The sequence below is a fragment of the Lycium barbarum genome, chromosome 3 (assembly GCF_019175385.1).
Source record: "Lycium barbarum isolate Lr01 chromosome 3, ASM1917538v2, whole genome shotgun sequence".
In the NCBI taxonomy this organism is placed as follows: Eukaryota; Viridiplantae; Streptophyta; class Magnoliopsida; order Solanales; family Solanaceae; genus Lycium; species Lycium barbarum.
Window position 1 is genome coordinate 119,425,269 of NC_083339.1, and position 72,089 is coordinate 119,497,357.

The 72,089-nt window shown below is 35.2% G+C and overlaps 1 protein-coding gene and 3 pseudogenes across 1 annotated transcript; 2 read left to right on the top strand and 2 right to left on the bottom strand.

Annotated features, from left to right (window-relative positions):
• Nucleotides 1-43,502: 43,502 nt before the first annotated feature.
• On the bottom strand, nucleotides 43,503-48,104 carry LOC132632050 (rust resistance kinase Lr10-like; annotated as a pseudogene).
• LOC132631190 (rust resistance kinase Lr10-like) lies at nucleotides 46,724-49,977 on the top strand (annotated as a pseudogene).
• A 478-nt stretch (nucleotides 49,978-50,455) lies between these two features.
• LOC132632051 (LEAF RUST 10 DISEASE-RESISTANCE LOCUS RECEPTOR-LIKE PROTEIN KINASE-like 2.1) lies at nucleotides 50,456-53,327 on the bottom strand (annotated as a pseudogene).
• A 15,867-nt stretch (nucleotides 53,328-69,194) lies between these two features.
• LOC132632053 (rust resistance kinase Lr10-like) lies at nucleotides 69,195-71,632 on the top strand. The gene is made up of 2 exons (XM_060347848.1): nucleotides 69,195-70,032; nucleotides 70,258-71,632. Exons 1-2 carry the CDS (start codon nucleotides 69,291-69,293, stop codon nucleotides 71,397-71,399), a joined length of 1,884 nt encoding a protein of 627 aa, XP_060203831.1. The 5' UTR covers nucleotides 69,195-69,290; the 3' UTR covers nucleotides 71,400-71,632.
• Nucleotides 71,633-72,089: the final 457 nt, after the last annotated feature.

Here is a 72,089-nt window from a genome sequence, read left to right on the forward strand (position 1 = left end):
CTTTTCGACCTCGTGTGGTCGAAATTTTTGGTCGAAAATCCCTGTTTTTTTAGTAGTGTTGGCAAAAAAAAAAAAGAGAGAAAGGATTATGGAATTTACATGTAAATGAATATAACCAACAATAATTGGTCATTTTGTTTTCTTCGTGAGTTTAAATTGCTTTAGCTTTCGTTTCATGTTTCTTTTTTGTAGAATAGAAGAAAACACACTCACAAACATTTTAAAGTAAAACACTTTCATAATTATTAATTTTGTTGATAATGAAAATATTTTTGTAAATTAACCGATATATATATATACAACTAAAAATTATATTCATATACAAGAGAATTTACATTTATAAAAGTATTATGTTTAAATTTTATGATAATAACCGCGCGAAGCGCGGACATATTTACTAGTTCTGAACAAGAAGTACGGGTAAGTCTTCTTATTTATATTGTCTTCCTACTTCATTTCCAGAACTTCTCATAATTGATACTATGATTTATTAATTAATAACTGACACTCATTCCTATTTTGTATGTAGCTTTTGGATGATATGTAGCTTTTGGATGAAATGAAAGCTCAATGCTCAGCAAAACTACAAATAAGTAGTTTATAACAGTATAAGACTCATTTCTTTTTCTTACTATCTCTTTCACTTTGATTTGAAAAATGATAGTAAGTTTATGCTGATTCTCATGAATGAATTACCTCTTCTCTTTCAAAGGAATTTGCCTTGATGATTTGGGTTTGATACTAATGAAGTCTCAATAACCCAGTTTCTTTCCTTAAACTCACAATTAGAAGATAAATCTTTAGATGTCATAACTCATAAATAGGATTGTTAGGATTTCCAAATAGGAAATTTTGTACTATGAGAACTTCAAACATGCAATTAGGAGATTCTAGAAAACCAATGATCGTCAATTATAATTGGTCCATCCTATCTTTTATTACCAAAAACAAAAAGTCATTATGTTTCTCCTTCATCTTTGTATTTTTTTTTTCATCTTTAAACTAGAGAAATGACGTGATGGAAAGACAGAATAGCTAATTACTTTTTTTCTCATTTAAATTAAGCAAAAATAATAGAAGAAATTCTCGCAACTTGATTTTGCAGATTTGGGTCGATAACTAAGATTTCGCATTTTCACTCCTTTCCATTCATCTTTGTTGTTGCTATATTTCTTTACGTTCTTATTAGGTTTAACAAGGAGAATATTATGAAAGCATTGAAATAAAATTTTCTAACAAAAGGGAAAAAGTTAGAAATATACATATATTAATCAATGCACATAAGGAAAATCCATCCAAATTTTGTTAGACATATATATGCTGATATGCACATAAAGGATAAAATTCTAGAAATTCTTATCTTTCTCGACGTGTTCTTCTAAGAAAAAAAATATTATATGATTTTCAAATCTATTTTTTGATGACTACAACCCATCCAAATATTTAGACATATGCACATGAAGTGATAAAAAAAAAATTATCTTGCTCAACGTGTTCTTTTAAGAAAAATTAATAATATTAGATGATATTAAAATCTATTTCCTGATGACTATAACCTAAGCCAAGTGGTGAAAAGTTTATAAAACTATGTTAATAAGATAATGAGTTAAAACTTGAAATTTAATATTTTCAGATAACTAAAAAAAGAACGAGTTTAAGTATTTCGAAAATTCAATTTGCTCGAAGCATGAACAGTCAATTTGCAAGAAAATATCATTAGAATTGCAAATAATTCAAATAGTGACCAATTTTTAATACAGACAGGAAAGTGATTGCACGTATTTCCAAGTAAAAAAACAACCGTAATCAATATCATGCACAGTTGGAAACTCTTCAAGTTCAATTTAACAGCAAAATTATGAAAGAATAAAAAGTAAAAAATTATTGCATTAATCGAACTAATAATAAAATAGAAAAATGCAAAGACGCAATTATGCAAATGAGTTAAATACACATTCTTATATTCTATCAAGGCTTTGGTTTAATCTATTCGGATATGAAACACTAAAATGATTTTTTAACATAATTTCTCTATCAAAATATTATTAAGAGGATTATTTCATATATTTAAATTTTTAATATTTTTTTCTGTACAACCGCGTACAAGTTTACTAGTTCAAATATAAACTAGTCAAGGAGGCTATGGAAAAGTATACAAAGGGAAGCTTTCAAATGAAATTCTTGTCGCGGTTAAGGTCCTTAACAATTTCAAGGGTGAAGGAGAAGATTTTATTAATGAAGTGGGCAGCATAGGTAGAATTCACCAAGTGAACGTTGTGCGCTTAGTAGGATATTGTGCTGATGGAGTGATGGATATAGACGAGCTCTTGTATATGAATATTTATCAACTGACACAATATTTATCAACTGACACACTTCAAAAGATCATATCGTCAGATAATGGATAAGGTTCATCACTAGGTTCGGAGAAGATGCAGAAAATAGCCGTAGGAGTATTGCAATAACAAGTGAATAAGGATAGAGAACTGAGGTGAGAAGTTAGACTCTGAGCAAGGGACGAGAGGAACTAACAGTTTCTTCACAATACTCATAACTAGGAGTGTCAAATATAGCCCAAAAGATGATGGCCCGTCCAAAATTTTATGGGTTGGACTCAAGATAATTTCGCATTGGGTTGATTTTAGCCCAACCCAACATAGCCCATATTAAAGTGATTTTCAACTTAGCCCAATACCAAGCCAATTCTAGCCCATTATTAAGATTTACTTAAATTTGAGTTTATTGTTTGAGATTTAATTTAATTTTTTCTATGTATTCACTATCATCTATCTTATAAATTTGTGGTGTGTTTGATATGAAGGAAATGTTTTCCACGAAAAATGTTTTCCTCAAAAATATTTTCCACGAAAAATGTATTTCTAGAAATGAAAAATATTTTCTAGAAAAGACACCCTTCAAAAAAACCGGGTTAGGTTGGGAGGGTCATGACCCAACCCATTTTTAGCCCATTTCAATCCAACTCATTTCAGCCCAAGTAACTTTTGGGCCAATGTTAGCCCAACCCATTTATACCGCAACCTATTTTGTTTAGGCCAATTTCAGCCTAGTCAGCCTATTTGACACCCCTACACATAACCATTATTTCTAGGGAAAAGGACACTGTGTGTCCACTCAGTCAAACTAATCCCACATTTGACCACTGTTTGGAGCTAATCCCACTAGGTGTTCGGTCGGCCCAAATTAATGCCAAAAAATGGCCGGTCGGCCCAAAATAATGTCAAGGCTAGCCGGCCCAACAACCCCGGCGCTTAAAAAAAAGACTTTTTGTCTGCTACAGCATATATACATATGTTGGAATTATATATACACTTTATATACAAGAATCAGTTTATATACATATGCTGGAATCAATCATACATTTATTATACATAAATTATACATTAATTATACATTTATTATACACATATTATACAATAATGATATGATATTTATTTTTAACATATACAATAGTGATACATATTATATACCACAATGATACGGTTTCTATAATACATTTTTTATACGTATGGTACACTTTCTATACAAGACTGATACAGTTTATACACATGTTGGAATTATATATACACTTTCTATACAAAAAATGATACATATTATATACAAAAATGATACAATTTTCTATTCTATACAGGGCAGTTGCACTGTGCTGATACACATATATACACAAATGATACATATTATATACAAAAATAATACATACCTTAGTGATTCATATTTTATATAGTTTCTATACATTACAGATAGGTACTTATACATATTTTATACACAAATGACACATATTATATATAAAAATCGCCGCAAACATTTTTGTGTTTGGGTTTTATTTGAAAATTGTCTTATTTAAGTTTTAGCTAATGGATGGGATTAATTTAGAGGGTATAATTTGGGTTTAGAAGAATTGTGGCTAGCGGATGGAATTAGTTTCACCCGACCGGCCAATTATGTCCTTTTCCCTTATTTCTAACTTCTAATCCTTTTTTGACAATTGCTAATAGGGCTTGGATCCCAAATAAAGCTCTCTAATATTTTACTCGGCCCAAGTAACCACAACTAGATCGATCTTATTTATCACTTCTAGTCCATAGACCATTGTAGAATGTAGAGTCAGCATGGTACACAACATGATTCGTCTCTAAATTTTTTTTTTAGCTTACAAGTTTCACAACTTCATGCCCGATCAAACGATGTCATGTAAATTGAGACGAAGGGAGTATACAACTAGAGATAAGGAGCAAGGAAACATAAAGATATAAAAAAGTGAAAAAATAAAATAAAAAAGAGGATCGAAAACAAAGCCACTAAAATAATGAAGATGGCTTATAATGTATAGATGATGGGGCCAGGTGCTACATATCAAGTTGATCCAAATAAACATTTCTTGCATTCAGACTATGAACCACATCAAATGACCAAAGTCTCCAAGAGCCCCTGTTGAATTAAGCATGTGAAAAGAGCTATGCATTGCAAGCACCGAGAACATTTGAAATAACAGAAAGTTAGCATTACTGACTACTGAGAGATTTCAAATATAGACCTTTAAGCCTAAACCCTTTTTGTAATTGAGACGAAACATTAAACTTTGTCCTATGGTATAATCATTTAAAACCTTTGTTTGGTCGGGGTTCAGGATATAGGATTCCAGGTTCAGGGTTCATGAAAGAGAAATGGGGGAAAGCCCTCAAATTTCAATACTTATCCGATTTCGTATAAAAAAAGGTTATCTATACAAAGAAAAAAGTTAGTAGAAAGAAGAAGAGGAATTCATAGGAAGAAGAGCTTTAATTTCAAGTATGGTTGCTGAATTTTATTTACCTAAATAAATAGTAAAGTCCCAAAATTATATCTATAACATTAGCAAACTTACTATTATAATTATAATAGTAAAATCACGAAACTATTTTTATCAAGTTAAAATAACGATAAAACTAACAAGCGTGCTGTATAAAGTGGAAAAACGAATTAATTGACTATTGAGTGCAAGTGAACAAATAGATGACTATAGATAATTTAGGTGTGCTTAATGTCACAACTAGTAGGTATGTAGTATGTTGATCTTACTACCAACAAACCTTTTAACTATGCTTGTAAAAGACTCCAATTAAACACAGGGGGGATAGTCATTGTTTATTAAAAAACACAGGATTCAGGATTCTGTTAAGTGATAATACGATGTACAGAATCTGACACTTGTTAATAGAAAAATCTCCCAAAGAAATAGAGAAAAGAAGAGGAAACTTCAAATATGAAGAAAAGGATATTAATGTTACGGTTATTACCGGATTTCCTTTCACTTGGGCTATTACCGCGACGCGGTGCAGGGATAAATTCACAAATGAATATTTCTTCACCAAAATTGGTGTTCATCATGACACATCCACCACTTGACTCGCAACTTCCACAATTTGGATTAGCCCATGCGAGCCGATTATCATCACTAAGGTCCGTGGACACCACCTCTTCGGTAAATGCCGCTCAACTGGAACAGTGATAAATTCCTTGCTTGAGACTGTGGTGGTAATCAAATAATTACAGAAGAAAAGAAACGGAGCAATGGTTTTTTGCAATTCCATGTGATAAAACGGAGTCTTCTGTCATGTCCTTAGTCTTCAACTAAGCGCAATTGCGGCACTTGACAACTCGCTCACGTTCTTGCACAACTTGCTCACGATCTTGCTATGCCAAGTCATCCTAGTTTACTACACTCAAGATCGCTAAGGGAATAGTAATTGAGAAAGACAAGAGAAATTTGCTAGAAGGAAGCTTTTTATTAAAGAAGACTTAATTGATTTTGCTTGATGGTTTACAAATGAATGACCCTCCTATTTATACTACTCACCTAGGAACTAGTATGTAAATAATAATTATTATACAAGTCCCTACATATTTACAAATAAGCCCATATTCTAGAAATCTCTACATAACTAGATTATTCTAAGGACTTTCCATGCAATTCCACAAGGTTCTAAGGTCTTCCATGAGAAATCTCCATATTTCTCTAGAACCTTCTCACATAAGCTAGCCTCCTCTCCATGTAAGCATCCACATAAGCTTCCTACATGGCAAAAATAGTTCCACGTGGCGCCTAGGTGGCATGATGATGTGGCGGGTCATCACACTCTCCCCCACCCGATGTTGCGACGACCACAGCGCAATGTTGTTGTATAAACTCTCGAATCTTGTCTTTAAATTGCCACAAGTCTTCGTACCGCCCCCATGCGGCCTCCTCCGGTGATTTCCCCTTCTGATATATAAGGAACATGGCAGTGTCCTTTTGCCCTTGTTTCCGCCTGGCCTAGTAGTCAATGATAGCCTCAATCTCGCTATCGTGTGAGGCGGTGACGGTAATCGGTGCATGACTTGACCCTTTTTCGGTTCATGCTCCAACTCAATCTTGTGATCCCGCTCACGCCTAAGAGGCAAGCTCTTAGGTAGCTCTTCGGAAATACCATCTTTGTTTTCTTCGAGCAAATTATCTATCCAAGGCGGCGGAGTCTCTTGGGTACCATTATCTTCCTTCAAACTTGTAATGGTTGCCATGAATGTTGGCTCCTCTTTCTTGAGCCCCTTGACAAGCTGCATAGCTGAAAGTTGTGCATGACCCTGTTCATACGACATAGTCACTGTAGGCACTATGCAAGCGCCTTCTCGCTCTTTCCAATCTCCCAATTTGACACTAACGCCATTAGCTACACCATGAGCATTTTCTGGCTTAGCATTCACGGTCTTGACGAGGGCGTTAATTGGAGCAAGCTTCAACTCTAGTCTCTTCACTACAGCCTCGGTCACAAAATTGTGAGTCGACCCAGTGTCTACCAGTGCAGGATCGGGCTTGTTATTGATGGTGAGATCCACGTACTGGTTTTTATTATCATTGGTTTGACTATCTTGCTTCGCGACAGCGCCACATAGTCTAATCATCCCCAACTGTTCGATTCCCGTACTCTGTGTTTGCGTCTGCTCGTGACTTGCACGTACCATAGCGCTAATTCTCTTCAGGTCAGGGCAATTTTTGAAGATGTGCGTCCCTCCGCATAAGTAGTATCCCTTCTTCTCGTTCTGCGCCTTCTTTTCAGCATAGCCCTGACGACCACCTGACTTCTTGCTGTCGAACTTATTTACATTTTGAGTCTTGGAGTATTGTTGTTGCGACCCCTTGCTCTCGCCACGGTCTCTCCCATCTTTGGCATCGCTACCCCTTGACTCATTGCCTTGGCCTTTGCCGCGTTTGTCATGCCTGAAGTCCATCAAAGACTCGGCCTCCACTATGGCTTGGTCTATGTCTGTGATTTGACGGCGTTGTAACTCCTGCTTAGCCCAATTTTGTAACCCGTCTATAAAGTGAAACAACAAGTCATCGCTAGTGAGGTTGGGAATTTGAAACATAAGGGTGGTGAACTCCTTGACATAGTCGCGAATGCTCCCTGTCTGCTTCAATTCTCTAAGTTTGCGCCTTGCCTCATACAAGACATTATTTGGGAAGAACTGTCGCTTGAACTCATGCTTGAACTGATCCCACGTGTTGATTGTGCACAAACCTCTGTCAGCATCGGCGACCTTTCTTCTCCACCATAATATGGCAGTCTCTGTTAGGTACAACACAGCGGTGTTGATCTTGGCCTCATCGTCCCTCACTTTTCCATGCCTGAAATAATTCTCCAAGTGTCAAAGAAATTTCTCCACCTCTTGTGCATCACGAACCCCTTTGAACATTGGTGGCTTGGGAGCCTCGATCTTAGCCTCCCTCGATCACACCAACGTTGACCTGCTCTTCGAGTGCCACTATCTTTGCCTTCATGGCATCGATAGTACTCAACGCCTCCATGAGTCTGCACTCTAAGGCAGTGATGGTTGCTTTACCTCAATCTCAGCCTGCATGTGCCCTTCCAAGTCATTTCGGATGCTTTCAATCTCTTCAAGAGTATGCCTCTCAAGAACGCTAAGAGTGCCCTCCACCTTGCCCAAACGTTGTCCAAATATGTCGATGGCGTCCATCCCCACGTTAACCTTCATAACCCACTCTTTACAGAGCGAGACGTCCTCGGATAGGACCTCCACGTCATCCTCGCTCGCCTCAGTGGTAGATAGTTCTTGGGATGTAAGCCCTTCATTTGGCACAACCTCTAGCGGCACCTCCTGGCTCTTGTTGGCGACATTCCTCTTTTTGTTATGGCCTTTCTTGCCAGCAGCATCCTAGATGACGTTGGCTTGGGTTTTAGCAGCGTTAATTTCTCCGTCGTTTGCCATTCCCTCAGTCGTAGCCTTCACTCTGATACCACGTTGTCACATCCTTAGTCTTCAACTAAGCGCACGTGCGGCACTTGACAACTCGCTCACGTTCTTGCACAACTTGCTCACGATCTTGCTATGCCAAGTCAGCCTAGTTTACTACACTCAAGATCGCTAAGGGAATAGTAATTGAGAAAGACAAGAGAAATTTGCTAGAAGGAAGCTTTTTATTAAAGAAGACTTAATTGATTTTGCTTGATGGTTTACAAATAAATGATCCTCCTATTTATACTACTCACCTAGGGACTAGTATGTAAATAATAATTATTATACAAGTCCCTACATATTTACAAATAAGCCCCTATTCTAGAAATCTCTACATAACTGTCATACCCCCATTTTAACCGGGTTAAATTAGAAGTACAACATATTGGTGATTCCTATTTTTTGTTTATTTTGTTTTAAGGAGTCGCCACCTAATTATTTACGGTGAATTAGGACACCTAAAGTTTATTAAAGTAGTTATCTAAAGTTGATATTATTGTAAAGTCTACGAAACCAAAAGATACTAGGTAAGGGTTCAATTAATCTAAAGGAAAGGTATTAGGCATCCTTTAAGACCCATTAACAATGGTTAACCGACCGGACTTATGTTATTTAATTAAGGCTAAAATGTAGATGTAAATATTTAAATATTAAAAAAAAATACCTTGTAAGTATTGCTAAAGTTGTTTAAAGTAAAACTTGTAGAAAATGATAGTTGCATAAAAGAGTTTAACTAAAGTAAACTAAAAGAAGCGGAACATGTAATATTTATATGTATTTGGGAAAAAGTGAGTTATGCCGACTCACAAACTAAAAGAGTTATTGTGAGATTAATATTAAATAAAGCTTAAAGGTTTTATAGAAAGACTATTAGTTTAATGTATATTGTGTGAAAGTTGTTTTAAACAAATATCTATTTCAGGTGTTGGAAAGGAACTAAAGTGAAAAAGTTATCCGTTGAAACTAATTTGCCTTTTATTTCTTAGAATAAGCTAACGTTATGTAAAATTCGTGACGTTTTAAACTTCTAAGATAGTAAGCATAAATTATGATTCCTTTAGCCAAAATATGTAGTCATGCTATTTTGAAAATCAATTATTCTAAAAATATATATATATTATAGATACTATAAATAATTTTAACAATAAAAGTGAATGTGATTTGTGGAATTAACTACCCATAGTAAACTAAAACCCTTGATGTTACTAAAGTTTATCTTAATTAACAAGCACAAATGTTAGTTATACAAAGCAAATAAAATACACAACAATAAGAATAAGGAAGAGAGGAGAAGGTTAAATGGATCTGGCCCATTTATTAAGGCCCAATTGCTGCGAACTGTTTATGTTATTGGGCTTAGGCCCAATAAATTCCTTTATTTTTTGCTGCCGTGGGCTGTCCTGGTTTATTGGGCTTTGGCCCATATTTTTGTTTTCTATTTTGTGCTGTGGACAGAGGCTGAACAGGAAGGAGGTCATGTTAGGTCTTTAACCCAACACCAAATGCGGAGGAATGACGAGTCCGAGGGACTCGTATACGATGTTCATGCACAAAAAAGAAAAAAAAAGATTAGTATACGATCAATAAACAAAGTCAAACATGTAAGATATAACTCAAAGCAAATCAGTGGATTATGTATACGCTTTGTATATTTGGCATATCTTATGTATATTTATATATAGTGTCATACCCCTTTTTAACCGGGTTATATTAGAAGTACGACATATTGGAGATTCCTGTTTTTGTTGTTTATTTTAAGGAGTCGCCACCTAATTATTTATGGTGAATTAGAACACCTAAAGTTCATTAAAGTTATGTTTAAAGTTAACTCTATTTAAGATCTGCGAAACTTAAGATTCTAGGTAAGGGTTCAATTAGTCTAAAGGGAAGGTATTAGGCATCCTTTAAGACCCATTAATAATGGTTAACCGACCGGACTAAAATTTAATTAGGCTAAGTGTAAATGTAATGTTTAAATGTTTAAGAAAATACCTTATACATATTACTAAAGTTTTGGCTAGAAGTAAAATGTTATTTTAAGTAAAACTTGTAGAAAATAATAGTTGTATAAAAGAGTTTAGTTACAAACGAACCAAAAGAAAACAGGATGTGTAATGTTATATGTTTTGGAAAAAATGACTAACAAATTTAAAAGAGTTATTTAATGAAGTTTTATAGAAAGACTATTAATTCAACGTATATTATGCGAAGGTTATTTTAAATAAATATGTATTTCAGATGTTAGAAAGGGACTAAAGTGAAAGAGTTATTCGTTGGATTAGTTTGCCTTTGTATTTCTTAGACTTAGAATAGGCTAACGTTAGTATAAGATTTGTGATGTCTTAAATTTCTAAAATAGTAAGCATAAATTATTATTCCCTTAGCCAAAAGATGTAATCATGCTATTTTGAAAATCAATTACTCAAATAAATGTTATAGATACTATAAATAGTTTAAAAAATAGAAGTGAATGTAATTTTGTGGAATTAACTACTCATAACTAAACTAGAACCCTTAATGTTACTAAAGTTTATTTTAATTAACAAGCACAAATTTTAGTCATACAATACATGTTAAATGCACAAAAATAAGATAGAAGAGCAAATAGATTAAATGGGCTCGGCTCATTTCCAGGGACTGCTGCTGCGTTACTGTTCGCGTCATTGGGCTTAAACCCAACAAATCTGTTTATATTGCTGCTGTGGGCTGTCCCTGTTCATTGGGCTTTGGCCCAAATTTCGTACTCTTATTGGGCTACAGGCAGGGGCTGGACACAAGAGGATGTCATGTTGGGCTTTCAGCCCCACCACCAAATGCGGAAGGAGACGAATCCGAGGGACTCGTAAGCGATAGTCGTGCATGAAAACGAAAGGAAAACGATTAGTATATAATCGATGAATATGTAAAATATACGTTCAAACAGATCAGTAGATTGTACATATTCTGTGTATACTTAAGAAACAACGTATTATATTTTAGTTCTCCTCAGCATGTCATATGCAGTTAAAAGGAGAGAAAAGAACAAAGGGGGGCTTTATACTCAGCAAAAAGCAATCAACCAACTTGTCCTAGAGGGTTTATATTAGGCATGTTATGCACTAGAAAACTAGGAATAATAAAATCATACTAGAACCAAAAGAAGCAGCGCAGTAGGAGATGTATACAACAGTCAAAGTTACCAGTTTAGACATCAAGAAACAGGATACCATATATTAACAACAATACTCGTTTTCATATAAATAAGAAAAGGATAAACTAGTTCCATAGTTCAAATCAGCTTTAGCTAATCTATTCCAAGTAACAAAAGAGGCAGACCTGAGAATAGAGTCATATTTCAGGCCAAACTTAGATGAAAAGAAAGAACTAGTCTGTTAAACAAAGAGGAAATTGAGAAAGGAAAACAAATTGTTTCATGCCCATGTTATTGAAAGAGAACCTATTTTCAAGAGAGAAACAGTAATCTTAAAACAAATAAATATTAAACCTCAACATTCTTAACAAACATTCAATCCATTTCAAGATTCCAAAGGTTCACGTTATTCGAAACAAAGAAACAAGAGCTGAAAACAGTTTAGTCGAAAACTGGGGGTCACGATCTGATTATTTCATTGCAAACTAACATACGGATAAATGCAGGGAAAAAACCAACGAAGCCAAATTCTTCTCCACATATATTCTTTACAGTATTGATGCTCCTATCTCAAGACATTCAGACCAATATCAGCTAGCCTTCTCATATAGACATGAACATGAAAGGACATTATCACTAAAGCTTGATACTGGTGGCCCTCAACAGCCAACACATTGTCCATAAACTTACACAAAAGAAGGAAACTTTATCCACTTAAAAGGGAACAATATCTAGCTAAACCTTTCTCCTACTTACGTCTCATATTAATTCCAAACAATACATTGTAGCAAAGAGAAAGGGAAATAAACTTGCTCTAACCAGATGCCAACTGGTTTGCATTGGATGAAACTGATGACTCACAACTCTCCTTCAATCTTAATTCTCAAACATATAAGATTAGTTGGGTTATCAAATGAGGAACCATATAATCATTTTTTATTAACATATTGCATCAAATGGCAACAGTTGAGCAAGACTCAAAACTGTAAACACATGGACAACATCTGTAAGCATATGATTAAACAATACTCAAACTGAACCACAATTTTCTGACTTAAAACAGGGCAAGCACTTAACTCATAAGACTCAGATGTTTAATCTCAAGTAAGTTACTGAAAAGTCAAAACAAGTATAAAGCAGTTCAAACTAACACAACCAAACAGGATTTCACTTATCTATATTAGATAAGAGTGATACCTATAACTGACACAACCAAACAGGATTTCAACATAGGCTAAAGCTATACAAAACCACTAGCACATGAACCTTCTCATAATTAAATACATATTAGAGATAGTCAAAGTAGCCAAGTAAATATCTTACTTTGAATCAACAGGTTAAAACACAAACATGAGTCAAATACAGATTTATAAGGTATGTGACTGACCAGGCTAGACATGGCTCATGTTCAAACAAGCTAGGGACTAAACAGCTTCTAATGAGTACATAATTGGACAATTTCCATTTTTAAACAGAATTTATAGGAATGCCAATGATTAGGTAAATTTATCTTAGCTCAGGTTAGGTTGAAGCAGTGACTAAACCAGGCTAAACCAACTAATATATACAATATAGCATGCATGATTTCTAAACTAAGCTACAGAAAAAAAAAAACTAATGTTGATTAAATTTGACTTAAACAAAACTCATGAATTGACTAAATTATAGATTAAGCAGAGAAACACATCAAACAAATATAAAAGGGGCCATTAATAAACTAATCTCCAGAAATTGATGAAGTTGCACTAGACATCATATTAAGCCAGCCAAACAGGAAACTTAAACTTACATATGAAAGACAATCATAGAGATGATTCAGGGCCGGTCTGTTTTAATCACATACGCAATATACCTAAGATATACACACCGCGGTGTGTATATCAGATGTATATCGAATGTATATATCTTTCTTACCTTGATAACACACGGTATGTCTTATGTATATTCGATTTTAAATAGGTTCTAACTCCGTAAATTCAATCTAAGCACCCAAACTACAGTATATATTTTAATTCAATTAGCAATTAATCAACCTATCCTAATAGCCCCAAACACATAATAGAACATGCACACATCAGAAACTTCACATTCGAAATAAAAGAGAAATGTACTGACCTTTTGTTGGTACAGTGAATGGGGCGTCGAGGCCTCGAATCTACTCTCGATCTTAAAGTAACAAGCCGAAAGAGTAAAACGACTTAATTTTCAAATAGGTATCCGGATATAGTGATTGAAAGTATAAGTATTTCAAATGGGATTTTGGTGACTGACCCCCTCTTGTGGGATTAAAACGTGGTATTTATAGGCTAAGTAACTAGGGTTTCTCGGACTCCCGATTCTTGGCTCCAAAACAAGAACCGGTTGAAATCGAATCCGAATCTTTACAGTTGTTTTCCCCTTTTCAGAAATTTCAGAAAAACTTTGGCCATATATGTTGACTCGAACGTTGAAGGTAGGAGAGAGAGGAGCGTGGGGGACAGAGGGGACAGAGGCGTGGGGGACAATGGTGAGTGGGAGAGAACGTGAGCGGAGAGAGGAAAGGGAAGGGGAGCGGCGACGTTGAGGAGGTGAAGAGGACGAGAGAATGAAGGAGGAGAGAAAGAAAAGGAAAAGAAAAGAAAGGGGGCGGGTTAGGTTTAGAAAGATAGGTGGGCTGGACCGGGTCGGGTGAATGGACCGAGTCGGGTAGCTGAGGTAGGAATTGGGCTGGTCCGTTAGTGTAGAAAATAGGTATGGGCTGATATTTAAAATGTGGGTTGATCATTTGGTAGGGGAATAACATTGTATTGGTATTTTAGGTCATTAATTTAGCTGAAAATTGTTGATCCTTCCTCCGCTATTTAATTATTTTTGGGATTCTAATTTAATAACTGGTATTATGTAAAGACAATAAATAATTAATATGTGAAAATAAATATTTTGCAAAGTGTTGTCTTGTAATTAATTTAACGAGTCCAAACCCAAAAAATGAAATGATGACGAATCATCTATAATTTGTGGTAAAGTAATACTTGTAATGTTGAAAATAAAAGTAGCGAAAATAATAGTAGTGAAAATAAAGTATTTAGCTCGTCAATAAATTTAGACGCCCGAGTGAATAAAATTAAATAAGGGAGGGACAAAATTGGGTGTCAACATATAGTCAATCAAAGGGGGGGGGGGGGGGGGGGGGGAGGAGAAAGAAAAGTATTGTGGAGCTTCAGATGCATACGGTCCAATCCTTCGAAAAAACAGCAATTATTAAGCTCAAAAACCATGGCGGTGCACAGCCAACAATGCAGCCCCAAATAACAAAAACAGCAGCCAAGAAATATAACACTTTGAACCATCACCTAACTATGACAGAAAACAAATTTCAAACACAGTAGCGGGTGGTGCAACTCAACGCCATTTGACCTCATAACTAACCAAAACTTGGTTTAAAAATGCCGCAACCGACAGCTAAGCATAGCAGCCAAAAGTGCAACAAAACAGAAACAGATAAGGATTGAATTAGCACAGCCAGGAAAAAGAAAAAAAAGATGCAAGGGTGACTTAAAGCAAGAGAGATGCTTTGGAAGCCATGTGATCACCCAGAAGAAGTCAACAGTGCATAATAAACATAGAGTCAAGTATGCAATGGTTCCATTGAGATAACATGACAGTTGAACAAGCAAGTATGTGAAGAAGAGCCGTGCTTTTATAAAGGAAAAGGTACATCCAGGCATGGTTACTAGGTCACTATCTATGCTGGTTGGAGTTGTTTTCCATGACACATTGGAAATAGTTCAAATTATGCAAGTTCACATTGGTTAACAGTTAAGGTGGGTCAAGGTCAGATCAGTTTGCATCTCATTAAACCTCAATTGAGAGTGTCAGCTTAGTCTAATGGGATTATCAATTAACCAACAGTGTCTAAGTTAGCCCCTTATTAATCCAAAACTTTGGGGTGTCAACATTTTCTGAAAGGACCAAGCCATTTGATATTAAACTACATATTCTGAATTAATCTATTCAAAACCAATACACAATCACAGAATCAGACAATGACTGAAGCAAGAGAAATAAATGAAAGGGAAAGGATTGGACAGCATTGTCTCATTTAGAACACAGAGCATATTCTAGAGATCATAAACGAAGAGAAATGATTTCGACTAGTATACTAACCAATGCCAAAGCCTTAAGTTTGAATAAGACATCTGAGGGAAAGTATGCATTTAGTATGTTCATGTGGCATCAATCACATCCAGACTTAAACAGACAACTATATCAGTGTAAGCTAGCAAAATTGCAAGATTTTAGTTCAATACTAATCATGTTCAACCCAAGACAGTCAATTATGACAATATGAACTAGTATGAACCTCAAACTAACCTTTTAACATTGATCAGATTTTACTTTAACAAACAGTCATGACAATGTAAACTAGAGGAAACTACAACTAACTAGACGAGCTACTATCATCTAGCATTAATCGAATTTGACTTAAACCACACCGCGATGACAAGGTAAACTGGCCTAAGTCTCAAACTAACCATTCATCATTAATCTTATCAGTTTAAACAAACAGTCACGACCTTGCAGACCGAATAAAATCAACAACCAGTATCGATATGTCGTATAATCATTTCGTCACATCTAAACCCAGGTAAATTACATTCATAACAGTATACATTATCTCGAACAAATAGAGCAAAAGAGGGACAGTGCTACATACGCGAATTCATGAAATCCATTCGTATCACCTTTAACCCTTACAAATAAATCAGACTCCCAGATTAAATTAAATCATCCAACAGCTATAACAGCTACACGAAATAAGAGATGCAAACATGTTTTTTTTGAATCACAACTGGTCATAACAAAGCATTAGAACATGATTTCTTTATGTTAACAGAAATTTAACAAGATAATAAATCTGAACAGCAGCAGAACATACACAGTTTAAGGTCCAAACATGATTTCAAACACAACATTATCAGCTAAAAAAACTAAACAGCAGACGACATTACCTTTTTGTGGTACATTGAAGTGGAGGCGTCAAGGTCGTCGAATCTACACTCGAACTCGAAGAATCCGAATCTGAACCCGATTAAAGTAACTAGAGTTTTAAACAGAAAAGAGGAAAGGCAAATAAAGTAATTGTTGGGCTGTTTTTGTTGATTAAAATTGATGTTTTCTAGGGGATTTTGGGTTCCAAATCCTTCTGGTTCCCGTTGTCTGTTCGATCTCCCTCTCTCTTTATAGAGTGAGGAGAGGGGGAGCGTATGAGAGAGATGAGCAGGGGACATAGGAGACAGAGAGAAGTGGAAGGAGCGTGGGCGTGAGGCGTGGGGGACAAGGAGAACGTGAGGAGCAGATGCGTGGGGGAGACAGCAGTGAGTGGAGGTGCAGAGGAACGTGAGGAGAGAAGGGAAGGAGGGGAGCGTGAGGAGAGAGGAGAGGGTAAGGGTGCGGCAGTGAAGAGAAAGAGGAGAAAGGAAAGAGAGAGGGAAAGGGGTTAGGGCAACTGAAAGGAAATAAGGAGATTGGGCCGGATCGGGCGAATTTTGTTGGGCTGGACCGGGTGGAAGGAGTAGTGGGTAATGGGCTGGTCGTCTGGTGGACTGATTTGGCTCAAATGTTGGTCCGAAAACATGGATCCCTTCTTCCTTCAATTAATTTATTTGGGCTTTTAACTTAATAACCAGTACAAAATATACTATGTGAAATATGTAGAAAAGTAAGGATTTAACAAAGTGTTGTCTTGTAATTAAATTTAACGAGTCCGAACCCGAAAAATGAAACGATGGCGAACCATTTAAAATTTGTGATAAAATAATGCTCGTAATGTTGAAAATAAAAGTAGTGATATTAATAGTAGTAGCAATAAAATATTGTGAAAAATAAAGTATTTGGCTCGTCAGTAAATTTAGAAACCCGAGTAAATTAAATAAAAGAGGGACAAAATTGGGTGTCAACAATAACTAGATTATTCTAAGGACTTTCCATGCAATTCCATAAGGTTCTAAGGTTTTCCATGAGAAATCTCCATATTTCTCTAGAACCTTCTCACATAAGCTAGCCTCCTCTCCATGTAAGCATCCACTTAAGCTTCCTACATGGCAAAAATAGTTCCACGTGGCGCCTAGGTGGCATGATGATGTGGCGTGTTATACCCCGTACATTTATACGACGAATTATCCGCAAGCAAATCGACACAAGTTAAAGGCGGAATTATTTTCGGACATGAAATAAGAGCTTTTAATTTTCAACTTTGATTATCACAAAAATTGCTTATAAATTTTATTTAGCATACAAATATTAATATTGGAGATTAGGAATTAATAAATTGTGATTAGATTATTAAGTAGGGATTAGGGATTAATTAATCTAATTATCGAAAAGTGGGCTCCACGACACGTGGCGAGATTTGGTTGGACTTGAATAAAGATGGACACATGTCATAAAAAAAAATTGACACATGTCCACTTTGCAAAGATGATATATATGAGCAAAGTGGATGACTAAGTCATCACTTACACTACAATTAATCTTGCAAATTAGATTTTAGAGAGAAGGGCTCTCAAGCCTAGAGAGAGAGAGAAGTTCGGGCACTGTTCACGACGGCGGAACTGTTCACGGCGCCACTATTCACGTAGGCGCACTGTTCACGGCGCCACTATTCACGGCCAAGAGGAGAAAAATCCAACCCCATTTCTAGCCTTCCCAAAAATAATTCCTTGGTTTTAACCCACTATTTGGAGGTCCCTAAGTAGCGTGGAAGCATTATTGGAGCGATCAAACCATCCATTTTTGTAAATCGCAAACCCTAACTTTCTTGTGGAGTAAAGAACAAAGGTAAGAATTTCTATTGTTTTATGGGCTATAAATGTTTTATGCATATTGTGGTATGTTAATATGGATGAAATTGGTGAAATATTGTATGTTGGAAGTGGGTTGTGTGCTTAGGGAGCTAGCCGTGTAAATGGGTGTGTGATTGGGTTAATGAATAAAATTTGTGTAGCATGTTTGATTGTTGTAGAGTGGAGAAGAGAATAAAAATCATCAATATATGTATATGTGTGTAGTGTGGCCGTGTATAGCCCCAATGTTTGGCAAAGGATGAATCAATATCGCTTAGTGTTTTAATTGTCGTCGTTATGAATTCTAGTTTGGAAATGAGAGTTTAATGTCCCAAATTGATATGGTGAATGTTGCGGACTGATTTGGAGAATTTTGTGAAATTAATGCAATCTTTATATTTATGAGAATTATATCGTTATAGTGTGGATTGTTGATACAAATCATGACTTAAAAATGAGGAATGCGGTAAAGGGGCTGCTCTCGGTTTTTGGGGCTGTTTTCGGCCCAATTTGGAGAAATTGTTGGATCGTTGGAAATATTATGTGAATTGTTTATAATGTTCTTGAATGTTGTTAGTATGGGTTTGGGTTAGTAATTGAATGTATAGGCGTTGATGTTGGCTTGAAGGTAAGCCGTTGAATTGAATATTTGGAAAGTTGTCGAATGATGAAAAAGAGAGTATTAATGTAATATTGTCTTTCGGATTGGTTATTGGAGTTGCTAGGTTGGTTATTGTGGTTGTGGTTGTTGTTGTTGATTTTGAGCGAGTTAAATTCTCGGGTTGGCCTATTTACAGGGGAAATGCTGCCGAATTTTCTGTAGAATTTAATGTTAGTTTGGAATGAATGGCTTAAGTGCCTATGTTTAATATTGGATATTCGTTGGCATATTTGTAGACCTTGGGGAGCCCGAGGCGTAGATTGGGATTTACTTTAGATTGGCTATCTTGGAATGCGTACGAGGTATGTAAAGCAACCTTCTTTCCTTGGCATGCCTTAGTTTTACATAGGCTAGATTAGAGCCTTAAGGAAATTCCAAATCCGAAATCCGAGCATGATATGATCTATATATATATTCCTTGGCACTCTTATGTATGATTTGATGAAATATGAACCATTATGTTTTTTTGAAAGAAGTGATTTCCAAACTTTGTACAAAAAGGGTTCACTTTAAAGAATTCCGTAATTTGTTTCTGAATGCCATATCTTTCGCATAAAGGCTCGGATTGTTCCAATATTTTCATAAGAGTTTGCATGATGTATAATGAGTATGTTTTCCATGAGCGGGCCCGATTCGGGTCGATACCCGTCCGTGGGTCCCGTGACTTTCCTTTATGTAATTCGGAGAATCTTTGAAAGAATTTGGTATGACTATTATTCCGATTTCAAATATGATCATTTTACTTATGTTTGAATTTATGATAATGATTTTATGCATATGACTACTCACGACTCTATTCGTGCATTTTGTTATTCCTTTCGCCGAGTCCCGGACCGGTTCTGTTATCGTGCGCATTTTGATATACTCCGGAGTTATGTTGTGTTTATGGTTCACCGAGCTACTCGCAAAAGAGGGTCGGGTTCCACTTATATTTGGTGTTATGCTGTGTATGGCGTTATGCTGTGATGTGGTGTGTGACGGGGATACGGAGATTTGAGACTTTCTGGTGTTATGCTGTGTTATGGCGCCATCGACGGGCGGGCGACCATATTCCTCTGTACCCTATGCATGATTTATATTTTTAAACTAAACATTTTGATATGATTGGATTTGTACTTATGTTCGGCACTTCTGCTTCGTTTATGTCTCAGGTTTGTTTTTTGTATATTCTGCTTTGCATACTCAGTACATATTTCGTACTGACCCCCCTTTCTTCGGGGGGCTGCGTTTCATGCCCGCAGGTACGGACGCACGGTTTGGTGATCTACCCATTTAGGACACCCTCTTCTGCTGTTTGGAGTGCTCTTCTCATTTCAGAGCACACATTTTTGGTATATATTTGTTCACTATGTATATATGTATCTGTTCAGGGGTACGGCGGGGCCCTGTCCCGCCATATGATTCGGTTTGTCTGTTTAGAGGTCTGTAGACGTATTTGTGGGTGTGTGTGCCTACCTTTGTACAGATGTGTTTGTATGATCCCATTCGTTATGGCAGCCTTGTCGGCGTGCATTTTGTATATGTTTATGGCAGCCTTGTCAGCGTGCATTTTGTATATGTTTTGGGGCCGTTGTGCCATTTGATAGCCTTGCCGGCTTTTGATACATTTGATAGCCTTGCCGGCTTTTTGATATATGCATACGTATATGGTTGTGCTGAAATGTGTCTGATATAGTTTGGGACGACATATAGTATTTATGGCCGCATATGCTATCTGTTTGTGATTCGATTTGGATAAGTGTGTTACGATTTGATATGTTTGTCTGTCTAGGTGTCCAAGTAGGGCACCAGTCGCGGCCCACGGGGCTGGGTCGTGACATGGCGGGTCATCACACTTCGCTTGTAACTACTTTTAGAACACAGTAAGAGTAAATAACCATCATTATTAATTGTCATGATAAAGGGTGTCAATACTGTATGTCAACGGAACAAGAGTTGATCTTTTTTTTTAAAAAAAAAAAAAAATTATTTATTTATTTATTTTTGTCCGAAACAAGACTAGTAATTTACTATCTATATATAATATAAAGCTGGGCATAGATAAGGTGATGTGACACCTCTCTATGACCTCCATTCCTATTTATCTTTTTTCTCCTTTTTTTGCCATTTCTCTAATTATTTTTCTAATTTTGTGTTCTTTTATCCTTTCAAGGTGGACATTGACGTGAAGAAATCTGTGTTAATCCTCCAATTAAATTGATAACTAATGCATATTGAATGTGTATAAGTTTCTTCATCTTTCCCCTCCCTATAACTCCCACATCATAAGACTTGAGGTTATTTGGTAACGTTAATATTATTATTATTATTTTTTTGGCAAAAATGATAATAACTCTTGCAATTACTTTTTGCATTAAATTTTAGGAGCAATGATTTTTCACTATTTAATCTGCATATATATGCTCTTGATTCTTTTTCCATATCTCTACATGTCATTTTGATGCTACAAAAAACACCAGTAATGTAGAAAGAGAGGCGGACTGATCAGATACGTGATTTTCTTTCTCTTAGCTTGTTTTTCTTTTTGCGTGGGAGGTGGGTGAGGGGAAGTTTGTGATGATGGAGAATTTTGATTGATATCTATTTGAATAGGTGACACTTTTGGGATTATGATCATGATGAGTTTTGGAATGATATCCATTTAGTTATTGATATTTTTTTATCAGGTCATGCTTCCGGAGTTACGAACTTTTTTTTGGTGGTGCAAGCAAGTGGTATATGATATGGAGAGAGATGAAAACAGATTGAGGATTTAAAATTTATGGATTCAATTTTTCATTCCATTAAAGTTTTAAAGTTATAGTTTATACCTACTATTTGTTGTATTTTCGTGAATTTCTACGTACTATAAATTAATGCTCTGTACATAGATATTGAATTCCGATGAACCGGGTACCGTAACGATGGATGCGCCCGTGGATGGTGCTATACAAAAATGGAATCGGTGGTCGGTGTCATCAACTGTTAAGAAGGAGGTATATATGATAAAATAAATACTCGAAAGAAAAATCTTCTTGAACTATTATATCTCTAGAAAATTCAACTTAATCTTATAGATCACTAACTTTAAATTCTCCATTCTCTTTCTCCATTTTCTTTTTGCAGATCTCGAAGCAATTTTCGGATTTGTTTTAACTCCAAGAAGTAGGTTATTAAATTTTAGTTAACTAATGAGATGGACGGTAACTTTTTTTTTTTTTCCATTAATCAATTTTTAAATTGTCCTTGAACATACTTTTTCCATTTCTTCTTATATATCTTATTGTGAAAATGAAGTCTCAATTATTACGACTTTAGGATCTATATATAATATAAAGCTAGGAATTAGAGAAGTGATGTGTCATCTCTTTTTGGTCAAGAATCATATTTATTTATTTTTTCTCATTGTTTTTACATTTTTATTACTTATTATTGTACAAAAATAAATGTGACAATTACTACTCCTCTATCCATTTTTATTCTTTAATGTTTATATTCAAATGTCTCAAAATTTACTACTCCACTCATTCCTATTCAATATTTAGTTCTTCTTCCCTCCCATTATTCAAGATGTTACAAAAGTAACTACCCCATTAATTAGATTTATTTGTAGCATTATTCCAACATGCCTAATGTGGTGACCATGAAGGAATAAAATGGCACATACATTTTCAATTGTAATAAACTCATTGAGGGGTTATGAAGTTGGAAAGATATGAACTATGGAGGGCTACATATAACTCGTAGTTGTTAGGCCATCACCCATTGCATCCACGAAAATCCTCAAGACTCAATAATAAAGAATCAGGGAAAGGAGAGAAACCAAGCATAGGGAGCACAATTTCTTTTTGGATGTGCTGCTTGATAATGAGTTTAGAGATAATCATGAGAAAATTACTAATCTATTTGTGGTATTTTTATTTTCTGAATATCTTTCTATTTGTATGCATGTCTTATTTTACATGTTTTTTATTCATTATTTTTTATTGCGACGAAGACTGTCACCTAACCATATATTATAGTTCCAACTATTGTATCTATACAAGTTAAATATTGTTGTATGTTTCTACTCCTTGCTAACTTAGGTCAATGTTAGTGATTCGCTATGATTTGGCTTAAACAAGATTAGCATATAAAGACGGTAGAGTTACTCGGCTATGATATTTTGTTATAGGATCAAGTTTAACGAGCAATTTTAGATGCACGTGTCTTTTAAAGATCATAACAAATACATATTACTTCCTTATAGGTGTGTCACATGATTAGGAAATTTTTTTGCTTGATATTACACATTATAATTCAAAAAATAAGGGTTAAATATCTAAAAAAGAACAATAAACCCTGAGAAAAAAACATTTATTCTGATAGTTATGACTGAAAAATATATTAACAATATAGTTGGTCAAAGAGGGTACCTTTGGCATCATAAATTGAGGTCTCTAAGATACGTAACAATACAAACTTTTGTATATTTTACTTTTTACTATAGAACATATGTAATTTATAAAGATACAAGTTTTGTGATACTTTTATCATCGAGCGAAGCACGGCCACTTTCACTAGTTACAAAATATACTTGAAACTTTCTTAAGGTTATGGGAGAGTTTTATTAATAACGTTGCTGTCGCTCCTATGATTTTTTTTTGCTATTCAAATAATTCATGGATCGTTTTTCTCCTAGTGTAGTTTAAAGAACGGGTTGAAAGCTTTAAGAGAAGAAGGCGACAATCAAGCTTATAATCAGGCGGAGATGAAAAGTTGGGAAGAAAATACAAGAAATGGAAGAAGGAGATGAGTTTGAAGATTGAAAGTTGCAGAAAAAGAAAGAGAAGTTCAAAAATGAGAGAGCCAAAGGGAGTTTTTGGCTAAAAACATCCCTATACTATGACTCAAATTTAAGGTTCATCCCTTTACTATTGAAGTTACAGAAAACATCTCTGCAATACTCCAAAAGTGGAAAAAACAATCTCCCCGTTGGTGTCTAAAAACAAACGGCAGCAACCAAAATTTTCCCTAATCTTCCCATTTTGTCCCTATGTTCACCTTCAGCGAAGCTAATCTTAAAAAACCGAAATTTCTTCATTCTGAACTATGGAATCATCTGCTCCGACCTGCAATTGAGAAAAATGTCATGAGAAATGTGCTGGGATCCGGTTGTTACCTTGATATTAATTTATATTTACTAGTACAGGATGTACAAGTTAACTTCCTTATGCTCATTCTCCAAAATAAGTCAGCCCATGGCAGAGCAGAAAGAAGAAACACAAGTCAATCAATCTCATTCTTTTGTGGAAGTGATTTGCAAATGCACCGGCAAGACTTGGCGATTTGCTGCTGGAACTGAGGAAAAACAGCCTATGTTCCTCCGGTTTCGGAGGAGTATGCAAGGAAGAATTCACAAGCTAGTCTCAGCCCTCTCTACATTGGAAAGATATTTCTTGTAATTTTTCTCCCTTGCTAATGAAAAGCAATCATCACCCTTGCTAATGAAAAGCAATCATCAACGTACTTATGTCATTGTATTGAAATTTGCACACAACATACATCAATTTCTATTAAGAATTTTACCAAACATGTAAGGAGTATTTAAGAATGACTTGCAAATCTATCTCAGTGTATGGTTATTTATACCTCTCGTAAGCAAATGTAATAATGTCAATATTCAGGCCACGAAGAGACTAGAACAAAAGCTATGTAATTCAGTCGTCAACTATATTAACTAATTAGAACGCTGTAGGAACTAGAAAGACGGTTTTGATTTTGACTTGCTTTGTGAGGAACAATTTTAGCGTAGGAAGACAAATTGCTCAAACCCATAGCTCTTCCTGTTGTTAATGGTATATAAGAGTCGGAGCGGATGGTTCCATAGTTCAGAATGAAGAAATTTTAGTAATGGGAAGATTAGGGAAAAATTTGGTTGCTGCTTTTGTTTTTTCACACCAACTAACGGGGAGATGAGTTTTGCCACTTTTGGAGTACTGTAGGGACCTTTTTTTGTAACTTCTAGAAGGATGAAGCTTAAGTTTGAGTCATAGTACAGGGATGTTTTTAGCAAAAAAACTCAGCCAAAGGATTTATATTGATTGTGAAAGTTAAATGGTGGTAAAAATCCATCCAGTCGCTGCTTGACACGTGTCCCAGACATTTCTATAGGTCTAGTTAAATCGAGCACAGTAAAGACGGCTTTGACCATGCAGGAATGAGTGAACTCTCAGGAAAGAAGACTACACAAGTTATAAAAATAATTCTTGACTTTTTCCCTTCCTTTCTTCCCCAACATAACCTCTGCCGCTTCGATTTCCTTGTATTTGTTGTGTCGAATATGGAATAATTAACTGCTACAATAGTACTCAATCAGCTTTTTTTTTTTGTCCACTTTTATTTATTCAGTTTGAAAAATTTATCATTTTATACCTATTTTATCCTTATATTAATATTTTAATTATTTTAATTCATTTCACTACATACATTAGATGACTTATAAATAATTATAATAATTATAGGTGATATACTAAACTTACCATTTCATTTATTAATTCTTAAGAGGTATATCAAGTCAAACATGGACAAATAAATATGAATGGAGGCAGTGGCGGAGCCACTCATGGCCAAGGGTGATCACCTGCACACCCTTGGCTGGAATGGTACTAGTATATGGATTAGATATTGATATAAACTAAGTGTCCACCAAAACAGATAAGGGACCATATACCTTATCTGTTCCCTTAAGTAAAAACAGAAAGTAAACAAGACACAATGTTTATGTGGAAAACTCCTTGCTCAAGGAGTTAAAAACCACGATCTACACTGGTAGGAGTTTCAACTTCACTAACTGAGCAACGTTTTTCAGATTACAAGCCTTCTGCAACCAAGAAATTAGCCCACTAATCCTTTCCCTTACAATAACTCTATTGCAAGCACTCACTTGACTAACTCTAGCCAAGAACAAAACTAATTCAACTACCTCTAGCTGAACTTCAACTCACTGTAACTAACTATAGTTAGACGTCTACACAAAAAGCTTAATAAACTAAACACCTACAAAAGCTCTTCTTAAAAGAAGTGTAGGTTTACAATAGTTAGATCAAAAGATAAAGACTAAAACAACCTAGGACTTAAGACATTTTCAGTATTGGGATTTGGTCCTTGGAGTTATTTAGTTTTGATCTTGAAAGCTCTAAGAAAACAGTAGTGGCTGCTCTTTTCAACAATGAGAATAATATGTTTTGAGTGCTAGGTCAAACAAATGCCAACATGTTGTTTATACAAGGGGGAAAGTGAGGAACATGTGAGAAGCATGTGATATAGATAGAGACATTGCAATGATCCGTCTGTCCTGTTGTGGCTTTGCAAGTTGAACAGTGCCACAGCTTTACAGCTTTCACGTTCGTACAACCAAGGGACCTGATCAAGGACCTGGTCCCTGATGCATATGTCGATCATCAAAACTCATAACTCATCAGATATTATAGTTAACTGGATATAAATTACTCCCTTCGTTCACTTTTACTTGTCACGTTTGGACTTTTCATGCTGTTTAAGAAACAATGATTAAGATAGGTATTTTACCACAATACCCCTATTAAATGGTGTATAATTGTATTGGAGTTGGGAAAATGATTTGAAATGAGTAATAAATGCCAAGGGTAAAATAAGTTTTTTTTTTTTTTTTGTCTTACCTTGATATGTGAAAATTGACAAGTAAAAATAAAAATCTATAAAGGGAATAGTGGACAAGTAAAAGTGAACAGAGGGAGTAAATTTTGAACACCCTTAAAATAATTGAGATAGATAGCTTAGAGGTAAAGGGTGTTCAATTTTACCTAAAAGTCACGGTTTAAAGTTTGCGTCAAATGCAGTATCTTATTTCTTTAAAAGAAAACATATAAACAATGTTTGAAGCTACTTGGTTGATTTGTATTTGCACTTATTTTCTTCCATGTTCCAACCAAACTTATTTGTATTTGAGTTATGATTTGCATTTAAATTTATTAATAATTAATAAAAATGAATAAAAAAAACTATTCATTTTTATTATTTATTTATTATTAATAGTTTGGGCAATCATTGAATAAAATCAACTAAAGGTTTTATTCCTATTTGGAGTTACGTTAGACTCATTTGTTGAAGCTCCTTTAGTCTTTCTTCTTTCCTTCCTATTTCCTAGAAAAGAAGAAGGCATATTGTTAAAAGAAGACAATGAGAGCAAGTTAGCTACCACTTATTTTGTTCTCTTTTCTTTTTTAATTGCTTATGTGAACATTTTAATTATCCAATTTTGTTCTCTTTTTTTTTTCAAAGAAAATTAATTAGTCGTTATCTCTCGCTTTGTAACGTTCTCAGAATGCCCCTTGTTATTCTCCACTTGTGGGATTTCATACACTGGGTATGTTGTTGTTTGTTGTTGCTGTCATTTGATACTGTAATCACCGTAAAGAGTTTTCTAGCAATGAAATTTATCAAGAGTAACTTGCGAAATCAAATGGACCATAAATCTTTAGGCGGGTGTGCAGTGATGATGTTAAAAAATTTCGTTGCACTCATTCATCGGAAAATAATTATACACTCGTCAATATTTGAACAACCTTATCAAAATTTTTGGCTCCACTATTGAACGGAGGGAGTATTTCATTATGTAGCTGTGAATTCCAAAAGGAATGAATTGCAAACATCCTCAAAGAAGACCTCATGCATTGTACGGAAGGATTAAAAAAATTGTTATAGTACATACATTGTATATGTAGAGTTACAATTCTTCAAGTTATATTACTTCAAAGTCTGCAATTATTATTGAAAGTTGAAAAGAGTACCAAAATATTGATTAGGCATTCTACAGCTTACAATAAATATTGAAATATGAAAGCAATTTCAACATTATTATTCCCTTTTAATACAGTATTATTATTTATAAAATGTAAATTTACCTTCTAGTAACAAAAATTATAGGAATAATGTTTAATTGAATGGTAAAATCACTTAATTTAATGGGTAATTTGATAATTCAACTTTGACATTTGACATTTTGAGGTTCCCTCTTTTGAAATAGTATATAGATAGATAGATAGATAGATAATATAAAAGACTAATTCGTTACTAAAATATATAATAAGTAACCTAATATAATAAGTTAATTTTCATTGATAGTATAAAATTTTCATTACATTCTATTAAATTCATTTTTATTACTCAATTGATAGTACTCCTCCGTCCCATTTTAACTGTCATTTTAGCTTTTTTCACATCCATTAAGAAAAATAATAAAGGAAAACAATAACTACTAGATGTAGTTTAGTAAGTTACCCCTATATAATAAAGGTAGACTAATTTGTTCCTCTTAAATATTGTGCATACTTCTTTTGGGAAATACATAAAAACCCCCCAACGTATACTCAGATTAATTATGACGCACCCAACCTTTGCGGGCGACCTATTACCCCCTGGCCTTATTTTTCTGTATTTTTGTACCTTTTTTAGCTGACGTGGCAAAAAAAAAAAGTAATAGCGAGCGAAAACAGTAAAAATAATTTTTATATTTTAATAAAAATTAATTTTAAAAAAAAACCCATTTTTTTCTCTTTCTTCTTCTTTCTCCTTTTTCTCTTTCTTCTTCTTCTTTCTCCTCAACCACCCCCGCCGCCGCCGCCGACGCCGCCATGATTGAACATAGCCTAGTTCGTGAAATCATGGGCAGTTCGTGCAATTTCTACATTGTTGTTAAATTTCATTCCCCATGAATTTCCATGAAATTTAACAAATGGCAAGAGGAGCAGGTTGGACAATTTCCATGAAATTTAACAAACAACAATTTCCATTGTTGTTAAATTCCAGTCCAGATTGAAAATAGCCCAGAAAGGAAGAAATTGCACAGTTTGTCCTTCAAATAGGTGTCAATGGCAATTTCTTCAAATGGGTGGGGCAAGAGGAGCGGGTTTTTTTTTTGGGGGGGGGCAGCAGCAACAGGGGGGTGGCGACAGTAGCAGCTCCTCAAGTTTGGAGGGTGGGGGGGGGGGGGGGGGGGGGCGGGGAGCGGCCTGAAATGAAGAAGAAGAAGAAGAAGAAGAAGAAGAAGGGGGGTTTATGATGAAATTGAATGTGTATGTTAATGGAGGAAGAAAATGGGTTGGAGAAAATGGGTTGAATGTTTCTTGAAAATAAGCTCTTTATGATTGATGATTAAATTGAATGTGTGTGTTAATGGAGGAAGAAAATGGGTTGAATGTGTGTGTGTGTGTGTTAATGGAGGAAGAAAATGAGTTGAATGTGTGTTGTTAACAGAGGAAGAAAGTGGGTTGAATGTGTGTGTGTATGTGTTAATGGAGGAAGAAAATGAGTTGATGGATTTCTTGAAATGAAGAAGAAGAAGAATGGTTTAGTGATGAAGAAGACAAAATTAATGGTTAATTAGTGTAAATATAATTAATAAAAGAAAAATCAAATGAAAAAAAGAAAGGAAAAGTGGCAGTGACGTGGCAGTTAGGGTTGTTCAAAACCGAACCATAACCGATAACCCAACCGCAAAATCGGCTCATTGGCTTATCGGTATTGGGTTACCGAATTAACGGTTGGTGAACGAATTAAAATTTTATAATTAACGGTTTATCGGTGCGGGAACGGATTACTCAATTTCGTTATCAGGTAAACCGTTAACCCGCTAAGAATTATTATATTTATGTTTCTACTCTAGATATATGTGAAATCACAAACTGCAAAAGTACTTTTGTTATTTATTACAAAAGTTTAACTATTGTTCGACCAAACATGATTGTATAAGGAAATATAAATAGTCATTAATGCCTTCAGTTACAAGTTACCTACTTCACATTTGAAACAACGGCAGAATTACTAGTGTAAACACTGTCCAAGCAAACTGTAATATATTCACTGTATGATATGTAACAAACATATGGGAATGTTGCAAAAGGATTGGAAGCAGTGATTTTAACTTCATCGGCAGAAGCTGAACTATCTGTTGTGATTTTAATTTTAATTTTCTCTTTGATTTAGCCGATACACCGCTCGATAACCATCCAATAATTGTTAACCCGATACCGAACCAACCGATATCTTATCGGTTGACTAGCGGATTAGTACATTTAAAAGCCGATAACCGATAAGCCGAACCGTTAAACATAATTATCCGTCTGATCCGCCCGATAAGCAACCCTAGTGGCAGTGACGTGGCAGCAGCGTGGCACCAATGTGGCGGAGAGTGTGCAACCAGGGTTTTAAAAGGTGGGGGCCTAAGGCGGGGCGTTTTACATACGCCTCGACGAGGCGTAAGCCTCGAGGCACGGGGCGTAAGCCCTGTGGATATTTAATTTTTAGTATTTCTTAAAATAATATAATTACAATAAATATTTTTAAATAGGTAAAATTACATTAAAAAATAAAAGAAAACTGTAAATAAATGAAATATATATACATACATACATACATACATATATATATATATATATATATATATATATATATATATATATATATATATATATATATATATATATATATATATATATCTGTGTGTGTGTGTGAGCGCGCGCGCGCTTGATCCTCACAAAAAAATGATCAAAGCCCATTATACACCGCTTATAACTTGTAATTATATATAACATAATTTTACAAGTATAAACAATACAATGAAATAAAAGCTATTATGAAATGCAAAACAATTCTAACATTTTAACTTTCAAACATGGAAAAAAACACAGTTTCTTAAAACACTATTACTATCATACTATTCATTTTATCTCCCTATAAGCAAATAATCTATAAATTTTATCAATATTACAATTAAAACATAACTTCTTCATGAACAAAAAATAAAATTATATGATAATTCTGATACATAGGACTTATGACCAATGACAAGTGAAAATGTACAATTCTGCTATGTGTTTTTTTTTTTTAAAATAAGTGATATTCACCCTCACGACGTTCTCAAATAGTAAATATCCAATACTACGACTTGTTATATGAGTTACACCCAATCTTCTATTTCTATAGATGAAAAACTATTAAGTATCATTATTTTGTTAAATAATTATGAGGGTGAATGATTTTAATTAAGGAATTTAAAATATAATTTGTGTAAGAACTGTTAGGCGAGCCCTGGGCGTTAGGCGTGTTTAGGGCGTACGGTTGGGCGCTTAGGGCGTTAGGCTCATAGGAACTAAGCCCCGCACGTTAGCCCCAGGGCGTTTTGCCACTGCCCTGCCCCGAGGCGAGTCCCGGGGCGAGTCCTGACACTGCCTTTTAAAACAATGTGTGCAACACTCTCCATTGTGCAACTGGGCTTCAATTTTTTTTTTGTCACGTCAGTCAAAAAAGGGTACAAAAATACAGAAAAAATAAGGCCAGGGGGTAACAGGTCGCCCGCAAAGGTTAAGTGCGTCATAATTAATCCGACTATACGTTGGTGGGGGGTGAGAGGGGGGGGGGGGTTATGTATTTTCCCTACTTCTTTAATGTTAAGGGAATAATTGAAAAAAAAATTACTCCCTCCGTCCCATATGACTTGGTCACTTTTTTTTTTTGCACGCTTTTTAAGGAATCATAAATAAAAGATATATTTTACTATCTTACTCTTATTTCCATTTTATTTGGTTTTATTTTTGTTTAGTAGGTCTTATTTGAATATTCGAAAATCACAAAAAATAGAGTCACAGTTTAAGATATATGATTAGTTTCGTTTTATTTTTATTAGTACAAAAAGAAAAAAATGTCCGAAAATGTGTTATCTATTTTTAGTTTAATTTCCAAGTTAAAAGCTTTAATAAATAAATATAGAGTAAGTACATATTTTAATCTTGCTATTTTAATTTAGTAGTAATATATTTTATATTCTCATTTGTTAATCATATGTCATTTCACTACTCAATTTTAACACTTCATCTACACACACATATCACATGCATCCTTTTATGTATTTTTTCTTAAAATAACAACAAAATAATAAAAAAACAGAAAATGCCTTTTTCAGTTAAAAAAAAAAAGAAAAAAAGAGAAAACCCATCTCCATCAACTTTTTCAAGGCCCATTACCCAAAGCCTTTTTCTTACACCTATGCACAATATATATAAAGACTATGACCTAGACCTGAAAGGGACACCTAAAAAAAAGACCTAAAAATCAGCCGCAACAGCAAGCTACAAGTTTTCCTTATATAGAAAAATGATGGAGGGTTGGTTATTCTACTACCCATAGCAGCAAGATAGCAGTTGATGCCATAGCTACTCCTTTTCTTCCAAATTTTCTTTCAAGTTTTTGCTCTATCTCCTTCACCTCAAAAATAGCCACTAAAGTACCTTGAACCAACTCAAAATAAAGATGACTGCCCAAAGCTTTCCTTCATAGCACCGAAAGCTGCACTGTTTTACGCCTAAAAAACCTCCATTACAGCTCCACCCGAAACCAGCTAAAAGACCACCAAAAACCAACCATGAAAACCATTGAAAATACCATGTAAACCTCTGTCAAACAAAGGTCCGAGTGAGGTTGTCGAGTTCGCAAGGTCTTTTGGTCGAGTCTCCGTTGCGGTTTCATTCATTGATGTAAGCTCAATCGTTGGGTTCTGTTCATAATTTTCAACTGTAACACTCGAGGTTCTCTCTGATAAAAAAGAAGTTTATTGGCTCCAATTCAAGTTTTAATTTTCTCTTTTTTTTTTTAATTCCCCTTTTACTTCTTATACAAATCTGGTGTATATATTGATAGGATCTTAATGATACGTTTTTGGGAATAGTAGTTAGTTAGTTGCATTGATTACTACTTTTATGTTTGAACGTATTCAGTTAAATAATCAATTTGGAATTTAGTTGGTTTGAATTTGATTTAAGTACCATTGGATTCAAGAATTAAATGGATCATGTTTTAGTTGGTTTAATAAAAATAGGATGATCAGTTCTTTATTTCTTATACAGTGAGTACGATATCCTGCCAATAATTGTTTGAGCTTGTGTAGATGATTTGTTGGGTATTAGTGTTTTGTAAAATTTAAAAAAAAAAAACAAAAACAAAAACGTTAATATTGATATGGTGTTTGTTTTGATTCTACATATAGTTTTGTTTGTGAAAATAAATGGCATTAGTTTTGTTTAGTGCCTTCATATTCGTATTTAATTCTCCAGGTTTGGTACTTAATTAATTTAGTGATTTCCAGTGGACTTTAGCATGTTTAAAATTTTAATAGTTAGTAGCAAAATCTTGGTTTAAGGTTAGAATTTGTTTGGAATTGTGGAAGTTAACGTGAAAGTCTTTAAAGCATGATATGGTATTTATTGTTTGGCTTACATACGTCTTATCTGCATTACTTGGACATTTTTGTTTAATCACTTGAATATATTCAAATTTTTGTTGACTATGAGCTGCGTGTTCCGGCATTTAATATTAGATGCATACGGTACTTTGAGCCTCAACAAATATCTAAGGCTCGAGTTAGTTAGTTAACTGTGAGATGACCGAGATGGGATGCGAATTTATTTCAAATTCCGTTGTCAAGTATGAAAGAAAAGAGTGGTAAAACTAATTGTAAGGGAGCGAGATGGGTTGCGAACACGTTTCAAAACCCATTGTCAAAAGAGTGAAAGTTTAACCAAATAATTTTAAGTCTCGGATTTTAGAGACAAATAATTGTTTTTAACGCTAGACAAGCTTTAGGCACGTTTCAAGATGTTTGTTTCGATTAAGAATGCGGTTACACATCTTGTTTTGAGACGCTTTAAACAACTCAAGGATGCGGTTACACACCTTTGCCAATCTCGTTTTAATAATTAATCTTGTTTCGATTAAGAATGTGGTTACGCATCTTATTTTGAGACGCTTAAAGATCCGGAATGCGGTTACGCATCCGGGTTAAGACTAAGCAAAGTTCAACAATAAAAGTACGAGCAAATCAAGGCTCGGGAATATAATTTATCCAAATATAGATTAAGCTAAGCATAAGTCGATAAAGCGACCGTGCTAGAACCACGGGACTCGGGGAATGCCTAACACCTTCTCCCCGATCAATAGAATTCCTTACCCGGTCTTCTGTTTTCGCAGACCAATAATAAAAGAGTCATTTCCTTTTGATTAGGGATTCATAAGGTGACTTGGAACACCAAAACTCAATTCCAAGTGACGACTCTGTAAATAAATAATCCGTAGTATTAAATACTCACTTCAAATCATTTTTCAAATCCAATAAAAATATGCACCAATTAATATGGGTACATTGGTAAATTATGCACTTCGGAATAGGGATTATTCAACAATAAAAACCTTGTGCGTTTATAGCGCGGGAGCCCAAAAAAGGGGTGGGACACATTCTACTCCCTCCGTTCACTTTTACTTGTCCGCTTTTGACTATGCACACTCTTTAAAAAATAATAAATGAAGTGTATAATTTACCAATGTACCCATATTAATTGGTGCATATTTTTATTGGATTTGAAAAATGATTTGAAGTGAGTATTTAATACTACGGGTAAAATAGGAAAAAATAAATTGTCTTGTCTTCATATGCTAAAAGTGACAAGTAAACGTGAAAATCTATTTTTAGAATACTGGACAACTAAAAGTGAATGGAGGGAGTAATCAATATTGACTATTTTCAAGAACATTTAATACTAAGGGCCAGATGAGAAAGATTTAATTAATTTTATCTTGATTTTATAAATGAACAAGTAATTTGTGTCACTTATTGGGCAAACCCCAACAAGTAACTTAGTTGCTACAATAGATTTGTTAATTGCAACCAGTCCTGTCACTTATTGGATTAAGTCCAACAGATAAATGGTTGTTTCAACAAGTCCTTCTATTTGTTGTGATATGTTCAACAACTAACTAGTTGTTGCAACGAGTTTTGTTACTTGTTGGAAAAATCCAACATGTTACAGAGCTTTTTGTAACATATTTATTACTTGTTCGAAATTTTTCAGCAATTTATTAACAACAGAACATACATTTGTGATTTGAACAAGATCAACATATCACTTAGGTGAGTTGTTGCAACTGATCACTTAGTTGTTGGTGACAACTTCGGTTGTCTCTGTTTCATCTAACAACTGTAAAATATGTCTAAAAACTAATGTAGTTGTTGCAGCAACAAGTCTACTTGTTGCGACAAGTCAGTGAGTTGTTGGAAATAGTAGAAACTGTCTAACAACTTTCACAGTTGTTGCAACAAGTAGGCTAAATTATTTATACACATTTTAGCAGTTGTTGCAACAGATTAGTACAGAAGTTGCAGCAACTGCATAAATTGTTGCAAGTGTTGCAAAAACTACAACAGTTGTTGCAATAAATTCAGAAGCTCTTATACAACCTCTTTAGCACTTGTTGCAACAACTGTAACTGCTACTGTAAATTATTGAAAAATTAGCAGTTATACCCAAATGAATAATTGAAATAAAATAACATTGTTTTACTTACCAAATGAGCAGAAATAACCCATGAAGTAACGCCCAGTGCTACATGAATGAAATCCGGTCCAACAATTACGTAAATTGGGTGAGTTTTTTTTTTTCTAAATAGAAGAAGAAAGCAGGAGCAGCAAAAGATAAGGAGGAGGAGGGGGAGGGGGTGGGTGGGTGTAGTAAGAAACAATAACAAAAAAAATAAAAAATCAAAACTTCTTTTCAAGAAATTTTTTTTTGGGGGGGGGGGGGGGGGGGGGGGTAGTGCAAAAAACTAAAAACAAAAACTTTTTAGAAAACAAAATTAATTTTTTTGGTGTGGGTTGGTGGAGTAAGAAAGAAAAAATTCTTTTCAAGAAAAATCAAATTTTTGTTGGGGGGGTTGGTGGGGGGGGGAGGGGGATCTTTTCAAAACTTTTTTTTAAAACCAAAATTAATTTTTTTTGGAGGGTGGGGGTGGTGAGGTGTTGGCTCACGGGGGGTGGGGGAGGGGGTGAGGGGCAGGAATAGGGGGGGCTAGTGTAAAAACAAAATATTTCAAAACTTAAAAAAAAATGGGGGGAAGGGTGGGTGGAGGGGGTGCTGGTGAAAAAATAAAAAAATAAAAAATTAGTGGCGTGGGGGTAGGAGGGAGGGGGAGGTGGCGGGCTGGTGAAAAAACAAAAAAAAATCAAAATTTTTTAAAAAAAATTGAGGGGGGGGGGGTGGGAGGAGGGGGGGATTGATGGGTTTTTCGGGGGGTTTTTCCCCATCAATTTTAGGTAATTAAGTTGGGTCAAAGTGTAAAAAACAAAACTTAGGGGCAAAGTGTTAAAAATAAAGCTTAGGGCTAAAGTGTTAAAAACAAAACGGTTGGGCAAGTTGGAATATGGTCAAAAGTCCTTAGAGCCCATTTGGATTAGTTGAAAAAAATGGTTTTTAAGTATAAGTTCTTAAAGTACTTTTAAGTGCTGAAAGTTATTTTTAAAATAAACAGTTACGTGTTTGGATAAAAGTGCTTAAAGGGTTTTTAAAAGTAAGGGTAGTATTGAAAGTAACAGAAAATATAAGGGATAAAAGGGTAAAGTTGTTGGTCAAAACAAAATGGCTTTTAAGCCCAAAAAACAATAAGTTGATGTTGAGCAACTTCTTGGTTTTGGTTTATTTTAAGCACGTTTTAACTTAATTTAAGTTGTTTTCTATTTTGTCAAACCAACTTATAAGCCAATCCAAATGGACTCTTAATCACTAATCCAAATATTATCACCTTTACTCAATAAAAAAAACTTGAGTTACCTCCATTCAAATTTAAAATTTTTTAATCACCTATAATTAATTGCCCCCTTTGTTTTCTATTGTTTTATTTGTCGACTGGGTTTTTATGGAAACTAGCAATATATGCCCGTGTTATGCACGGGCCGAACATGTCTATTCACTTTAGTTAGTCAGTCTTTAAGGTTTGTATTTTGAAAATAACTTTTAAAAACATTCTAATTGTTATTATATATAGAAAATGTATTTTATGTACCATCACTTTAGTTATAATTAAAAGTCTTTGAGATGGAAAGAGTCGGACTTTTTTATCATTATCATGGCAATGAAAACTGTTCATTGATGTAAAAGAAAATTAGTAAGAATATGAGAAAAAATTAATATTTTGATTCTAAATTTTTTCTTTTAAACTCTTTAATATTTTATATGTATACCGACAAGTTAATATCTATTTCAATTAAGTAACTATTCGGATCCAAACATAAAAACCATTTTGTTGTATATATTGGATTAAAATATTTTTATTAAATTAAGTAAAAAATATATTATAATTTGTTATATTAATTTTTACAAAGAAATCAAAATTAGAAAGATATATGTTATATCATTAATCACCAAATTTTAATTTTGAAATGAAAATATAAAGTAATACATTTTATAAATGTAAAGAAATAATAATCAAAGACTGCAAAGGAGAATAAATAAGTAAAGTATTGATAATGAAGGAAAACGGAGATAAATGTCACTCTTTCCCTTTACTTTTACTTGTCGATGTGAACATATCAAGGAAAAAAAATTCTTCTTCTTATTTTACCTCTCATATTAATTATTCATTTTCAAATCATTTTCTGAGGCTATTGAGACTATATACCAATAAATATGGATATTATGATAAAATATATACTTGATTTATTAATTTTCAACATGAAAAGTCAAAAGTGAACAAGTTATGTGTAGGAGCATTAAAATAATTTTTGTGCAAATTTGCATTGCTATTGTTCGTCCTCTCTTTACGTTTAAAGTATTGACAAAGAAGGAAAACGAGGATAATAGAAATAGAAAAGAAGATAAATGTAGAATAGAAAAATAGACATATATTTTTAGTAATGTGACCAAGTAATATGGATGAATGGAGTACTTCATTTTTATTAATTCTTAAAGAATGTAAAAAGTCAAGTATAGTAATGTGGCCAAGTAATATGAGACGGAAGGAGTACTTCATTTATTAATTCTTAAATAACGTGAAAAGTCAAAAATGAACAAGTAAAAGTGCACGGAGGAAATAAATATGTGACGGAGAATTAAAATAGAAGTGCACACGTGTATACATGAGAAGAGAATAAATATTCAGTACTATGGCATATATCCATGTGAGATTTATTAATTGTCAAAGAATGTGAAAAGTAAAAAATGAACAAATTAAAGTGCACAAAGGAAATAAATTTGTGTAGGGGAATTAAAATTGAATTGCATATGTCTATACATGAGAAGAGAATAAATATTTAGCTAAAACACGAAAATTAAAAGTGAACAAGTAAAAGTGCACGGAGAAAATAAATGTGTCGGAGAATTAAATTTAAAGTGCATACGTCTATACATGACAAGGAAATTAAATATTAAGTACTATGGCACATGTCTACGTTAATATGGACGAAGGGAGTACTTCATTTTTATTAATTCTTAAAGAACGTGAAAAGTCAAGTATAGTAATGTGACTAAGTAATATGAGACGGAAGGAGTACTTCATTTATTAATTCTTAAATAACGTGAAAAGTCAAAATGAACAAGTAAAAGTACACGGAGGAAATAAATATGTATCGGAGAATTCAAATAGAAGTGCACACGTGTATACATGAGAAGAGAATAAATATTCAGTACTATGACATATATCCACGTGGGATTTATTAATTCTCAAAGAATGTGAAAAGTCAAAAGTGAACAAATTAAAGTACATGGAGGAAATAAATTTGTGTAGGAGAATTAAAATTGAACTGCATATGTCTATACATGAGAAGAGAATAAATATTCAGCTAGAACACGAAAAATCAAAAGTGAACAAGTAAAAGTGCACCGAGGAAATAAATGTGTCGGAGAATTAAATTTAAAATGCATACGTCTATACATGAGAAGCGAATAAATATTAAGTACTATGACACATGTCTTTATGGGATATAAAAATAGTTGGATAAAGTGTACAAATTATATAGCTCATGGTACAAGAATTTAATGCGGGCAGAATTCGTGAAGCAGTGGGTACAAGAGGGATTGCTGTGTTCGTCCCTCCACACATGTCTACATGGGATATAAAAATAGTTGGATAAAGTGTACAAATTATATAGCTCATGGTATAAGAATTTAATGCGGGTACAATTCGTGAAACAGTGGGTACAGGGAGGGACTGCTGTGTTTGTCCCTCCATGACACTTGTCAAAAGTGAACAAGTAAAAGTGCTTGAAGGAAATAATTATGTGTCGGAGAATTAAAATAGAAGTGCACACGTGTATACATGAGAAAAAAATAAATATTTAGTACTATGACATATATTCACGTGAGATTTATTAATTCTCAAAGAATGTAAAAAGTCGAAAGTGAATAAATCAAAGTGCACGGAGGAAATAAATTTGTGTAGGAGAATTAAAATTGAACTGCATATGTCTATATATGAGAAAAGAATAAATATTCAGCTGGAACCCGAAAAGTCAAAAGTGAACAAATAAAAGTGTACGGAGGAAATAAACATGTCGGAGAATTAAATTTTAAATGCATACGTCTATATATGAGAAGGGAATAACTATTAAGTACTATGACACATGTCTACGAGAGATATAAAAATAGCTGAATAAAGTGTATAAATTATATATCTTATGATATAAGAATTTAAAGCGAATACAATTCGATGCAGCTTTTGGTACAAGCGGGGAGCCGTGTTCGTCCCCCTAGTATATATAGAAATTTTAGTGCTTTGACTGGGAATTGGGCGTGATAGGAAATGCCCATTTATTTTTGCTCTTCAGTCAACAGACGCGCCTAACTTTTTATTGCAGTGGTTTTCGAGCTGTCTTGCAAGCACATGAAAAGAAATCATACGTGTTGATTAGAAGCTTAGATATCAATTTTCAACTTATTCCATTGCTCACATTCATTCTTAGGAGTCATTTGGTACGAGGGAGAAATAGAGCCTAAGACTTTTATAATTCAAAAATAAATTTTTAAAATTAAAATAACTTATTAAAAAAAATCAAAATAGGATTTACGCACAGAATATGTGCATAAAAAGATTAAAGTGTACATTTACACTTAAGTTCTTTTACACACAGATTATGTGTGTAAAAGCATTGAAATTCAGCCTTTGTTCTTTGAAAATCACTCAAAATTAAGTTTTTTTTCATACTTTGACCGAAGATTAGTCAAGTTTCTAAACTCCAAAATATAAATATTTTATATAGAACATAATATCTTTTTTAACGTACAATAATGTCGGCTCATTACATCAGGTATACATATATGTTTGGATCGTCGTTTTAGGGGTTGTAAAGTGCTCCGAAATAAGTTTGGAAACTTGTTATCTTTAGTTTTTTTTATCGTATTGAACCAGAAATAACATTTAAACAATTTAATTTAGATTTATCATAAACTGAATAATGAGGGTGGTGGGGTTGGCCTTAGGAGATTGTATATTTATAAATAAAATGTACATTTTATGTTAATATTATATATATTTTTGGGTATTATTTTTTTAAAGATAATTAGTTATTTTAGTATTTATTGTCGATTAATAAGTCCTAGATTTATTAAAACCCTATAAAATATGAAAAAAAAACTTAAAGATAACAAGTTTCCAAACTTACTTCGGAGCACTTTACAACTCCTAAAATGACGATCCAAACATATATGTATACCTAATGTACTGAGCCGACATTATCATACGCTAAAAAAGATATTAAGTTCTATATAAAATATCTATATTCCGACGTTTTGAAACGTGATTAATTTTCTGTCAAAGTACGAAAAAAACTTAAAGATAACAAGTTTCCAAACTTACTTCGGAGCACTTTACAACCCCTAAAATGACGATCCAAACATATATGTATACCTGATGTAATGAGTCGACATTATTGTACGCTAAAAAAAATATTAAGTTCTATATAAAATATTTATATTCCGACGTTTTGAAATGTGACTAATCTTCAGTCAAAGTATGAAAAATAACCTAAAGATAACAAGTTTCCAAACTTACTTCGGAGCACTTTACAACCCCTAAAGCAACGATCCAAATATATATATGTATACCTGATGTAATGAGCCGACATTATTGTACGCAAAAAAATATATTAAGTTCTATATAAAATATTTATATATCTTCGATCAAAGTACGAAAAAAAAAACTTAAAGATAACAAGTTCCAAACTTACTTCGAGGCACTATACAACCCCTAAAACAACGATCCAAACATATATGTATACCTGATGTAATGAGCCGATATTATTGTACGCTAAAAAAGATATTAAGTTCTATATAAAATATTTATATTCTGGAGTTTAGAAACGTGACTAATCTTCGGTCAAAGTACGGAAAAAAACTTAATTTTGAGTGATTTTCAAAGAACAAAAGTTGGATTTTAGTGCTTTTACGCACATAATCTGTGCGTAAAAGAACTTAAGTGTAAATGTACACTTTGATCCTTTTATGCACATATTCTATGCGTGAAGCCTATTTTAGTTTTTTTTTAAATGGGTTTTTTGGTTCCAAAAATTTATTTTTGGGTTACAAAAGTGTTGGGCTCGGAATAAGTATAAATAGTCCTGGAATAAACAATTAGTACCGGCTTATCCCTTATTTGGTTACTAATCTTGGGATAAGTTATCCCAGGATTAAAAATAGCAATGGAATCACTTATACTTGCTAGGGGGTGGAATAACAAGCCCAAAATAAGTTATCCCAGGATAAAACATTTAAATTGACAAAAGCACCCTGATATCCTTAAACCGTTTTGCTACTTGAATCAAGCTTTCTATTAAATTGATTTTTCTTCTCGGTTGCTATGTTTAATGGAGTATCTTCTAAATAATCAAAAGGGAGAAACTAATGATAAAAGAGCACGCATATGCGCATATGCTGCCTAACCCCTAGGTAAAGGGGCGGATCCACGTAGATCACGGTGGGTGCTTGAGCACCCATTGACGTCGTCTCGGACTAGATGTATTAATATATAAATCTTTAGAAATATATGATATATATTTATTAAGCACCCATTGTACATAAGTAATGGTAGGTGCACTGGTTCTGAAGCGATAGTTGAAGTTGTTGCGAGCAACGGCTATGGGTTCGATCCTCAATAGAGCATTGTCATTTTTTAATGAAATGCTGGCTTTAAAGCATTTTCTGTTTAGGTCTGCTGGTTCTTATTTCTTAGTAATAATAAATAAGTCTTGTTTACAGCTCGCTTTCCTTTCTCAATTAGAACATTACCTTACTTTTTTAGATTAGATTCCTCCCTCCACAGTCTACTTCAAATAACCATCTTTAAAACATTTAGCGATATTTAAATATTTTGAATGTTTATAGATTAAAAAAACTGTCATTTACAAACATAAAACAATTAAAAGAAAGAGTAATGAACTAAATTAAATTAATAAAAAAGATTTAATGAAGAGGGTATATAAGGCAAACCGGGCAAATAAGCAATGTCAACATATACCAAATCAAATTAAACTAAATTGAATAGATCATCTCAACAAATATCCTTTGCATGTCTTACTAAGAACTATTAAAGAGACAAAATTCACTATGGAGGACGTCTAAAGTTTTTAAAGTAAAATTGCTAATGCTAGTGCCTAACAGAGTAAATAATTTGACCTGGCCCATGTTCTACACATCCTGAAGCGCCTTACAAGCATAACAAAATTATAAAATTGAAGAGAAAATGCTACTGAAGAAGCTTAAACAATGGACCTCCGCGAGGTTCTAAACCAGCTTAACCACTCGGTGTGTAGCTTCAAGTGAATTTTACTTTCGCAGATAATTGGTGCTTCACTTTTTTAAATGACACTCACCTTTGTATAAGATACAATTTTTTGACGAAACGGATTCAGTTGAACACCTTATTTTAAGTGGGTTCGTCATAGGTCTAAACGTTTAGCTTTCTCTTCACTATCCTAACGTGAACACAATCGTGTTTTCATTCTTGCCGATTTGCCTTTTTGACGACCACCGTTTGTTACTAAAGGTAAGCACCCAGGACCTTAAAATCCTGAATCCGCCACTGCTTAGGTATTGAGTAACAATATAACCCCTCAGACTCGTTAACCACATCTGATTATGCCATTTAAGAATCATAGTCCCTACTAGCTTGCAATTATGAAAATTTAATATCCAATTTTCTTCAGTGTTAACTTGTAATTTTTAGATATTTAGTAACAATACTTTTCTCCCGTAGGTGTTTCCTAAAATTCTTTAATGAACAGACTTTTCACATATGGTTTTTGTTTGACTACAGTGATTATATATATATATGTTTGTGTGTATAACCATGTGTGTTTATAATGGACAAAATTTTATGCGGTGTTGTAACTCATAAAGAAAAGTCGATGCCAAATCACTAGACAAGTGATTAAAATCCATTTTGAAATATCAGGTAATTATTAATGATGCAAAAAATATAACAAATATGAGTGCAATTCATGTTATTTTTAAAGAAAATAAAAAGCTAAAGAAGGTGGAGGTTTTGTTTTTGAGAATGAAACTACAAAGAAAATATAAAAAGCTAAGCAACGTGAAGGGTATTTTTGTAAACAAACAACTTTTTCTTAGAAATTATGCAATATATGTTAGTTTTAATACAACATACCAAACAGTTAATAAGAAATAATACCAGAATAACTAATCCCAGCGTAGCTAATCCCAGTATAACTAATCCCAGCATAATTAATCCCAAGATAACTTATTTTCGAACCAAACGACCCCTTAGTGCTATACAGCACTAATGAAATCACTAGTGTATTTGACAAATCAATTTGATTAATTTAATTTCTTGTCCTTAGAAATCAAGATTGGTTCATGTATCTAGATAAAGTTACAACAATGCTTAGAAATCACTAGCTCAAGTAAAAGAGTAAGTTAATTATGAACACGGCTTGCACGTCATGGTGAGTTAGACACCTAGACTTCACTGGATATTGTTATTGTCTCAATAACATCCCCAACATTAATCTCACGTGGAGCTATAAAAGGTCTTGGGGGCATATGCAGGAGTTCAACATCTCCTTCAAGCATTTCAACAACTTTGTTCATGGCAGGGCGATCAGCAGGCTTCATTTGTATGCACCACAAAGCCACAATCATCATCTTCTTGACAAACCACCTATCTTCCTCGCTCGCATCCTGAATATCTATATCATTTCCTGCATTAAATTGGTCGTAAACCCATGTAGGAAAGTAAATTTGGCTTAAGTTGTCAGTAAATGGGTTCATGTTCTTCCTTCTGCCGGCTATTTCCATCAAAAGCATGCCATAACTATATACATCGGCTTTGTATGACACTCCTCCGATATTTTTATAGAACAACTCTGGAGCCATGTAACCCACTGTGCCTCTTGCTGCAGTCATACTGACGATACTATCATCTGCGGGTACAATTTTGCAAGCCCAAAGTCAGATATTTTGGGATTGAAATTTTCATCAAGAAAAATGTTGTGAGGCTTAATATCAAAATGTAAGATCTGCATGTCACAGCCTCGATGTAGGTAGTCAATTCCACGGGCCACTCCAAGAGATATGTCGAACATTTGCTTGTAAGTCAAGGAAACAGTTCCTTCTTGCGGAACAATGTACTTGTCTAAGGAACCGTTGAGCATGAATTCATATAGCAGAGCACGCTTTGAGCCCTCAACACAGAATCCAACAAGCTGCACAACATTCACATGGTGAATCCTTCCAATTGTGGAAACTTCACTGATAAATTCTTGCCCACCAGCAATAGATTTGTGCATCACCTTCACTGCAACAAAAGGACCACTTCGCAGCTTTCCTTTAAAGACAGTTCCATAGGCTCCTTCTCCTAGTTTCTCCTTGAACTTATTAGTCATCTTCTTAATCTCAGAATAGGAGTATTTAATTGGCAAGAGATTGCTCTGGATTTGCAGGAAGTCTTCAATTGATTGATGCATAGATAAGTGTCGTCTTCTCCATTTATACACTATTAATGCAATCAGGAAAATAAATCCACAGAAAAATCAGAAGGACAGAAGTGAAACTGCATAATTTGACAAAGAAAATGGAAGGCATTAGTAAGAAAACCACATCCATTTTCCTAGAATAAAGGGGCATGAGTAAAAGCTTCAAAGCTATTTTTTTTTTCAAAGAGTACCAAGAATGCTTATCCTTGTCTAGTAAGATAAGAAGACTCACCTACAACTATTCCACCGAACACTATAGTAAGAACAGTCAAAATAGGCAAATCACAAAGAAAAAATTATGTTAGAGGAAGCAAATTGTATAAAGACTTGAAGAGGGATTATAATTGGAAGACATATTGCTTTAACGGTCTCTTTTCAAAGGAATGCTGAGTGTAATGAAGTTATAGTACTTCAGTAACTCACATACGTACCGCCATAGTAGCGAATGTTGCCTGCATTATCCAAATATAGGAATATGAGTAAAATACAGATGCTACATCTTAAAATAAGTTGCTGAGAATTGAAACTTGTAATAAAGAGGGTAACTGATAAGCATAAAAAGGGTGGAGAACTGAAAGCAAAAAAGATTCAAATTTTCTTAACTTCAAACAACAGACCTCACAAAGAGTGGATATAGTAAATGAATGAAACTTGACAGCATCTTTGGTAAAGAATGACACCTTAAATTTGAAACTTGAAAGTACAATTAAATTGCTCAGATGTTAGTTGCATCATTGTAGGAGATATTTCTATCCTCAAAATACCATAGAAGTTCAATATTCATTACCACCAATTAGACTATGAACAAACCACATATTCAGCCTCCGATATGGGGCTTTTTATAAAACAGATAATTCGAAAAGGGATTGTTAGTTGAACATGGTGAAATGTAATGTTGTAAATAGTTATTGGTTGGTTCCACCCATAAGGGGTGCAAATTAGCCCGTTAGCCCATTATCTTGTCCTCTCCCTAAACCTTAGCCTATAATGTATAAATACATCAATAAGTGTGTTGAAAGAAGACGGTTTTCCATTATATTATGACGGCTGCTGTTTACACAAAATATGTTTTGCATCTCCTAGAGGATATCAAGTTTGTAGAAACAAAGGAATTCATACATCTTGTGATAATTCTACTGGTGACAAGAGTCATGGTTGTTGCAGATTCGATTCCATTAAGGAGAAACCAGTAAGTCTCCTAACTAGTAATCGGTTAAATACAACATAGTAAAAATGAATCTTGACTTACAACGGAGGGGAAGATCCATCCCAATGTCATCGTGGCAGCGGTGGCTGCAAGTAAAGCCGTCGCCTTCAGCAAAACAGGAGCCTTGACTTGCTTCACATTCTCTACACAAGAAGGTACGCTTCCAAGAAAGCTCAAATCCATAACTCAAGGCACCCACAATGCTCGATAGAGAAGCATTGTCCCCCGAAAGCCCACGTGCCGAGGCCCAGGCCACCATTTCCACAGTGCAATTTTCTGCCAAATCCGAAATTGACATGCCCTGTCCTATGGCCACATACCTAAGACTTTTTGAAGAAGTCTTGTTCTGTGATCCACAGAAAGTAGTCTCCACATAGCGCGGAGAATTTACAGTGGCTAAACAACTGACATATATAACAGGAATGTTTGGATCAATATCGCCAAAAGTTGAGGAGCTAGGATAAGTTGTGGTGGAATAATTGGGAAAAGAAGTACAATTCCTGCTCTGATTCTCCAAACCAGGGTCAATTGCTCTTATCAAGTATTTTTCATAGTTGATTTCCAGTACGTTGTACTTTCTTGAATTCAAACATAAGATAGTACGATTGTTCTGGCAATCGAGCCAGAACCTTGAATCTCCACAGTTCCCAGGATCAGCTTTCAATCGAAAAGGAATGTTGATGTTGTGAATATCACCACAAGAAGAAGAACACTGAGTAATGATTTGGGCTTCGGATATGGCTGTACAGATTACTACTAGTATAATGGTAGCAAACCAGAACATTCTTACAAACATCTTATCTGCAAGTCGATTATGGTGAGTTTGTTCATCAGAGGTTGCTTTCTTGAATCAATTGTTGGTAGAATCAAGGCTCAAAGTAAAAAGTTTGTCTATAATTAAACGTACAGTTTGGTTTATTTTTTGACTGAGTGCTTTGACTAGTATAATACACTTATCTATTGTTTTATAGCAGTGGTAGGGGAAGGCCATTTTAGTCGCGATGTTTGAAAGTAAGTTACTGAAAAACCCTATGCTTATCTATTTTATAGCGTGTTGACCTTTAAACACAATTAGTTTTCATTGCAAAGGGACCACTCTTTTGAATGATTTTTAATTGGCAACTAAGCAATTTGCAGCTCAGAAACCATTGTTAGAGACTGTTGTTTCTCTTTCCAAGAGGAGAATGGTTCATATGCTTATTCACTTGTTTCTTCATCTAATTTTCTTGAGAGTAGCTGTAGGACAACTAGTAACAAACCAAGATCAGTGCTCGCCAACAAGATGTGGCGATTTTGGTCCGGTTATTCGATTCCCTTTTTATCTCAAAAATCGTCAGCCAACTCACTGCGGCTACCCTGGTTTCGAACTATCTTGTACTTCAAACAATATTACTCAATTCAAGCTCCAATTTCCAGTACGCATATGGTGGCTTCACTTTATTCAATTGTTCCTCAAACAAAACGTACTCATTGTCTTCTGGTCGGATCAATTGCCTTAGTGGACCTCATTACGACGTCCTTGCTTTTCGCTCTTAGTATTATCTCTGAGTTTCCATCTTCTTGTACAATGATGTACAACATTTCAGATGTTCCAAACGAGGTACTTTTTGGGCCACCAGAATATAGTCAAACACAGATTTATCTGCATTGGTCTGAACCATTTTGTGGGAACTGTGAAGATGATGGAAAGTACTGTAAGTTGAAATCCCATGGATCAGGTAGTGAAACCGAATGTGTTGACATTCCAGAAGATCCTAACAAAGGTACATCTATAGAATCGATTTTCCCCTTTTCAGTCTCTAAATTGGCACATCCTTTTACCTTTCAAACTATTTTCTGGATAAGAATCAGCAAATTGACATAGAAGTAATAAGAGGGAATAGGTCAAAACCCTCCTAAACTAGGGGTGGCAAACGGGTGGGTCGAGTTGGATATCGGTTGGGTCGAAAATGGGTTAACAAAAAACGGATCAATTACCCGACCCGCCCATATTTAACACGGTTAAAAAATGGGTTACCCGACGGATAATATGGATATCCATATTATCCAAAGCTACTTCAACGATGTTGGCTTCATGTAGCCAATATGGAGAAGATTAATTTACCATTTTGTCCACAAATCCAATCTCTAGTATATAGTTGCGCCTCAACATTTGTGGGAAGAATAAAACTTCGAACCTTTTCAATGATACGACCTCCAAGAAAATCTTTTTTGGAAACTATCCACCCAACCCCACCCCTATCCTAAACTATTACTATGCGAGTTTCATACCTAAACTATTGGATGTTCTTGTCATCCCCTGGACTATAACTCCTTTTAGATTAATACCCCCGGTTGAATATGTGACAAAATGTTTGGGATCATTTGCTGAGAAACGCGTGAGAGATGAAAAAAGTCTTAAAAATGAGTCAATTGGAACAATGAGTTCATGGTAGTTCGCGCGGGGGGTGGGGTGGGGTGGGGTGGGGGTTCCATGAAGATCCAAAGTTTAGGCATAAAACTCGCAAACAAGTTATAGTTTAGAGGTCATAGTTCAGGGGGATTTTTAACCTATGGAGGGGTTCTCTCTTTCAATAATTCAGGTATTGACTCGTAATACAATGAATAGTTTTGGGGGGTTTTAACCTATTCACTGAAGTAATAACCATAAATTAATTTTACAGGGAAATTAAAGAAAGTTAGACTTAAGCGACCAAGATTGTTTGTATGTTTTTATTTTGCTAAATAACAATTACTAGTACAAGCTAATAACGTTATCATCTTCATTTGAGAGGGCTGTCAAAGAAAGTTACTGTTGCGATTGTACTAGGTAGCGTGTTTGCTTTTGTATTAATCGTTCTGGCAGTCCACAAGATAGTCAAATTGAAACTAAAGAAAGAGGATCAAAAAAGGATTGAGAGATTTTTGGAGGATTATAAAGCTCTGAGACCTATAAGATTACAGTTATGCAGATATTAACAAGACCACAGAGCAATTCAAGTATAAGCTAGGTCAAGGTGGCTATGGGAAAGTATACAAAGGGAAGCTTTCAAATGAAATTCTTGTCGCAGTTAAGGTACTTAACAATTTCAAGGGTGAAGGAGAAGATTTTATCAATGACGTGAGCAGCATAGGTAGAATTCACCATGTGAACGTTGTGCGCTTAGTTGGATATTGTTCTGATGGATATAGACGAGCTCTTGTGTACGAATATTTATCGAACGACACACTTCAAAAGATCATATCATCAGGGAGTGGAAGAGGGTCATCAGTAGGTTGGGAGAAGATGCAACAAACAGCTGTAGGAATCGCCAAGGGAATCGAGTATCTGCATCAAGGGTGCAATCAATGAATTGTTCACTTTGATATCAAACCTCATAATATCTTGCTAGACCAAGATTTTAATCCAAAAGTTGCGGATTTTGGGCTAGCAAAATTGTGCTCCAAGGACCAAAGTGCAGTGTCAATGACTGCTGCTCGAGGCACCATTGGCTATATTGCCCCTGAAGTTTTCTCCAGGAACTATGGAAATGTTTCATATAAAGCAGATATTTATAGTTTCGGTATGTTGTTGCTTGATATGATTGGTGGAAGGAACAAATTTGATGATGCTGCAAATGAGGAGAACGGTAGCAGTCAGATTTACTACCCGGAGTGTACGTACAAACAACTGGAGAAAGGAGAAGAAATAACAATCCAAATTGAGAATGAAGATGAGAGCAGCATAATCAAGAAACTAGCAATTGTAGGACTTTGGTGCATTCAATGGTATCCAGCTGATAGGCCATTAATGAAAGTTGTGATTCAAATGCTAGAAGGAGAAGGCATTCCCATCATGCCCCCTAATCCATTCGGGTCTATGAATTCACCAAACATGAGGACTGCTACAGAGGGAAGCCAACTTAGCTGTGAGCTTGGAAGCAGTTTTGAAACCGGTGCAAGTTCGAATTGAGTATATATGATGTATAATTTTTCTCTCCATATGGAAAGAAACAAGGAGCATAATAAGACTCAAGTTCATACTACTAGCTAGTACGTCTTTGTTGTATATATGTATCAATTCGGTTGTCATAAATTGTACTGAATAGAACTTTCAATAAATTTGATTTCTCAAACAGAAAATTTACTATACAATACAACAGGTGAGACTTGCAAGTTGCCACGTGACCATTTGGCACATAGAAGAAAGTTGTTGAACGCCTACCCAATTTGTCTGAACCATTTTTTTGGAAATTGTGGAGCTGATAGAAGGTATTGCAAGTTCAAATTTAATGGTTCAGGTCGTGAAGCCAAATATGTTAACATTCCATAAGAGCCCGGCAAAGATACGACTTTCCCTTTTATGTGCTCTAAATTGGAAACCTATTTTGCATTAGCTTTCAAATATACTTTCTGAATGACAATCAGAAGCTCAACATCCAAATTTACAACCATTATCTTAAATTTACAAGGTTGTAAAAGATGTATTCTGTCTTACAAATCAAGATTGGTTCATTTCCTCGTACAATAACAACAATACTTAGAAATCACGATCGCATTCATTTTCTCGAAATAACAATTACAGCAATGATGTTATCCTCGAAAAGGTCAATCACCAGCTAAAGAGAAAGAGTTTTAAGTACATTATGACCATGGTCTGCACGACCTGGTAAGTTAGCCACCTAGACATCGCTGGATACTCTTATTGTGTCAATAACACCCCCAGCATTAGGCCTTGGGGGCATTTGTAGGACATCTTCATCTCCTTCAAGCATTTCAACAACTTTGTTCATGGCAGGACGATCAGTAGGCTTCATCTGTATGCACCATAAAGCCACAATCATCATTTTCTTTACCATCCTCCTATCTTCCTCGCTAGCATCCTGCATCTCTATATCATTTCCAACACTGAATTGGTCGTATACCCAGGTAGGAAAGTTAGTTTGGCTTAAGTGGTCTGCGAATTGGTTCATGTTCTTCCTTCGGCCTGCCATTTCCATCAACAACATGCCATAACTATAAACATCGGCTTTGTGTGAGATTCCTCCAATATTTTTGTAAAACAACTCGGGAGCCATGTAACCTAGTGTCCCTCTTGCTGCAGTTAGACTGAAAATACTATCATCTGTTGGGTACAATTTCGCAAGCCCAAAGTCAAATATTTTTGGGTTGAAATTTTCATCAAGAAGAATGTTGTGAGGCTTAATATCAAAATGTAAGATCTGCATGTCACAGCTCCGATGTAGATAATCAATTCCACGGGCCACTCCAAGAGATAAGTCGAACATTTGCTTGTAAGTCAAGGAAACAGTTTCCTTCTTGCGGAACAATGTACTTGTCTAAGGAACCGTTGAGCATGAACTCATATAGCAGAGCACGCTTTGAGCCCTCAACACAGAATCCAACAAGCTGCACGACATTAACATGGTGAATCCTTCCAATGGTGGAAACTTTATTGATAAACTCTTGCCCACTCGCCATAGATTTGTGCATCATCTTCACTGCAACGAAAGGACCACTACGCAGCTTTCCTTTAAAGACAGTTCCATAGGCTCCTTCTCCTAGTTTCTCCTTGAATTTATTAGTCATCTTCTTAATCTCATAATAGGAGTATTTAATTGGCAAGAGGTTGCTCTGGATTTGCAGGAAGTCTTCTATTGATTGATATATAGATAAGTGTCGTCTTCTCAATCTATACACTATTAAGGCTATCAGGAAAATGAATCCACAGAGAAATCGAAAAACCAGAAATGAAGCTGCATAGTTTCAAAGGAATAATGGAAGACGTTAATAACAAAAATAGCTTCCTTTTTCTTAGTATAAATTGGTTTGCCCAAAAGCTTCAAATTAAGCTATATATTGTTTTGAGAGGCGAGATTAAGATAGGATACTCACCTATAGACAATACGGAAAGTACTACTGCATTAACTGTAAACAGGCAAACCACAAAGGAAAATTACATCAGAGGAAATAAATTTGTCAAGAAAGGCTTACAGCTGTGTGGTGCAATGAAAGGGAATCATTATTAGTAACAAATAAATGCTTACTGAAACGAATTTGTTGAAATACTTACTTCCATCGAGGGAAATGCCACCTGCGTTGTTGCAGATACAGAATTTCAGCAAAACAGAAATGCTTCATGTGTAATGAAACTTGGGGAGTTAAGACACAGGCAACAAAAGAGGTAACTGGTAAACATCAAAAGGAGTGGAAATTGAATGCATGAAATTGGCAGGTAAAACTGCTTGGGAGTGCTGGCAAGGTTTCGCAGCATTACTATAATGTTATTTATATTTCAGACTACCACTTAATCAACTTCTGAAGGATAACTTATTTATTCATAAACTCAATAAATCTTTGAATGCTCTGTACAATTCTCCGCACTTGAAAATAGCTAGCAATACCTCTGTTCATTTATAATAGTAGTACGAAACCTACTTTGACTCAAAACAGGAAAAATTATTCCAATATAAATTTGACTAACTAGACATGAGTTAAATAAACTTGCAAATATCAAATCTTAAACAAATTTTGGTTTTCTACAACTTTGAATTATTTTTCCAACAACTTCAGATGGGGATTCAAAAAGCAGCACATTTGAAGCGCAAATTAACATTGACTTACAAGGGAGGGGAATTCGCTTCATCAAAAGGTAGCAGGAACTGTCGCATTCGCCCTCAACAGAACAGATACCCACATCACACTCTCTGCACAAGTAGGTAGCTTTCCAAGAAAGATCAAAACCATATGTCAGGGAAGCACGAATGCTCGATAGAGAAGTATTGTCCCCTGAAAGCCCTTGAGCCGAACCCCAGGTAACCATTTTAACGCTGCAATTCTCTGCCAAATCTGAAACCGGCATGTCCTGTCCAATAGCTACATAGCTATGACTCTGAGAATAAGAAGTCTTGTTCTGTGAACTACAGAAAGTTGTTTCCACATAGCGGGGAAATTCTGCAGGGGCTGAACAATTGAAATAAACAATGGGAATATTCAAACCAACATCCAGAAAAGTTGAGGTGGGAGGAGCTAACATATCCAAGTATTTCGGAAGATTAGTGCAGTTGCTGCTAATCTGGTGATGCCGTAAATCAGGGTCAATTGCTCTGATCAAGTATTTATCATAGTTGATTTCCCGCACGTAATATTTCCTTGACTCCAAACTTATTACGGTACGATTATTCTGGCATGCAAGCTCGAATCTGTAATCTCCACAGTTCTGGGGATCTGTTTCCAGTCGAAAAGGAAAGCTGATGTTATGAATATCACCACATGAAGAAGTACAGTGAGTAATGTTCTGGGCTTTGGATATGTTTGTGCAGCAGATCACTAGCAGTAGTAGTACATTAGTAGGAACCCAGTACCGTCTTGCCAACATTTTTATCAATAGTTGAGCATGGGACGAGGCTGTACTGATGTGTGATCTGGTTATGAAGGGAGTCAAAGTTTAGTCGTCTATGATTAGCGAGAAAAGGACCAAAATCATCCATGTTTGGATTTGGATCAAAATCATACATATTCTTTCACATGGAGCACTAATAATACATTATGTTAGTATAAGTGGTGCACTTTTAGTCAAACTCCCAAATAAATTTAACGGAAAAGAACAAAAATGCCCCTGAACTTTTAGAAAAGGTATAAAAATACCATTTATTCATCTATTTTGCTAAAACTACCCCTCAATTCAACTTTTTAGCTCATTTATTCCCCTTAACTAACGGACAACACTAATTTTAAAAAAACAAATAATAAAAAAATTTGCACATGACATTTTATTACTGAAAAATTGATTTATTCTTTTAAAAAGAAATCTGAAAACTCGTTATTTGTAGAATAAGGAAAAATAATTTTTCAACATCCGTTTCTTTAAAAAACAAATGTAGCAAGCCTTTTATATATATATATATATATATATATATATATATATATAAACAGAATTGGATTTTCATTAAAACATGTGGAATTTTTTTAAGTTTGGAAAACTTTTTTTAACGGGTGGAAACCCCATTTGTTTTTTAGAAAATTCAATTTTTAAATCTGAAAAACTGATTGTTTTTTTAAGTAAAATGTGCAAAACTAATACTCCATAATTTTCTTCTAGATTTAAAAAAAAAAAGATAGTTTTCTGTTTTTTTTTTAAACACAGTTTTTCCATAAAAAATTTAATTTTTTCAGATTTTTATAAAAATCCAATTTTTCACATTTTGAAAAGAAAAAAAATTAGTGTTGTCCGTTAGTCAAGGTTTTACTCGTTAAAAAAAAGTTTTCCAAATTTAAAAAAAAATCAAATTTAAAAAAATTTCAAGGTTTCAGATTTCTTTTTAAAAGAATAAATTAATTTTTCAGTAATAAAATGTCATGTGCAATTTAATTTTAAAAAAAAAATAGTGTTGTCCGTTAGTCAAGGGGAATAAATGAGCCAAAAAGTTGAATTGAGGGGTAGTTTTAGCAAAATAGATGAATAAAGGGTATTTTTATACCTTTTCTAAAAATTCAGGGGCATTTTTGTTCTTTTCCGTTAAATTTATTTGGGAGTTTGACTAAAAGTGCACCACTTATGCAAACATAATGTACTATTAATGCTCCATATGAAAGAATATGTATGATTTTGATCCAAACTTAAACATTATGGATAATTTTGATCCTTTTTCTATGATTAGCCGTGCGGTGTTTTTTGTGTTTGTTTATTTGTTGTGCGCGTCTCTGTTTGTTTGATTATCCCTTCTCTCTCAACAAATACTCGATTTCATCTTTTATTGAGAAGAGAAAATGCCATCCTTTTCCATGCCTTACACATGGACCGGACTAGCCAGAAGAACTATAAATAATTGAACGGAAACGACAATCATTTGAAATATTTTATTGATCCATTGACGGATCTGGGTTCACTTCTCACAGACTCTCTTCCATCTAATGATAGAGACATGACTAACTTATTCTCCATCTCAAAAAGATTTTTCTTTTTTAATTTGATATAAAATTTTAAAAAAAAAAATTAAAATATGTGATTCAAAACAAATCTTAAATATTTATATATCTGTAATTCATCTCATAAAATTAAATTATTTTTAAATATAAAAAAATAATAATTTTTTTTTAGACCGATTAAAAAAAAAAAAAAAAAACCCCTTTTGACCCGGAGGAAATAGTTGTCTGCCCTATTTGTTTATTTGTTGTTCGCGCTCCCAAGATGTTGAGTGATTTGACAGGGAGTTGGTGGGTGAGTCTTATGGGCGTAACCATTTTTTATTGTTCTTCAGTCTAGAAGTACATGCTGTTATTTTTGATTGAAGATACGGAAAAGGCTCATAAATATTATAACGTATGGGAAAAGACTCGTGAATATTTTTTTTTTCACTTTTAGACCTAAAAATACCCGTTTTTCTTAAATTAAACAGAAAAGGGTAAAAAATGTCCTTACTATGCGAAATGAATAAAAATATTCCCTGTTCATAATTTGATTCAAGAATGCCCTTAAACTATACGAAATTGAATAAAAATGCCCCTATATTTACTTAATTGGGTCAAAAATATCATTTACCTAATAAACATATTGTTTCTTTTATTTTTAAACACATTATTTTTATAAATTATTTTTAATGAAGCTTTTTCTTGTTTCTTTTCTTTTAAAATCCCTTTACCTAATAAAAAAGTGGGAGATAATTGTTTTTCTTCTTAATCTCATTTTATCAATCAAAATAAAATTACCACACTTAATTTTTTAACTAATAATATATATCTTATATATAAGATCATAATAACCCCATCACTAATTTTCGTTTATCTAACGATAAACTTCTTTTTCCCAATAAAATAGAAAATATTTTTATTTCTTAATATTTTCCAAATAGAAATGGAATAAACATTTGCTGATATAATCCTTAGTTTTAAAGTTAAATACAACAATCATAATGCCATAAAACAAGAGAATTGATTACATTGTTTGAAATCACAAGATATCTTTAAGATATCGTCGATGGAGTGATTGCTGATCCTTTTTCATTTTAACTTTAAAACCAAGGATTACATCAGCAAATGCTTATCCTACTTCTATTACGAAAAGATTAAAAAATAAAAATATTCTTGTCACGCCTCAAACCCGACCCTGAACATAACATGCATCCGATGCTATGAACAGCACTGGAAGCACCTTATAAAATCAATAAATTATCTTCTCTTTCCACAATCCTTCCTCATTCATTTGAAACAAGTCATAAATGGCTTAAACGTAAACATGCTCAACTTAATAAAATCTGCGGAAGTCTAATATAGATACTAAATCATAAAACGTGGCAAAAGCCTCAATATGTCATACAAGACTTTCAACATCTAACCAAAATCTGACAACTATCGATGGAGCTTCTAAGATAAACAAATGAATATCTAACTTCGGGGTGCAGCCCGAAAACTGAAATAAGTAGGTAAAGATAGGGTGGTGTTCCACGAACAAGCATGTGGGCTCACCAAATAGTCCAGAAGGTAGCAAGCTCCCCTAGTCCGCACGCGTATCATGAACTTGCTCCTCGACGTTACCTGACACACCATAAAAAACAACAATGATATGCCTGAGTATTGGGTACTCAATGAGTGTCTAAGAGACAATAGTTAATATAGCAAAATAAGATAGTAAAAATCAGTAAAGCAGTATCCATGAAACAGTTTAAAGGTTCAAAGACAGAGCACAACATCAAACTTAGTAAAAGTCATCAGAGAGAAACCAATAAAAAAAATACAACACATTTATCTCATTTACCGTTTACCACACCAAGTCTTTCACCTACGAATCCAACAATATCAACAAGCCAACTTATGGATAACCAAAGAATCAATACGTGCCAACTCATGGGCGAACAATCATTCGATACACCGAGGCTATTATCCCGCGGAGAATAATCGTCCTTCGGAATAGCACAACAATATATGCATCGGGCTACGCGCCTTGGAGGTCAATCGTCCTCTAGCCTGACATAGCAATGCTCAAAAGCGGTACTTTAGGATCCATAACAGCTAATAATTCTCTGGACTAGCACAACTTTCCCATAAAGGCTCAAACACAAACAAATACAAGTCATGGCATATAAACCGACTCATCAATCATTGATTATAGCCAAATTTACTTCTCAAGTCATCTTCTCACAATAGAGATATTTCAAATCACAATCACTTTAGAAACCTTGTTCAAATTACTAATTCTGTTGAAAGTTCATGAAGACTCATACAAAGGTAAAACACGTTAAAGTTTCAAGCTTTAGAAAATGAGTTCACTCATCCCATAACGGGAAAATCACATTCACCATAATAATATATTTCATATAAGGTTCGATGCGGACTTGACCCTACACGCATGACCTTGTTCAAAACCATCTTCAATTTTCGAAAATAAGTTCAGAAGAAACATCCACCAAAACAAGGGTTTTCAACCATGTTCATACTTGAGTATATTTTCAATGAAAGTAGACAAGCTTCAAAGGAGGTTTAAAAATAGACATACCTCAATTCTCGCTAAAAGCTAGCAACCAAGTTCAACAATCGTTTTACTATGGTTATTAATAACAAAGTTTAGAACTTTAACCAACTCTAGCGATTCCTACCCTTAATCTAAAGCTAGGGCTTTTTATACTTTCACCAACTCTAGCGATTCCTACCCTTAATCTAAAGCCAAGACTTTTTATAAGCCTTAAAACTTGTTCTTGAACCTCTTATGAATCATTCATAGATTCTAATCCCACTGTATACTCTATACTAGCCTAAAAATCTTCAATACTAGCAGGAAAATCAAAGTTCATACCTTTTAGACGAAATCTCACATGCCCCCTTCTTCTTTTTCCTTGCGTTTTCAAGAATCTAGGGTTTGGGAAGACGAACTAATGTCAAACAAGATTGTATTTGGTGTTGAATTGATATAGATGGATTAGGAAATCACCTTTGGGTTTGAGAGAGGTCTCTAGAGTTCTTTTTCTCCAAAAGTACTTACAAAATGAATTGGGGAAAAATTATAACGAGGTTACAAACTTATAAGATTCGGAACCACAAAAAGACGGGGTCGCGCGATGGCCACGTGTCCCATGCCCATCGGGCTAGATAGGGTCTGTGTTGGTCACGCATCGCGCACCCATCGCACCTGTCTCTAATTGGCCAGAGATAGGTTTTTCATGTGTTGCTCAGGCGACGCGCAGGTGTTCCGACAGTTGACATCATTCAGTACAATGTGCATAACTACTAGCACAATACTCCGTTTGAGCACCACCACATGTGGTTGGAAAGTTATTTCAAAGATCTACAACTTTCATATTTTGAGTTTTCTCAGATTCCTAGCGTAACTACCCGTAAACTAGGCCTAGTTGGAACTACCGCAGACTTAAACAAATTTAAGAGCCCTTACGAACTTAACTATTTAGTTTGACTTCACAATGACTACCTTTTACCCAAATTCATCCCGAAGGGATTCATATAGTTAAAATATCATATTAATACTCATTCTACTCATTCACACCTAACCCGAATTTACGGAGTGTTACAATTTTCTATTCTATTAGGAAAAAGAATGTATCGTTATATAAATGAAAATTAGCGATGTGGTTATTATGATCTTATATATATGATATATATGATGTTACGTCCCGTATTTTTATACATTGGGACAACCCGGATTAACTATGATAATTTAAGGCCAAGACTAATCCGGGATTCGAAGTCGAGACTATTGACCTTTGATTTTATTTTGAGACATAAGTTATATATGAAATTGTTGGCATTGAACACTTAGGAAAATTTGGGACCAAAAGTGATATAATTGGAATTGAAAATCTTGCCAAATGAGGCATTGTGGCCGTGTGGATGGGAGTGGTCCCACACATTGTTGTGGCCAATTTTAATTGGTCCAACACATGTGTGGGCCCAAGGACACATGGAGCAATTTTTGTGGAACTTAAAAAAGATGACTTTCAAGTCATCTTCCTTCACTTTACACTTAACAAAATATCAAGAATATTGAGGAGCCCCATCACCACCATTCTCAGCCAAGAAACCAAGAAAACCAAATCAAATTCAAGCCACCCAAAAATTATTTCTTTGGTACAAACCCACTATATTGAGGTCCCTAAGTAGCGTGGAAGTATTGTTTGGGTCATCCAACTACTCATTTTGCCCATTTGCAAACCCTAGCCTATTGGTGGATTGAAGAAGAAAGGTGAGTTCTAATCTTTTTTTGAGTTATAAATGTTGTATGCATATTGTAGTATGCTAAAATGGATAAAAATCATGAAATATGGAATGATTGGAAGTGGGGTGTGTGATGGGTGTGTTAGCCGTGTAGTGTGGGTGTGATTGTGTAAATGGGTGTTGTGATTGAGTTGATGAATTAATTCTTGTATCATGATTAATTGTTGTAGAGTGGAGAAGAGAATACGAATCATCAATATATGCATATATGTGTGTAATGTAGCCGTGTATAGCCCCCAAATGTTTGACAAAGAGTGAATTAATATCGCTTAGCGTCGTAATGGTTATTGTGATGACTTTTGTGTTGGAAATGAGAGTTAAATGTCCCAAAATTGATATGGTAAATGTGCGGACTGATTTGGAGAACTTTGTGCATTTAATGCAATCTTTATATATGAGGTGTTGACACCCAATTTTGTCCCTCTTTTATTTAATTTACTCGGGTTTCTAAATTTTCTGACGAGCTAAATACTTTATTTTTTCACAATATTTTATTGTCACTACTATTAATATCACTACTTTTATTTTCAACATTATGAGCATTACTTTATCACAGATTTTAAACAGTTAGTCATCGTTTCATTTTTTGGGTTTGAAACTCGTTAAATTAATTACAAGACAACACTTTGTTAAATCCTTTATTTTCTACATCTCAATTATTAATTGTCTTTACATAGTATATGTTGTACTAGTTATTAAATTAGAAGCCCAAAAAATAACTAAATAGAGGAGGAAGGATCAACAATTTTCGGCCAAATTAATGGCCCAAAAAATGTAAACACAATATTATTTCCCTACCCAAATAAACAACCCACATTTTTAATATCCAACCCACATTTTCAGCCCAAACGGACCAGCCCACTACCATTTTAATTTCAGTCCAGCCCATACCTTTGCCCGACCCGGTCCACTTCTTTTCCTCTTCTCCTTTACCCTAAACCTAACCCATTTCACTCTTTTCCCTCATTTTTTTTTCTCCGCCTCCCCCATCCCCTTCATCTCTCTCTCTTCTCCTCAACCCTAGCCGTTCCCCTCTCTCTTTCATCCTCACCCACGTTACCCGCTCCTCTCCACTTCCCCTTGTCCCCCACTCCCCACGTTCTCTGCACCTCCACACACGCTTGTCCCCCATTCCTTCGTCTCTTTCTTACGCTCCTCTCTTTTCTTAAACCAAACGAAGTCCTATAAAATCTGGGGGAAGTTAGGCAAATCAACAAGAAAACAGATCGAGAAAAGGGGGGAGATTCAACACTGATCGGACACGGACGGGTGATGCATGAGTATTTTCTAAAAGTCTTGGGTTCCCTTTCATTTTCAAAATCGGGTCTTGCATTTTGTTTCAAATCAGAGAATACTCTCTGTTATGAAATTTGTGTCGAAAAATTAAGTTTTTCGTGATCTAATCAACTTTCGTCGCCGCTCGGCAAAAGAACTTTAAATTACAACAAAGACATTTTAATTTTTGACTCGAAGTTTCGAATTCGTCAATACGAGAGTAGATTCGAGACTTGACGCCCCATTCACTGCACCCACAAAAGGTCAGTATATTTTTTCTTTCAAATCTGAAGTTTCGAATATGTTCGCATGATTGTTTCGTTTCGATTGAATTTTAGTTTACGACTGGTCATATCGAGCATGTTCAGGATTGGTTAGTTTGGTTTTGGTTTTACTGATTCTTGTATGTTCACGTCTTAATTTAGTTCGAGTTTGGCAGTCTAGAAGTTGATTCGAATTTGGCAGTCTAGAAGTTGATAGAATCTATTTGTTTATACCTTAACTTTAGCTTAGTTCAATTTCAGTATTGTTGTTGTTTAGCTGGTCGTATTAGTTCACGTAGGGATGATTATGATGATAGTGTTTGGCCTCTAATTTGACATAGTCATGTTTACTTTGATCTGTTTAGAGTAGTTCAGTCATTTGTTGTTTGTCGTTTAAAGTGATTTTGGTGTTTAAAGTCCGTGTTATCTTCTTTTTCTCTCGCCATTTTGTTCAGATCTCAAGTTGTATTAATGGTTCTGTGTTTAGGCGTTAGAAGGTCTTTAATTCGCGAAGTGCTTCTTCATATTGTAGATATCCTTAGAATAAGGATTCTTTTCCATTTAGGCTTTATACACTAAAGTCGGTAAATCTCTCTTCGTTATCTATTTATTAGCATTACTTTCCTGCTTGTTTCATTTGTTCGATAGTTAGCTGTTAGGTTGGTTCGATATTGGTTAACGTTAATAGATGATTGTGCCAGTTTCTGCTTAGATTCGGCTTGTATAGATTCATATATGTTTAGCATATAAATTAGTTGGTTAGCTTAGCCTTAATGTGTGTTGATTTGAATATCATATTTAAAGGGATAATTTGTTGGCATGAATGTGGCAATGTTTGAACACCAGTGTATACGTGATAATTTAACTATGTCCAATCTTAAAAGATGTGTTAGCCTATCAGTTAAAGCATGAGGTCTAAGAGTCCTAGCTGCGAAGTTTCTTTGATCTCTTCCATGTCAGAGACATATGAAAACGGGTATATTCGATCGAGTCAGTAGTAGTCCCGTCGACCTGTTTAGTTCATTTAAATTCAAGTAATGAATGTATGAGGATTAGAATGCCTATTTGCTTGTTTGGACTTCATTTTGATATTAAGAATGTCACGCCCCGAACCATGGCCTAGACGTAACACGGCACTCGGTGCCTGACTGCATGTGACCGAGCGAACCACATGGCTTGCTGAATCAGCATAATACATAACATAAGCGGAATGTAACGTGAATGCATGATGAGCCTTTATAAAACATGGTAAGTCACAATACTAAATAAAATACTTGATTAAACATGAGTGAACCAAAATGGTTATACGACTCCAAATGTTTGACATGACATAACTGACTTGTCTAGTCTATGAAACCTCTATCATGAGTCTGTCTGGAAAACATACTTACTGGGACAAGGCCCCCAGCATACCTCAGATGCATAACTAATCATAAACAAAAATTAACTAAACCCCGAATGAGATGGGGCTCACCAATAAGCTGATACGTGCAGATCCTAATGAGCAGAGGCGTCGTCCTGTAAGTTCGTACCTGCATCGTGAAATGCAGGCCCCCGGGCAATAAAAAGGGGACGTCAGCACATTGAATGTACTGGTATGTATAGCAACTGAAAGAAATAACATGGGACATGGAATAACATGATGAGAACTGAAACTGCAAACCTGGACATGAACATGAGTGCATACATATACATATAAAAACACGGTAAAAATATCATAAGTAGGGAGAGCAATAACTTATAACCGATCCATGGTCTGGTGCTTGCGTCCCGCCAGCAGAACACTCAGTCCTTGCCAGGGAACATGAGATTTAATAAAATATGAAAGGATCCAGTCATTATGAGAGATCGTCCGGGACATGGGTGGAGCGATCCTCATCCTACGGTGGCTACGTAGTTTCAGGCTATCTGAAGCCCTCCTCGGTAATTAATGCAACTCCCAAAACATGAACATGAAAATAGTGGCACTTGCTGCCCATGGTATATCATGAATCATAACTTGCTTGTACATGGTTTCATAAAATAACTTGTCATAATCTTGCAAAAACATGTTTTTCGTTCATGAGTAATAACAATAGTTCGAAATCATATATATATATACTTGTCTTGAAAACATGTTTGTAACTTGCTAGATGAAATCATAAAGTTTCATATAAACATAATGAGAACGCATGAGGAAGAATTCATGATTCACGGATTTAGCTAGGATTCCTAATAACCGTAATGGAAGATTAGGAATACAATAACGAATATGGATACAAACTTCATGTACATAAATACATAATTACGGGCTACCAATATTTAGGTTTAATGCCCTAGGATTTGAACTTCATGGATTTTACGAAACGGATCATGGGGAAGAATGTAGAGATTCCCACATGTGGATGGAAGTTCTACTTACCTTAACCTCCGCCTTTGAGCGTATCACAATGTACTTCAACCCCTTCAACTTCAATCTATAGCAATACAAGTCATAGGGATTCTATATTAGCAATCATATCCATATTTTGTTCATCTAAGCATTTTATCAAACACTTGGTGGGCATGAAGCTCCACAACCTTCATTAATGGTGATTTCTTCACCCAATTCCCATTCTATTACTTCTAGGTGATTCTACAATCTTAATTAGATGTAACTAACATCATCCTTCATCACCCATATGAATACAACAATCCCAAGTCAACAATCCAAAACTCTAGCATTGTTCATATAATCCTCTTTATCAAACCCATTTACTATTCTCCCAAGAACTCATCAATTCACAACTATAAATGTTCAGAGAGTAGAAACATTACCTTTTCGAAGTCCAATCCTCTTGAGTTCGGGTTCTAGGGTTTTCACCTCCAACTATAATGTTCCAATCATAACTCTATAGATTAGAAGGGTTTACTCAAGTTAGAACGGGATTAGGGACTTGGATTCAATCTAGAATCATGATAGAAACTTACCTTGGAAGATCTTGAGATTTGGGACTTGTTCTCTATGAGTTTAAAGAGTATTTTCGTGAATGGGGAGGCTGGGGAAATAACCCCAAGTCCTAAATATAGCTTAAAACGCGTAAACCCGACTTTTGACCCGAAAACGTACTTAACGGACCAAACGACGGTTCAAACGACGAATCGTCGATCAGATCGACGGAGCGTCGATCTGCTCCGTCGAATTGGTCAAATTTCCAGTGAACAATGCACAATCGACGGTTCAAAGGACGAACCGTCGATCAGATCGACGGAGCGTCGATCTGCTCCGTCGAATTGGTCAAATTTCCAGTGAACAATGCACAATCGACGGTTCAAAGGACGAACCGTCGATCAGATCGACGAACCGTCGATCAGATCGACGAAACGTCGATCTTCCCGTCGAAGTCACCCATTTTCCAGCGAAGACAAGCTTCAGTAAAATGGGCATAACTCTTTGCAAAGATGTCCGTTTGACCTCCATAATATACCGTTGGAAAGCTATTTCAAAGGGCTACAACTTTAATCAAGGATGTTTTCCCAAATTCCAAATTAATAATGGGGTTATAATCGTTGGAAGTATGACCTTCTATAAACTCTCTTGCAAACATGCTCCGTAGAGTGGTTTTCAACTTTGCTTTGCCCAAAGACATTTCTTATGACTTAATTGGTTTTCAAAACACTTCCTATAATCCTCATATTGGTTCCATTATATTATCATCTTATGAGTCAAACTTTCGTCCGAAGTTACGAGGTGTTACAAAGAAAAACCCTTGGGATCATTCGTCCTCGAATGATAACCATTCGGGATTCTACAAAAATTTCGCTAGAGTTTCCCCTGTAATAAGGCACTACCAACCTGTCACAAAAACCCATAATATCATTGCCTCACAGGGCTACATCACAATAGCATTATAAATTGGCCACACACGACCAAAAACATGAAAAGAAAGCTTCCATACCTCAAAATCTTGGTGCTTCATCATAAATCTCTTCTGCAGGCTGAAACAAGTGCGGGTACCTGGATTTCATATCCTCCTCGGCTTCCCATGTAGCTTCCTCAACTTTCTGACTCCTCCACAGGACTTTCACTGAGGCTACTTCCTTAGTTCTCAACTTGCGAACTTGACGATCAAGAATGGCTACAGGGATCTCCTCATAGGTGAGGCCATCCTTAACTATTATAGCATCAGCAGGAACAACCAACGAAGGGTCTCCCACACACTTCTTCAACATGGATACATGAAACACTGGATGAACAACAGCTAACTCTTGTGGCAAGTCAAGTTCATAAGCTACTAGACCAACCTTTCGTAGAATTCTGTAAGGTCCAATATATCTGGGACTAAGCTTCCCCTTCTTGCCAAATCGCATAACACCCTTCATAGGTGAGACTTTAAGGAACACCCAATCGTCGACTGAAAACTCTAAGTCCCTACGTCTCACATCTGTATAAGACTTCTGGCGGCTCTGAGCTGTTTTCAACCGCTCCTGTATTAATTTGACTTTCTCCATAGCTTGATAAACCAAATCTGGCCCTAACAATTTTGCTTCACCTACTTCGAACCAACCAATTGGTGATCTGCATCTTCGCCCATACAGGGCCTCAAATGGTGCCATCCCAATACTAGCATGATAACTATTATTATAAGAAAACTCAATGAGTGGTAAGTGATCATCCCAATTACCTTTGAAATCCAAGACACATGCTCGCAACATATCCTCCAGAGTCTGAATAGTACGCTCTGCCTGGCCATCTGTTTGTGGATGAAAAGCCGTGCTGAGGTTCACCTTGGTACCCAATCCTTTCTGGAAGGATTTCCAGAAGCTCGCTGTAAACTGAGCACCACGATCTGAAATAATGGACACTGGTGTCCCATGCAACCTGACAATCTCATTAACATACAGTTTGGCATAATCTTCTGCTGAATATGTGGTCTTGACTGGCAAAAAGTGTGCTGACTTAGTAAGTCGGTCAACGATCACCCAAATGGACTCATGTCTCTTAGCTGAACGAGGTAAACCTGATACAAAATCCATATTGATCATTTCCCATTTCCAGACAGGAATATCAATATTCTGAGCCAGACCACCAGGCCTCTGATGTTCGGCTTTCACCTGCTGACAGTTCAGGCACTTAGCTACAAAATCTGCTACATTCTTCTTCATATTGTTCCACCAGTAAATTATTTTAACTTCACATCATTTCCCAATCACGTAAATTTTGGACTTGAATATATAAAGTTAGTCGCTGCTTTTGCACCTTTAAATACTAATCCCCTCTTCTCATCTATAACTAATCAATGTTAATGGGTCTTAAAGGGTGCCTAATACCTTTCCTTTAGACTAATTGAATCCTTACCTAGAATCTTAAGTTTCGCAGACTTTTAAAACAGAGTTAACTTTAAAATAACTTTAGGTGTCCTAATTCACCATAAATAATTAGGTGGCGACTCCTTAACATAAACACAACAAAAACAGGAATCTCCAATACGTCGTACTTCTAACTTTAACTCTCCCGGGTTAAAAAGGGGTATGACATGAGGACCATTAACATATGTATATGTGTAGTGTGGACGAATGTGAGTCCTATAATATGCCGAAGATCGCATTAATATCGCTTAGCGTTTTAATTGTCGTCATTATGAATTCTAGTTTGGAAATGAGCAATTAATAACTCAAGATTGATGTTGAGATTTTGTGGGCTGATTTGAGTCTTATTGTGCGTTTGATGTAATTCGTATATTTTATGAGAATGATATCGTTATATTGTGGATTGTGAGACAAAACATGACTTGAAAATGAGGAATGTGAAAAAGGGGGGGGGGGGGGGGGGCTGCTCACGGTTTAGGGGGCTGTTTTCGGCCACTTTTGGAGCAAATTGTTGGATGGTTGGAAACATTATGTGAATTGTTTAGAATGTTCTTGAATGTTGTTAGTATGGGTTTGGGTTAATAATCGAATGTACGAACGATATTGTGGCTTGAAAGTAAGCCATTGAATTGAATGATTGGAAAGTTGTCGAATGGTGTAAAAGAGAGCTACTATTATTATTTTGCCTTTCGAATTGATTATCGATGTTACTAGGTTGGTTATTGTGGTTGTTGTTGTTGATTTTGAGCGAGTTAAATTCTCGGGTTGGCCTATTTACAGGGGAAATGCTGCCGAATTTTCTGTAGAATTTAATGAATAGTTGGAATGAATAGCTTAAGTGCCCTTAGCTAATGTTTGGTATTCGTTGGCGTATTTGTAGACCTTGGGGAGCCCGAAGCGTAAATTGGGATTTACTTTAGATTGGCTATCTTGGAGTGCGTACGAGGTATGTAAAGCAACCTTCTTTTCTTGGCATGCCTTAGTTTTACATAGGCTAGATTAGAGCCTTAAGGAAATTCCAAATCCGAAATCCGTGCATGATATGATCTATATATATTCCTTGGCACTCTTATGTATGATTTGATGAAATATGAACCATTATGTTTTTGAAAGAAGTGATTTCCAAACTTTGTACAAAAAGGTTTCACTTTAATGAATTTCGTAATTTTTGAATGCCATATCTTTCGCACAAAGGCTCGGATTGTTCCAACATTTTCATAAGAGTTTGCATGATGTATAATGAGTATGTTTTCCATAAGCGGGCTCGACTCGGGTCAACACCCGTCTGCGGGTCCCGCGACTTTCCTTTATGTAATTCGGAAATCTTTGAAAGAATTTGGTGTGACTATTATTCTGATTTCAAATATGATCATTTTACTTATGTTTGAATTTATGATAATGATTTTATGAATATGACCACTCACTACTCTATTCGTGCATTTTGTTACCCCTTTCGCCGAGTCCCGGGCCGGTTCTGTTATCGTGCGCATTTTGATATACTCCGGAGTTATGCTGTGTTTATGGTTCACTGAGCTTCTCGCAAAAGAGGGTCGGGTTCCACCTATATTTGGTATTATGCTGTGTATGGTGTTATGTTGTGATGTGATATATGACGGGGATACGGAGATTTGAGACTTTCTGGTGTTATGCTGTGTTATGGCGCCATCGACGGGTGGGCGATCATATTCTTCTATACCCGATGCATGACTTGCATATTTTTGAAAGTAAACAAATTTTGATATGTTGGATTTGCACTTATGTTCGATACTTCCATTTCGTTTATGTCTCAGATTTACCTTCTGTACATTCTGCTTTGCATACTCAGTACATATTTCGTACTGACCCCCTTTCTTCGGGGGCTGCGTTTCATGCCCGCAGGTACGGACGCACAGTTTGGTGATCCACCGGTTTAGGCTACCCTCTTTTGCTGTTGGAGTGCTCTTCTCCTTTCAGAGCATATCTTTTGGTATACACTTTTGTTCGCTATGTATGTATATATTCGTTCAGGGGTACGGCGGGGTCCTGTCCCGCCATATGATTCGTTTGGTCTGTTTAGAGGTCTGTAGACGTATTTGTGGGTGTGTGTGCCTACTTCTGTACAGTTGTGTTTATATGATTCTACTCGTTATGGCAGCCTCGTCGGCGTGCATTTTGTATATGCGTTTTGGGCCGTTGTGCCATTTGATAGCCTTGTCGGCTTTTGATACATTTGACAGCCTTGCCGGCTTTTTGATATATATATATATGTTCGCACATGGTTGCGTTGTAATGTGTCTGATACAGTTTGATATGGTTTGAGACGGCATATAGTATTTATGGCCGCATATGCTATTTGTATGTGATTCGATATGGATAGGTGCGTTTGGGTGCTCAACTCGGGCGCCAGTCACGGCCTACGGGGTTGGGTCGTGACATATGATCAGTTAAAAAATTATATGGGGTAATTTTATTTTAATTGATAAAATGAAATTAAGAAGAAAAAAATTATCACCCGCCTTTTTATTAGGTAAAGGGATTTTACAAGAAAAGGTTTCTTTAAAAATAATATTTTCATAAAAATAGGATGTTTAAAAAGAAAAGAAACAATATGTTTATTAGGAAAAGAGCATTTTTGACCCAATTAAGTAACAATAGGGGCATTTTTGTTTAATTTCGTATAATTTAAGGGCATTCTTGGACCAAACTATGAACGGAGGGCACTTTTGATCATTTCGCATAGTTTAAGAGCATTGTTTACCCTTTTCCTTAAATTAAACCGTACAATCTTTTCTCCCTAGTTAGAAATTATAACGTATTTTAGAGTTCTGCAGCTCCTGTCTCCTGCGAGTCTCTTCTTCTCCATTCAAGAAAATTTCCTTACTGCTTTTGTTTCTCAAAATCCTCCATTAAAGTTTGCGTAAAGATTTGTTATTCGGTGATACTTAAACTATTTTTGGTCTAGCGATCAAAGAAGTTGGTAAAAACTATTTTTTTCCTAGTTGCAAAAAATGTTAGACGATTTGTCCCTTTCTTTCTAAAAATTTTTGTGCACGATACATATGCGATGATAGTCCAGCTACACACAAACTAAGAGAGAGACCATGTTATTTGAGAAAATTAGTGGAAATGAGTCGTTTCATTTAGTCGCCAAGTTTGAAAGTCAAAAGTCATTTGAATATTTGAATTAACACGTGAAATAACTTCAGTTTTAAAAGAGCACTTGTAGTGTTTTAGCGCGTTGGCCTTAAGTAAAGCAACCAGTTTTTATTGCAATGATTCCTCATTGCGACAGCTATTTGCAATTTAATTAGCAACCATATACCATCACATATACACTGTGTCACTTCCTAAGAGAAAATGACCCCAATATTTAATATTCACCTGTTTCTTCATTTGTTATTAGTATGCTTCGCTGGAGCTGGAGCAGCAGCAGCAGCTCAAGATGAATGCTTGCCAACAAGGTGTGGTGATTCCGGTCCAGTAATTCGATTTCCATTCCGGCTCAAAGATCATCAGCCAGCTCACTGTGGCTACCCTGGTTTCGAATTATCTTGCACCACTGATGATGTCACTCGATTCAACCTCCAGGCATCTGCAAAGAACGTTAACATCCCAATATCAAGCAGTGTTTTTGTTGAGGAAATTGATTACAAATCCCAGGCAATAAAAGTATCAGATTTCAATGCTTCATGTTTTCGCAGGCAGATTCAAAACATAAACTCGTCTGTTTGGCCGTTTACCTTTGATCAGAACGCGTATGATGGCTTCACTTTATTCAATTGTTCCTCATACAACAAGCACTCATTTGCTTATTCTCGGATCAATTGCCTTAGCAGCCCTCATTATGACGTCCTTGCTTTTCGCTCTGCATCAGCTATCTGGCTATTACCATCTTCCTGTACAAAGATGTACAACATTGCAGATATTCCAGACGAGGTACTTTTTGGGCCACCAGATTTTAGTCAAACACAGATTAATCTGTACTGGTCAGAACCATTTTGTGGAAATTGTGAAGCTAATGGAAAGTACTGTAAGTTGAAATCGAATGGCTCGGGTCATGAAACCGAATGCCTTGACATTCCAGAACAGCCTGGCAAAGGTACATCTTTAGAACTGCTTTCCCTTTTCAATCTCTAAATTGGTACAGTTTTTATCCTTGGGAGTACTTTCTGAATAATAGTAATTAGCAACATAACATACAAGTCATAGCCATAACCTAGTTTAAAGTATTTTATTGTCTTAAGAGATCAAGAATGTCATATGTTTTTTTCCTTCTAATCAACAATTACTACAAGCTAATAATGCTATCATCCTCATTTTACAGGGCTGTCAAAGCAAGTTACTATTGCAATTGTACTAGGTAGCGTGTTTGCCTTTGTGTTAATCGTTCTAGCAGTCTATACGATTGTCAAATTGAAAATAAAGAAAGAGGATCAGAAAAGGATTGAGAGGTTACTGGAGGATTATAAGTCTCTGAGACCTACAAGATACAGTTACGCAGATATTAAGAAGATCACAGAGCAATTCAAGTATAAACTTGGTCAAGGAGGCTATGGGGAAGTATACAGAGGGAAGCTTTCAAATGAAATTCTTGTCGCGGTTAAGGTCCTTAACAATTTCAAGGGTGAAGGAGAAGACTTCATCAATGAAGTGGGCAGCATAGGTCGAATTCACCATGTGAACGTTGTGCGCTTAGTTGGTTATTGTGCTGATGGATATAGACGAGCTCTCGTGTATGAATATTTACCAAACGACACACTTCAAAAGATCATATCATCAGGGAATGGAAGAGGGTCACCACTAGGTTGGGAGAAGATGCAGCAAATAGCTGTAGGAACCGCCAAAGGTATCGAGTATTTGCATCAAGGGTGCAATCAACGAATTGTTCACTTTGACATTAAACCTCATAATATCTTGCTAGACCAAGATTTCAATCCAAAAGTTGCGGATTTTGGTCTGGCAAAGTTGTGCTCGAAGGAACAAAGTGCTGTGTCAATGACTGCTGCTCGAGGCACCATTGGCTATATTGCCCCTGAAGTGTTCTCCAGGAACTATGGGGATGTGTCATATAGAGCAGATATTTATAGTTTTGGCATGCTGTTGCTGGATACGATTGGTGGAAGAAAGAAATTTAAAGCCGCAAATGAGCAAAGCAATATCAGTGAGATTTACTACCCAGAGTGGATGTACAAACAGCTGGAGAAAGGAGAAGAAATAGCAATCCAAATTGAGAATGAAGATGACAGCAGCATAATCAAGAAACTAGCAATTGTAGGACTTTGGTGCATTCAGTGGTCTCCATTGGATAGACCATCAATGAAAGTTGTGATTCAAATGCTAGAAGGAGAAGGCATTCCAATTATGCCTGCAAATCCATTCGGTTCAATGAATTTGACTGCTGCAGAGGGAAGTCAATTCATCAATGAGCTTGGAAGCAGTTTTGAAACCGGTGCAAGTTCCAATTGAGTAAGCGATGCACGATATTTGTCTCCACAATAGAACAGAATAAGACTGAAGTTACTTAATACTACTAGCTAGTGTCCTTGGTGTATATTTGTATCAATTTGATTGTTGTAAATTGTACCGAATAGACTGAATAAAGTATTGGAAATCTTACGGAAAATACCTGATCACGAACCCTGTAAGGGATTCTTGAACAATCTCATAGCTTGAGGCATATCAATTAAGACACTGTCCTTAAGGATGTTTCACCAGATATACATGTATCCCCACGATTCAACAAGCTCTTCTAGTACAAACTAGGAGCCAGAATCTAACAAAAATTTTACATAGGTAAAAACCCAGCATAAGAGAATATAGGAAGGAGGAATTTGATTCTTGGTTTTTTCTATCTCACAAGATGAACACACAAGTTCATATATTTAGGAAGATGAACACTGATGTCTAATTCCTTTTGTTGCTGCTAGCATTCCAAAAGTTTAAGTGGAGTAAAAGCCATAATGGCAATTGACAATAAAGACAATTTATTTGGCCAAATTGAATAGAGAGACGTTGAGCAACATAATTATTTGACCAAATTGAATTGTAGACATTAAGGAGATTAATGAAATAATTCTTATTCTTTTTGAGATATAATATTTTTTCAACAATTCCTCACTATCTCAAAAAGAATAATAAGGAATTAAAAAGTTTTGC

What these genes read in the sequence shown, in the direction of transcription:
- LOC132632053 (XM_060347848.1), top strand. Translation starts at nt 69,291, where the DNA reads ATGACCCCAATATTTAATATTCACCTGTTTCTTCATTTGTTATTAGTA. An exon ending in TCCAGAACAGCCTGGCAAAG is followed by an intron (nt 70,033 to 70,257) that starts GTACATCTTTAG and finishes CTCATTTTACAG; the next exon opens with GGCTGTCAAAGCAAGTTACT.